At 45.9% G+C, this 60,948-nt stretch overlaps 3 protein-coding genes across 3 annotated transcripts; 2 read left to right on the plus strand and 1 right to left on the minus strand.

Annotated features, from left to right (window-relative positions):
• The first annotated feature begins 20,829 nt into the window (after window positions 1-20,829).
• On the plus strand, window positions 20,830-30,119 carry FAM210B (family with sequence similarity 210 member B). The gene is made up of 3 exons (XM_021677813.2): window positions 20,830-21,080; window positions 27,386-27,561; window positions 27,767-30,119. The coding sequence occupies exons 1-3, from the start codon at window positions 20,895-20,897 to the stop codon at window positions 27,981-27,983; spliced, it is 579 nt and encodes a 192-aa protein (XP_021533488.2). The 5' UTR covers window positions 20,830-20,894; the 3' UTR covers window positions 27,984-30,119.
• Window positions 30,120-32,397: 2,278 nt separating this feature from the next.
• On the minus strand, window positions 32,398-49,630 carry AURKA (aurora kinase A). Its single transcript, XM_021677812.1, has 9 exons — window positions 49,564-49,630; window positions 45,818-45,864; window positions 42,809-43,088; window positions 41,241-41,295; window positions 39,789-39,980; window positions 38,748-38,886; window positions 35,504-35,652; window positions 32,731-32,905; window positions 32,398-32,603 (listed from the first exon to the last, which is right to left on the minus strand). Exons 2-9 carry the CDS (start codon window positions 45,857-45,859, stop codon window positions 32,418-32,420), a joined length of 1,218 nt encoding a protein of 405 aa, XP_021533487.1. The 5' UTR covers window positions 45,860-45,864; window positions 49,564-49,630; the 3' UTR covers window positions 32,398-32,417.
• Window positions 49,631-50,044: 414 nt separating this feature from the next.
• Window positions 50,045-60,222, plus strand: CSTF1 (cleavage stimulation factor subunit 1). Its single transcript, XM_021677811.1, has 6 exons — window positions 50,045-50,127; window positions 52,597-52,797; window positions 54,393-54,670; window positions 54,818-55,015; window positions 55,852-56,242; window positions 59,401-60,222. The coding sequence occupies exons 2-6, from the start codon at window positions 52,629-52,631 to the stop codon at window positions 59,658-59,660; spliced, it is 1,296 nt and encodes a 431-aa protein (XP_021533486.1). The 5' UTR covers window positions 50,045-50,127; window positions 52,597-52,628; the 3' UTR covers window positions 59,661-60,222.
• The last annotated feature ends 726 nt before the right edge of the window (window positions 60,223-60,948 follow it).

Genomic DNA, 60,948 nt, shown 5'->3' on the forward strand with positions numbered 1-60,948 from the left:
AGGCAAGAAAGAGTACTTCTTTCTTTAAATGGATATAATTTACATACTATAAAATCCACCCTTTTATAAAGTGTACAATTCAGTAGGTTTTAGAATATTCACCAAGTTGTGCAAGGACATCAGTGCTATCTAATTCCAAAACATTCTCATCGCCCCAAAAGGAAACCCCATGCCCATTAGCAGTCACTCCTGTCACTGTCCCCCAGCTCCTGGCAACCAGTAATCTACTTTCTATCTCTGTAGAGTTGCACATTCTGGACATTTCATAAAAATGGAATCTGATGATATGTGGCCTTTTGTGTCGGCTACTTTCACCTGCCAGAGTGTTTTCAAGATCCATTTAAGTTGTAACATGTGTCAGCAGTTAATTAATTCCCTTTTCTGGCTGAATAATTGTATGTATACAGCACTTTATTTTTTATCCAGTCATTAACTGATGAACACTTGGGTCATTTCCATTTCTTACTATTATGAATAATGCTATTAGGAGCATTCATCCACAAGTTATTGTGTGGACATTTTTTTTTCAATTCTCTTGGGTGTATAGCTAGGGGTGGAATTACTGGATCATATGACAATGTTACATTTAACTTTTAGAGGAATTGCCAAACTGTTTTCCACAGGGACTGCGCTATTTTACATTCCCTCCTGATATGCATGGGGGTTCCAATTTCTCTACATCCTTACCAACTCTAGCTACTGCTCATCTTTTTTATTGTAACTATCCTAGTAGATGTGACGTGGTAACTACTTGTCATTTTGATTTGCATTCCCCCCAAAACTAATGGTGTTAAGCATCTTTTTATGTGCTGACTGGAGATTAGTACATCTTTTTTGGAGATCCATCTACTCAAATCTTTTCCTGTTTTCAAAATTAGGTTGTCTTCTTTATTGTTGAGTTAAGAGTACTTTACAGGTGCGCCTGGGTGGCTCAGTAGGTTAAACATCTGACTTTGGCTCAAGTTATGATCCCAGAGTCCTGCAATTGTAGGATCGAGCCTTGCATCTGGCTCCCTGAACAGTGGGAAGTCTGCTTCTCCCTCTGCCCCTCACACCGCTCATGCTCGCTCTCTCCCTCTCTCTCCCTCTCAAATAAATAAATAAAATCTTTTTTTTAAAAGGGTACAAATTCTGGATATAATCCCTTTTCAGATATATGATTTATAAATATTTTCTCCTATTTTGTGGGTTATCTTATTTTCTTGATGATGTCCTTTGAACACAGAGGTTTTTAATTTTGATTAAGTCGACTGAAGAACTACATAGAATATGCCTCAAAATTTTCTTCCTGAAAAAGAATGAAGTTGGGTGGCAGTAAGTCGCCAGCACTCCCAGGCCACACTGGCACCCCCTGCTGGGACTCTGGAGAATCACCGGAAGCCGCACAGCGGAGAGCCGCGCTCGCAGTCCCCTGCGGTGAACTGTCCGCCACCGCGGTGCTGAAATCAGCTGGACCCAGACATGCTGTGGCAAAAAGCATGTCCAGAGGATGACCTCAGAGAAGTCTTGAAAGTAAGGAAAGGACTTACCATGTGGACAAAAGAGAAAGAGCATTCCAGATGTAAAAAGCATTTGCAAAAAGATAGAAGAAGACAGAAGGGTGCATTTAATTAGCTGGATCCAGAAGAAAGGTGGTGGTGGCTGGTATTAAAGTAGTGGCCGCCCTAATGGGAAGAACTGAACACTTTGAAGATGGCTGGAGATACAGTCCACAAGACTTGAGAAAGGACTGGATGTTAGGGATGAGGAGAAGACAGAAATCAAAACAACTCTGAAGTCTGACTTGAGGAACCAGGTAGTCGAAGGTGGCATTTACAGAGATGGAGAAAAGTAGAGGAAGACTAGTTTAAAACTGTAACATAAAACAGATCTGTACTAAAAATCAAGGATGAGAAGTGGGGTAGCAAAACATAGTGGTTAAATTTTAGAAGCTTATTTGTTTTCTTGTTTGCTGACTAGTGTTGTTTTGCCATTTTGAATCTCCTCCCCCTGTGATATATAAAAATGCCTTCATTTGTTATCAGTAGGTTCTCTTTTTAAGATTTTATTTATTACTTAGAGAGAGAGATAACATGGGCAGGAGGAGGGGCAGAGGGAGAGGGAAAAGCATACTCCCCATTGAGCAAGGGGCCCGACTTGGGGCTCGATACCAAGACGCTGAGATCATGACCTGAGCCGAAGACAGATGCTTAACCGACTGAGCGAACCAGGTGCCCCTGAATAAGTTAATTTTTATGGGGGGTGGGGAGAATAGTGGTTAAGGTCACTGCCTCCGAGGCCAGATGACTTGGGTTCAAACCCAAATTCCAGCTCTTATGAATCCCAAAATCAGTTTCTCCTCTGGAAGAGATGGATAATTATAGTCACTAACTTAGAGAGTTGTAATGAATCTTAAATGAGTAGATATTTTGCATATCTGGGGAACAACTGTTAAGGAGTATCAGGTTTCTTTTCAGGGTGATGAAAATGTTCTGAAAGTAGATAGCAGTGATGGTTGAACAATCTTCTGAATATACTAAAACCACTGAATTGTATGCTTTCAAAGCACTGTATGCTTTCAAAGGGTAAATTTTATAGTATCTGACTTGTATGACAAAAAAAATATCCTGAACAGCACTTAGAACCATGCTTAACTAAGTGCTAAGGAAGTGTTCATCAAATAAAATAAAATATTGAGAAAACCATGAAACTATTATTTTAGATTTAAAAATCTTTATTCTTCAATTCCTCCAGCCTCCCACCACAGGGGATTTTTTAGAGTCCACTTCACTCCTACAGAGCCTTCATCCCTCCCTCCTATGCCTGTACTTTCTTCTAACTCCCCTCCCAGGTGGCTCACTTCCAACTCCAAATTTCCCTCTTTCTGTTACATAAAAAATACCACCCCCCTGAGGCCCTTCACCCCAACTCAGCACCACACTCAATTTTGTGTATCCAAATCAAGAGCCAAAATGCCTTCCATTTAACAAGATTCCATCCTAATTAAAAAGCAATTGTGGTTTATGTTTTCCTTTTTTTTACACAAGTTGTTGTGATAGAAATGATGTATTATGGTTTTTAATTGAAAGAACTCAAGATAAAGTAGAAAGGAAAAACTGGATTTATCAGCCACAGATTGAGGAAGCACAGATGGGTCTGAAAATTCTTATCTTTTTCCTTCTCATCCACTTTTTTTTTTTTTAACAAATTTCAACACATTTTGGCCTCAGATCTTTGTATTTACTGTTCCCTCCATCCCTCCTTTTCCAGCAGGTAGCCACATGACTCACTCTCGTACTCCACTCAGGTCTCTGGTCAAATGTCACCAATTTGTGGCATCTCAGGGTTCCCTGGCTACCCGTGCTGGCACACTGTCTTCCCTGACACTAACACTCCCTCATGCTGCTTTCTTTCCCCTCCACTGCTTGTATTACAATCTTCCATCCTACATGCTACAGTACTGACTTGGTTTTTTTAAGATTTTATTTATTTATTTGAGAGAAAGAAAGAGAGGACGTGCGGGCGTGTGCTCAAGTGTGCGGGAGGGGCAGAGGGAGAGGGAGGAGCAGACTCCCTGATAAGCAGAGAGCCCCATGCGGAACTCCATCCCAGGACCCTGAGATCATGACCTGAGCGGAAGGCAGATGCTTCACCAACTGAGCCACCCAGATGCCCAGTATTTACTTGTTTAGAGTCCCTCTTCCCGCTAAAATGTCAGTGCCCTCGGAGCAGTATTTCGTCTTCCTTATTCACTGTGCTGTCCCCAGCACTGAGCATGGTGCCTGGCACATAGACGACACCCCGTAAATATTCAGTGGATGGAAGAATGAATGAACAAATAAAGGGGTGACACAAGAAGCCAACATTCCACACATATCCAGACAAGGGGTAATCTTTTGCACAGATAGTATCAGTATCCAATGGGTGGTATTCGGGTTCATCTATATCATTTCCCTGGGTACCATGGAGACCTCTAAGAAGCCACTGTTCTGAAATAAAATTACAGGGGAAGATCAGCCAATTCAAAAGTATTCATGCTTCTGTATAATAATTCAACATGAACAGAAAAAGCAGGGAGGTATCAGCCCTACGGTCAGCAACCTTTTATTCTTTTAAGTTTTAAAAACTCACATCTCCTCTGTGCTTGTCCTGCCACTTTCTCCATCAGGTTGAGAGCTCCCCAGAAGAAGAGGCTGGGGGGGCACCTGGGTGGCTCAGTCGCTAAGCATCTGCCTTCAGCTCAGGTCATGATCCCAGGGTCCTGGGATCCAGTCCTGGATCGGGCTCCCTGCTCAGTGGGAAGCCTGCTTCTCCCTCTCCCACTCCCCCTGCTTGTGTTCCCTCTTTCGCTGTGTCTCTCTCTGTCAAATAAATAAATAAAATCTTAAAAAGAAGAAGAAGAAGAAGAAGAAGAAGAAGAAGAAGAGGCTGGGGTGGTAGGGGGCTGTAAGACACAGCTGAGTGTCTGGGAGGGGATGGTTGTAAAAGTGTTTCCCCGAGGTCTGTGAGAGGTTCTAGCAAATTATTGAACCCAAGGCAGGGGGCTCACGGAAACCCCACTTTATAGCCACTTGGTCTGAAGCACCAGTGACAACCTGTTACTTGTGACGGACATCTGAAGAGGGTGAGTCTTGTGGGACTGAGCCTGTAACCTGTGGGGTCCGACATGCACTCCAGGTTGACAGTGTCCGAACTTAAATGAATTGTATGACATCCAGCTGGTGTCCGGAGAATGGTCCATGTGAGAAAAAAACTACATATCTGATCACAGAAGTGTTCTGTGTGAGTGGTAGAGGGGAAACACAAGGTTTGTGTTTGTTTGTTTGTTTTTTCTTATACAACCAACCCCAGGACGGCTGAAGCAGAAGCTCTGGGCATGGGGCCCAAAAGTCTGTGTTCTAACAAACCCAAGAGGTGACACTGGTGCACATTCAAGTTTGAGACCATTGCTCACTTCCCCTGGGAAGTCCCTGAAGTGTCCAACCCTCCTCCACACCTTCCCCCTTGGCAGAATCATTCCACCTGAGCCCACAGCACCAATTTCCAACTAACAAACCCCAGTGCCCACCTCTGTAGCTCTAAATAGCATGTTTATACCATTGTTTCCAGATTTAGACAACATATATTCCCTCCCCACCACAAGGAGTTAGCTCATAATTCCCCTCTCCATTTCAATTTTTGGTATTTATAGCTTGAGGTTTTAGTCCCTCTGTGACTCTTTAGAAATTCAGATGATAAGCTCGACCCTCTATTTCTTGTTCCATCAACTTTCCGCAGGATCTCCTGACCCGCTGCCTTTGTAAGATGCTCATTAGCTCCCATTCCCTCTCTCCATTCCTCGTCCCTCACATCCATTTCACAGTATCTTGTCAAAGCACCTTTGCTTTTATGTTTCTAAACAGTTCTGATTTTCAGTTCTTTCTGACCTCTGAACACAAAAGCTAAGTCCTTCATGCTTGGCCTGGGAGTCAATTCTAAATGTTTAAAATCAAGAAATAGCACTTACATTATTATAGGATTGAGTGTGTAAAGAACATGGCACAGTGTTTGGCATGTAGTAAGCCGTCCATCAATAGAAGTTATTATTGTTATGACAAGGCGAATGTTGTTCATGTGGTAGCCAGCCTCCAAAGTGGTCTCCAGGGATCCTCACCTCCCAGTATTCACATTTTTGTGTAATCCCAAAATGTATCTCAATGAATAGGGTTGACCCACTTGGCCAAGAGGATATTGCAGACATTACACTGTAGGATTACCAAAGCTAGGTTATAAAGAGCACTGCAACTTCTACCTTGTTCTTTGGGATTATTTGGTCTGGGGAAAGCCAGCTGCCATGTTGTGAGGACACTTCAACTGCTCTATGGAGAGGCCCAGGTGGAAAGGAACTGCCAACAGTCAGTACCAACCAGCCTGCCACGTGGGGGAGCCACTTTGGAAGTCGATCCTCCAGCCCCAATCAAACCTTCAGATGACAGTGGCCGTGGCCCACATGATGACAGGAACCTCATGAAAAGTCTTGAGCCAGAACTACCTAGTTAAGTTCGTTCTGACTTCCTGACCCACAGACACTGTAAACAATATAAATGTTTATTATTGTTTTAAGCCACTAAGTGTTGGGATAATGTGTCACGCAGCAATAATAACTATTGCAATTCACCACAGAGTCAGCCATCCTGTTGAAGAGCCATATCTCACAGGACACGGCTAGTTCCAAATGGCAGTATTCCAAGTCAGATAAAGAGATGAGCCTCACTCAACCAGAGGTAGTCCTTTTAGCCTGAGTAAAGACATGGTTTTAATTACCTGCAAAATTTTCTCCTGATCCTAGTGGTAAAACCAAAGCCAACTCTCTGTACATTCTAGGCTACAGTTCAGCATCTCACTGAGACCTTTAAGCTTAGACATTTTAACAAAGGGGAAGGCTTTCCAGAGCTCACCTTTTGCACCGCACTGCCTGCTCCCTCCTCACCTCTTAATGCACTGCAAAAAATCTACTAAGTGGCTTCTTAAAACTATAGGTTCCAGGCCACCATCTGCAGGGATTCTGAATCAGTGACTTTAGTCTGGACTCAGGAATCTGCTTTTTAAAGAGGCATCCTTCAGGAGATCTCAAATGTTGGTGAGGACGTGGAGAAAAGAGAACCCTTCTATGCTGTTGGTGAGAATATAAATTGGTAGCCATTATGGAAAAGACTATGGCAGTTCCCCCCAAAATTAAAAACTGAGCTACCATATGATCCAGCAATCCCACTGCTGGTTATATACGCAAAGGAATTGAAATCAGTATCCCAAAGGGACACCTGCACTCCCATATTCACTGCAGCACTATTCACAACAGCCAAGATGTGGAAACAACCTGGTGTCCATAAATGGATAACTGGATAAAGAAGATGTGGCATTATACAATGGAATACCATTCAGCCATGAAAAAGGAAACCTGCTATTTGTGACAAGAATGGACCTCAAAGGCATTATGCTAAGTGAGATAAGTCAGAAAGAGAAAGACAAATACTGTATGACCTCATTTATATGTGGAATCTGAAAAAAAAAAAAACTGAGCTTGCTAAAACAGGAGTAGAATGGTAGTCACTAGGGGCCAGGGTGTAGGGGAATTGGGGAGATGTTGTTTAAGGGGACAAACTTACAACTAGCAGACACATAAGTCCTGGAGATCTAATGTACAACACAGGGATTACAGTCAACAGTACTGCATTATAAACTTCAAAGTTGCTGACAGGCTAAATCTTAACCATTCTACACACACACACACACACACACACACACACACATAAATCTGGAACATAATAAAGGTGTTACCTGATGCTACTGTAATGACCATATTGCAGTATTTCAGCCCACCAAACCAACGTACTATACACTTTTTTTTTTTTTTTAAAGATTTTATTTATTTATTTGAGACAGAAAGAATGAGAGAGAGAGAGCACATGAGAGGGGGGAGGGTCAGAGGCAGAAGCAGGCTCCCTGCCGAGCAGGGAGCCCGATGCGGGACTCGATCCCGGGACTCCAGGATCATGACCTGAGCCGAAGGCAGTCGCTTAACCAACTGAGCCACCCAGGCGCCCCGTACTATACACTTTAAACTAACCCAATGTTATAGGTCAAGTATGTCACAATTTTTTTTAAAAAGCCGTCCTCCTACCCCCACCCAGTTGATCCTGATGTTGGTCGTCCCCACCCACACTCAGAGAAACGATGCTCTATACACGGTGTCTCCTCTCCCCCCACCGATTAGCTGAAGTGATCGCAGCGTGTGAAATGGGAGTAACACTGTAAGTATTCGAGCATAAATGAGCCAGGCCTTCTCCAAGTCTGAAGCAAAGGACGGCAAGCTGAGCTCCATTATGTAAAATAGGTACAATCACAATCCTTTCTCGGCCTCATAAAAGATCCACCGGTGAATAACTTGGAGATGAATTCCCCTGAAAGACTCAGAGGCTACTCCTACCTCCCAGAGGCTTTTTCTTCTTTTCCCCATTTTTGCAAATCTGAGTGAAGGACATCTGGTTCATTATATCAGGTGGTTAGGACCAAGACTGTTTTTAATGGCTCTTTAAAGTCTCACAGACAATGCAGGGAAAACAACTTGGAAACCTTAAGGGTGAAACAAGAGTCTGGTTCCCTCCCGCTGCATCGCTTGGCTCCGCTCAGGGATGCTGATTCAAAATACTCATTTCCTCCACCTTGTCAATACCCTTGATTATTCGCCACTGAAGTTATTAAAGCAGATTGATGGGCAGAAGCTGAAGCTCTGCTGGTGCCCAGGCTCACTGCAGTGGGTAACAAGATTAGGACTTCGTGCCTTAGTGAAGCATAAAGATTCTATTTTTGAACAGAACCAAGAGATAATCTTGAACAAAGAAACCCACAGGCAGGAAAGTTGAAACTCCTTATCCCAAGAGGAAAGCCCAAAGAGATGAGTGTCCTTTGGGAACTGGCACAGTAATTGTTCTCCACACTAACATTCAATTAGCACTTATAAACTCACTATGATCTACATGTGCAAGATTACTGCAAACAGCACACCAAGGTTTGTGCCTATCCCATGGGCTTTACGGCACTGTTGGCCAACGGGCAATTCCTGGGGCCCCACCTGGAACTCAAATATCTGGCTCAATCTCTAGAGGTGCGGGTTGATTTGTTTGCTTGTTTTTAATTCATTGCCAACATTTAAAAATCAGGAAATTTTAGGGGCGCCTGGGTGGCTCAGTCGGTACAGCATCAGACTCCTGATCAGGTCATGATCTCGGGGTCCTGAGATGGAGCCTCACATCAGACTCCATGCTCAGCTCGGAGTCTGCTTGAGACTCTCTCTCTCCCTCTCGCCCTGCACCTCCCCCTGCACACACTCACATGCTCTCTCTCAAATAGTCTTTTAAAAATTTTTTTAAAAAAAATCAGGAGAGTTTACATTCTTTAGATGCATTTAGCAGGCTTGGGTCAGTTAGCATTTTCTGTGTAGCAACCATTTGTTGTCTCATGATTCTGAGGTTCAGCAATTCGGATTGGGCTCAGCCAGATGGCTGTATGGGTCTGGGCTCGTTCCTGTGTTTACAGTCTGCTGGAGCTCAGATGGGGCTGGCTGGTCTAGGATAGCCTTGGCTGGGATGGCTCACTCTGTTCTACTTGGTCTCCTCCTCCAGCAGGCTAGCCCGGGTTTGTTCACAAGGTGATCATGGGTTTTAGAAGCAACAGCAGAGTATGCAAGGCCCCTTGAGGCCTGGGCTCAAAACTCCCACACCATCACTTCTGCTGCATTCTACTGGCCAAAGGAAGTCATAGGCCAGCCAGATTCAAGGGATGGAAATCTCACTTCACCTCTGAATGGGTGGGGAAGAATCTGTGGCCACCTTTGCAATTTACTACACAGCTCATTTTTTTTTTTTTTTAATTTTATTTCTTTGACAGAGAGAGAGAGAGCACAAGCGGGGGGAGCAGGCAGAGGGGGAGGGAGAAGCAGACTTCCCGCTGAGCAGACAGCCCAATGCGGGCTCCATCCCAGGACCCTGGGATCATGACCTGAGCCCAAAGGCAGATGTTTAACCGACTGAACCACCCAGGTGCCCCAACCGCACAGCTTATCTTAAGAATTCGGTAGATATGACCACCTTGGGCACACAATATGCTAAAGCACACAGCTGGTCCCTTAGATGGGTATGGCAGTGCCCTTCCGCACAAGCCTTGCCCCTGCTGACTCATTTACACACGGTCTGGCTCTGTGGATGTGGCAGGCTCTGCCATTCCTGATCCCAGAACGACCTCCCATCCCACAGATCCAAAGACCCATCCCCAGCCATGAACACAGCTGCTGTGATCACTTTTCACGTCTCAGAAAACATCCCTCTCTTTATCTGTTTCCTCTCCCCGCCCCTCACCCCTTCAGCAATAAAGATCCCATTTTCTGCCGGGAAAATCAATGAGAGGAGGGGGAAGCGAAGAGTGGGAAAGACTTAGGGGGAAGACGGCCCTGGAGCCGGACCACTGGAGTTCCCCTCCAGGTTCTACCACTCCACTCACCTAGTCTGCCTGAGCCTCAGGTTCTCTGCGGGAAAACTGTACCTGTTATGTTCACACACTTCTCCTTGAAGATACTATGTTAGTCGATCTACTCATGTTGCATAAGTGTGGACCCATGGTGGTGTAACAAAAACACTGAGACACAAATCAAAAGTACAACGACAACCCAAAAAAGCACTGAGTGAGTGGTAAGGTTATTTCCATGTTCGGCTCTGAATTTAAGGCAGGCTTCCTACAAAAGGGAATTCACGACTCAGCTGCGGAAGCAACTCCCTGAACGGTCGGGGGGGCTCGACTGCGAAGGGGGCTGACTTCAGCAGCTGTGCTTGCAAAGGGTAACTCGCCGCAAACCTGCGTCCGGCAGGCGCCTCACCTCTCGCGCTCGGAGCCTCGGGAGAGCCTGCAGCGCCACCTGCTGGGCGAGGACGCCTAGGACAGGGTTATCGGTGCGCCCGGCCGCACTTCTGAGGGTAAATCCGCGACGGTCCCTCACCCGGAACCACCTGCACGCACCACCCAGCTGCATGCCAGCGGGCCTGGGTCCCCTGACGCCCGCTCCCGAGGCCCAGCTCTGCAATCCCAACCACCTTCGGAACTCAGACCACCTTTATGCGCGAGGGCGCAGTCCTCAGCCCCTGAGCGTGCCCTAGATGCTGCGGGGAAGGGCTTCAAGGAGCTCGCGTTGTGCGGGAAGAAAGGAAGCCCCCCTCCCACGTGAGGGAGGGCCCTGCAGCCCCAGATATCCCTCCCCTAACCTCCCTAAGCCTCCACTGCCTCATCTGCGAAATGGAAATGATAATGCCAACCCCAGGGGTGCTTGTTAGGTGCAAATGGGACCATCCAGAAGGGCCCAGAGCCTAGGAGCAGTATGCAGGAAGTAGCAGCGAGTAATGTCAGGCCTGAACCTCCTCTGCATTATAGTAATATAATAACAAGAACGATAAGTAGTGGTCCTCTCGTCCAGCAGGAGTCAAATAGCAGGTACTGTGGCTTTATTACCTACCGAGCTCTATTCCAAGAGCCTTACCTGCGTGGAAACTCAAGCATTTCCTTGAAGTCATAGGTAACATTTATTATTTTATTTTTTTAAAGATTTTATTTATTTGAGAGAGTGTGACAGAGAGAGAGAGGGCATGAGCAGAGGAGAGGGGCAGAGGGAGAAGCAGACTCCCCACTGAGCAGGGAGCCCTATGCAGGCTCGATCCCAGGGTCTTGGGATTGAGCCCCACATCAAGGCTCCCTGCTCAGCGGGGAGCCTGCTTCTCCCTCTCCCTGCCGCTCCCCCTGCTTGTGCTCTGCCAAATAAATAAAATCTTTTGGGGGGGGGGAACTAAACAAATCAAATGGCTTTGGTCCTCTCCCCCCCCCCCATAGCCCTCCAGGATGCTTTTGCTGCCTGCTGAGTTCCTCATTGGCATGGTGGCCCTAGGTATGGTATTCGTCCCCCATCTTACAGAGAGAAAATGGTAAAGATGTATTAGGCTAATGACTTCAAATCACTTGCTTGTCACTCCCAGAAGCCAGTCAGTGGAGGTGCCAGCCTAGAGCCCGGTGTTCCAGGCCACACTGAGCAGGGTCAAAACCCGAGTAACAGTGCCCAAGCGTGAGGCCAACAGAGGACGGCTAATGAGCAACACTTTCAAACTGCTGGGAGGCAAATGAGAGATTGGTGCGTGCACACACGCATTCCCTGGTCATAGTACCAACATCACTTTATTTTTTTTTATTTTTAAGATTTTTTTTTAAGTTTATTTATTTGAGAGAGAGAGCGAGCATGAGAGAGCACGGGGGGGGGGGGGGGGGCAGAGAGAGAAGCAGACTCCCCGCAGAGCAGGGAGCCCAGTGGGGGACTCGATCCCAGGACTCCAGGATCATGACCTGAGCCTACCGCGCGGAACCGACTGAGCCACCCAGGCGCCCCCAGCATCCCTTTCAAACGTCCCTGCACGTCCAAGTCTGAGAACTGGCCCCGCGTGGTTGCCCAGCCGAACGCAACTCGGTTGCCACTGATGTCTCGCAGACCCTGGAATAGAACCCTTACAAAGGGAGAATCTCGACTTACCCCCCAGGCCGGCTCTTCCCCAGTCTCCCCCAGTCTTCCCCACTCCGCCGGTGCCCGGCCGCCCCTCCGGAGCTCGAGTGAAGTCCTGCAGCCATCCGTGCTGGTTCCAACGCCGGAGTCCCCGCGACACCCGAAACTGGCCCGCGCACGGAGCGCAGAGAGACACGGGAGCCATGCAGGCCGCCCCACCGGCAGGTGGCAGTTGTAGGCAGCAGAGGAACCTAGGGAGGGGTAGCTGTCCGCCCCCACCGCCAGAAGCTTAAAATTTACACAGAGGTCCCAGCCCAGCTCAGTTGGCGTCCTCAAGGCCGTGACCTCGAAAATGGCTCCCTCCCGGGATGGGTGGTTGGCGGTAAACTCCACGGACTGGGTGGGGCCACCTGGCGGGTCAGCCCGGGGTCACGTGCTCTGGGTGACCTCGCAGCCAATCCCGGGGTCCTCTCTCCTTGCCCCACCCCCAGGCTTCCCGCGTGTCTTTCACATCCTCCCACGTGGCCCCTGTCTCCACCCGAGCCCAAGGCACCTTCTCTCTCCCCCTCGCTCTCCCTCCCCCGGACATGTGCAAAACCTCCCACCCAGGCTCCCCGCTTCTCATCCTGCCTCCTCCGACCCATTCCCCACACAGCAAGCACGCTCATCGGATTGTCTCACTCCAGGGATGAAAGCCCTGCAACTTTTAACCACTGCGTCTAGAATAAAATCGACTGCTCTGGCCCCCGGCAACCTTTTCCAGCCCGGCCATGCCCCTCACTCCTTGTGCCCCGGCCACTCAGGCCTCCTCTGAATTGCCTGCCCCCCCACACGCGAAGCTGACCTCTTCAGAAATGCACCCCTGCCGTCCCTCTGCTCGGCAGCCTCTTCCCACTGAAAGCTCCCCGTCTCCTTCTTTGCATGCTTCGGGTGGCCGATGCCTCTTTCTTGAGGAGGCCTTTCTGATCACCCAGTGCCCACCCCAATTCAGGATGCTCTCCTCACTGGGCTATTTGTTCACTGTCCATCAGCCCCACCCACTGAAGCTCCATAAGAGTGAGGACCATGTGGAGCCATCCATCCATATAAATGGTACAATATTGGGCAGATCATAGATGCTCAACAAATACTTGAGGGAGGAGAGGAGCAGAGGGAGGGAGGGACAGAGGAATGGAATGAGAAAACAGCTATAACCCTATAGGAGAAGAACCATTAATTATTAATATACTTTATAATAATATTAGCTAACACCAACATAAGCCTGCTCTAGGCCAGACTGTATTCTAACACTTTACACGTTTCAATACATTTACTCCTCACAATTACCCCATCATGTACCTGCTATTACTATACCCATCTCGTAGACGCAGAAACTGAGGCACAGGTTAAAAATCATTTCCCAGGGCGCCTGGGTGGCTCAGTTGGTTAAGCGACTGCTTTCGGCTCAGGTCATGATCCTGGAGTCCCTGGATCGAGTCCCGCATCGGGCTCCCTGCTCGGCAGGGAGCCTGCTTCTCCCTCTGACCCTCCCCCCTCTCATGTGCTCTCTCTCTCTCATTCTCTCTGTCTCAAATAAATAAATAAAATCTTAAAAAAAAAAAAAATCATTTCCCAGTGTCATACAGGAAGAGCTTGAACCTGGGCTTCACACCAGACTCCTTACTCTCAACCTCCACTACGAAGACCCTAAATGTCCGTCACATGGGGAAAGGGGCAAACCACTCTGCCAGGGCCACCACAGGGAATACAGTGCAGCCCTTTCAAGAAAGATGAGGCTGCTCTGGACTGACCCACACGGACAGATGTCCTTGATAGGACAGTGGCTGAAAAAGCAAAAGAAGGACACATAATAATCCCATTTTGGGGAAAAAAAAAAAAAGAAGTCAAATAAAAGAGCAACTAGATGCCATTGTTCACACGTAGGAACCTGCCTGGAAGGATACAAAAGCACTAACACTGGCTGAAGCTAGGAGGGCCTTCCCTGGTTCTCTTGCTGCCAGCTCAGGGCAAACGGAACTCTTCCGTGACATCTGCCCAACCGGCCTATCTGAAGCCACCCTTCCCCACCCCCCGTTACTCCCCTGTCCCTTACCTGATTTCCATATGGAAGTTACTGCTGCCGGACCTCATAGAGTAGACTGACTTGTTTAATGTCTGTCTATATAAGGGTAAAAAAAATTAATTTTCCGTGGTGCAAAAAGAGAAGAGACCCTCCCCTCCTTCTTAGAGTATTTCCTTTAGAAAATTTGAAAATCCCTTTTCTGCCCCTGTGAGATGCATGCAAACCTTTTTAAAGGTGCAATAAGCTCTTGCCAGCTGTACAACCCAAAAACGGGTTTCTTAAGCGTCCGAGACTCTAGTCTGAGAGCCATATCTTTGAAATATAAACATGAAGAAAGATAGTAGCCTGAACTCCCAGTCTAGGTGAGGGTCTCACTTAGGTGGCTAGCTCCCTGTTATAATTACATGCTTGCCATAGAGACATGAGAAGTTTATTATTCCTTCAGATAGAGACAATTAGCAATCACAAACGGCCGTCCCAATTACCAGTGGATTTAAGATGAACTATGTGCGACAAATGGTGCTGTCAAGTCCCCTTATTTGAGAACTAGTTATCGTTTATCTCGAGGACGGGATGTAAATGCGTTGCATCTGCTGAGCTGCATAAAAGGGCGAGATTTCTTTCTGTCTTTGCAATCTCTTTAGTGAATTGCCTGTGATAGGCATCACATTCTGGCTTAGTGTTTATTCAACAATAAAAATGCTTTCTTTCTCTTTTGTGGAAAGGTTTTCTGGATTGGCAGGCGATTTTGTTTTTGAATTCTATTTCCCCACCATCTCTTCCCTAGTAGATCATGAGCTCTGTGGGACTTTTTTGTCTTCCTAGTTCAGGTGTCCACAGCACCTGCAAAGGTCCCCAGCACTGAGGAGATGTTCAAAACGTGTTTATTGAATGAATAAACAAATAAACCCGTCATCGCGTTTGAATTTTATTTTTTACTTGCAATGAGCAAGTATTATTTGTTATAATCAAAAAAAAAAATCAATTGAGCTTTTAAAATCACCACAATCCCAATAGAACAGATAGGCTGCTGGTTTGCTTTATGGATATTGATTTTACATCCTGTGAGTCCTCAAGCTTCTCAGATGTGAGTTGTAGTCTTTAAATCGTGACTAGGAACTACTCCAGACATTCTCATTAGCAACCATTTCAGACATCATACAAAAAAAAACAAAAAACCTCAGACATCATAGTCCCAGTTAATCCAGATCCTTCCTATGCACTGAGAATGATCTGTTTGTTTGTTTTAATTTATTTGTCAGAAAGAGGGAGAGCACAAGCAGGGGGAACGGCAGGCAGAGGGAGAAGCAGACTCCCCGCTGAGCAAGGAGCCCTATGTGGGACTCGATCCCAGGACCCTGGGATCATGACCTGAGCCAAAGGCAGACCTCAACCAACTGAGCCATCCAGGCATCCCAAGAATAATCTGTTTTTATCTCAAGGACAGTCAAGAGGAGATTCTTTGGTGCATCTCAACACCTCCATCCTCCAACTCCAAAAGCTACCACTTTTCTCAAGGCGAGGTTTATAAGCAGCATCTCTCCCTAAGCGGCTTCACTGAACTGGACATTCAGGTCCCATGCCCTGTACCCTCCACCCCGAGGCCTTTACTTACATCTAGCTCACACCATTCACCCTCTTCTCCGAATGAATGAATGAGTAAATGAATGGATGAATGAATGAATGAATGAATGAATGAATAGAAACAATAATGGTCCCCATGTGTATTACGATTAGCTTTCCAGAGGCACTGTATGTTCCAGGCCCTGTGCCAAGCACCCTATGTGCATGATTTCCCTTAATCTTCAGAGCAAACCTGTGAGGTGGGTACAGGTCCCCACCTGTATTATTGTTCCCATTTCACAGATGAAGAACTGAGGTTCACAGATGCTAAGTGACTTGCTTAGTCTCATGGTTAGTACACAGTAAAGTGGGGGCACACCCCAGGCCATCTGACCCCAAAGCCCCAGCCCTTGGCTCCAAACTACAAAATGTCATTAGTTTCAAAGCACTGGATCAATCCTCTACCTTATTTGTGCAAAAAAGAGGAGAAAACCCAACCAGGCAGGAACATGGGGCAGGAGGATTCAGAATCCCCTTAACAACTCACATTGTCTGACCTCCTGCCACAGGCCAGGCCCTAGGGTAAGCACTTGAAAGATGTGATCCCATTCAAGCCTCTCACCAGCACCAAGGTTCTTACTATTACTGTCCACGTTTCAGAGGTAAGGACCACAAGGTGTTGAGATGTGAAGTGACTTGCCAAGGTGCCACAGTTAGTTAAGTGGCTGACTCAGAATCAAATCCAGGTAGGTCTGTCCCCACAGCCCATGTTCTTAGCCATGATTCTTCCTCAAAGAGATGGAGAAAAGCAGAGAAGGTGACCCAAAGTCGGTCCAAGTGCAAACCGGGAGGGAGTTCCCACAGGGTGAGCCAGAAGGAGAAAGTGAGAGGCCACAGCTACCACTGGTGACATTTCCCCACACTGGCTTAAGGGCGGGGTGGGGGGTGTCCCATGTCCTAGGAATGGAGGAGCTTAAGGGCTTTTTCTGTGTTTGTCATCTCAATGACTAGAGCCCTGTCCCGTACTTCTTCTCTAGTCCCCTTTGTGCCTAGCCCAGCACCAAACACCATGTGGATCCTCAATGCCCAGTTTCTGAACAAATGAGTGAATGCCCACCTCCCTTTACAAGAGACTATATGTCTCAAGTTTTCACGGTTTCCATTCAAAAGTGGTCTACAAGGTACCTGGGTGACTCAGTAAATTAAGCATCTGACTCTTGATCTCAGCTAGGGTCTTGATCTCAGGGTCATGAGTTCATGCCCCACTGGGCATGGAGCCTACTTAAAAAAAAAAAAAAAAAAGCAGTCTGCAGAGTCATGTTTTCCACTCTGCCCTCCTCCTTCCTTCATTGTGCCCCACAAGGCCACTTGTGTCGGGATAGAGGGATGGGGGCTGGGGAGTGAAGCCTCGGGCCATACCACATCTGTCATGCACACATGGGGTTAATTTTTGTCCTTTTAGGAAGCCATAGAGAGCCACATTACAGAGAAAGAAATCTGAGGTTCAAGGAGGTTACATACCTTCCTCTGGGCCACATGGCTAAGGGTCATGAACTCCAGAACTCACCTTTGACCTGTTTGCCTCTGAAGACCCTGCCTCATGGAGGGACAGGAATCAGTAGGCACCGAGTGATGGCAGCAAACCCCATACACGTCGTCAGCACCCAGTAAGTACGTGTTGAGTAAGCCGGTAAATGAATGGATGAGATTGTTTCAAGGAGAGGGTTACTAACAGGATCTATTGCTACAACACATTAGAAATAATGGGTATGGAAAAAAAGGGCTAGGAAACTTGGCCATTAAGTCCAAGTTATTAAAAAAAAAAAAAAAAGGAAATCACCTATATATATCCATTATAATCTATATTAGTCTGCTTGGGCTCCCGTAACAAAATACTACAGACTAGGAGACTGCGGACTTAAATCCCAGAAGTTTATGTCTCACAGTTCTGGAGGTTGGAAGTCCCAGATCAGGCCGTTGGCATGAACAGGGTCTGGTGAAATCCCTCTTCCAGGCTTGCTGACCATGTTCTTGCTGTGGCCTCACATGGCAGGCAGAGAGTGAGTTCAGGGTCTCTTCCACTTCTTTTTTTTTTTTTTTTAAAGATTTTATTTATTTATTTGAGACAGAGAGAATGAGAGACAGAGAGCATGAGAGGGAGGAGGGTCAGAGGGAGAAGCAGACTCCCTGCCGAGCAGGGAGCCTGATGTGGGACTTGATCCCGGGACTCCAGGATCATGACCCGAGCCAAAGGCAGTCGCCCAACCAACTGAGCCACCCAGGCGCCCCCTCTCTTCCACTTCTTATAAGGGCACTAATCCCATCATGAGAGCCCATGCTGTAACCTAACCTAACCCTATTTACCTTCCAAAGTCCTCATCTCCAAATACTATCATACTAAAGGTTAGCGCTTCAACACAGGAATTTGGACGGGTGGGTTGGAGGGGGAATACAAACATTCAGGCCATAACATCCATTACTAGGAGACTGGATTACATAAATCATGATGCATCAACACTACAGAATGCTCTATGGCCTTGAAATAATATTCCACTATTGTGGTTTCAACAGGAAAGACATCAGTGACATGTGAAGTGAAAAAGTCATGTTATAATACAATTATCCAGCATGACCCCATTCTTCTCAATACCAGGGACAATGGGTACTTTGGTAAGACCTGGATCCTGTGGCCAACGCCTGACCAGAGGGCAGGTGGAGCACTGAGATTTTGACAGCCTCTCCCAAACTACGACAGGGAGGGGAACTCTTCAGTACAAAGAGGGAGCTGAGTAGACAAAAAGGAAGAACTACCAGCCACGTTTTCATTTCTTGAGTCCTTACCTCCATGCCAGGCCCAGTTCTATAAGCCCTGAAATGTGTTATCACATTTAACCTTCACAGCGCCCTTTGAGATGGGTGCTGTTACTCCCACTTCCTACAAGGGAAGAAGCAGAGACTTAGTTGGAGTCACTTAGCAAAGGTTCAGGGCAGAGCCAGGCTCTAAGCCCAGCCTGGACTGCACCAAAGCCATGAGGCTAATCACCAAATCCTAAAACAACAAGGCATTCCTTTCTCTGTGTCACTCGTTGCCAACACAGCAGCGGGCACACAGTCATAGAATAAGAAATGCTGATTGGAAATGAACAGAGAGGACGCAAGAAGTGATGGATGGGGGTGGTGGTGGTTGGGTTTGCCTCGGGAAGAGGGACAAAAACAGAAGGAGGACTCCAGACAGGCCAAAAACATTTGGAACAGTCACATCTAACAAAACAGCTTCACCTAACAGAGAGAAAGAGAACGGGAATAAAAATGCTCCTGTCCGCAGGAAGACTTAGGTATGGTCAGAGAACATGCCTTGGGAGAAGACACAGCAATTGCTCCCAAACACTGCCCACTGTCCATTTTAACACAGTCCCCCTGCTTGGGCTCAGGAATCTCTTCCCCACATTCCTATAGAAACAAGCCTCATGAGTAATCACAGGCCCCCCACCCCAGAGCAGATTAATAACGTGTTCCCCCTTGGAAACTAGGAAAAGGGGTTCCTCTGATGGAAAGGAGGAAATTTCTTCCTTCAGCACCTCATCCCCTTCCTCCTCAACACTTGACACACACACTCGAGTATGCTGCTTCCCACTTGCACACATGCATTCCCATGTTATTCACTCTCTGCCACACACACACACACACACACAAACACACACGCAGCCCTGTGGCACCATCTGGGAGTTACCACCCCACCTCCCAGCAGACATCCTCCTCTAGCTCTCTGCGAACTGAACCTCAACTGTGTTAGGAAGACAATGTGCCTGCTCCTAAGCCAACTCTGCTTCCTTTTGCCAGATTCCCTTGCAGCTAAGAGTGATCATGTGACACAGTTCTAGTCAATGAGACAGAAGGGGCTTCTTCTAGTGGGGGGCGGGGGCAGGGGCGGAGGCAGGGTCCAGAAAGGGTTTTTATTTGCTGCCCTACTGAATTAGGGCACATTGATCCCATCTCTCTACAGAACCTTCCTGGCAGAAAAGCTAAAGATTCCCAGACTCCTTTGCAGCTGGGCTTCTGGATATGAATTCGTTTCTGCCAATTGGATGCACTTGCACAATATTTTGAAGGCAGAAAAGGGGCGGAGACATCTTCCTGCGGTTTGGGCTCTTTGCTGCTGGTAAACAAGTTTGCAGAGATTGGGGTTTTCTGCAGCAGAGTTCAGGTGTCCAGTCGCCAGGCCACGGGTGTGGACAGGCAGTCGTGGCAGAGACAGCAGCCTGGCTGCCTTTCCAGGGTCCGGTGACCTGTTCTGTGGGAGCTGGAAACCAGGTGCAGTGGTGGCAGTTTCCTGAACCCTGGATCACAGCTATGGCAGTGCGTTCTAGAGCTCATTCATTCCACTGGCCAACTCCTGATGCCCACCTTCCCAGCTGTGGCTGGTCAGCGTTGCTGTGTCCAGGCAGTCTTTCCTGGGGGCCGCGCCTAACGCCCACTCCTCTAGCTTTTCCAGTGATTTTCCAAGCACTAATTCCCTGTGCTAAATTATTTTCTGCCTAAAATAGCGAAGATCTAGCAACATTTAGAATCCTCTGGTTTCAACCAAAAAATGCTAAAGATGTCAGGCATGAAAAGTGTATGTAGAGGCCTCAGGGAAGGCACCATTTCTTCGAGCCTGTTTCTTCTTCTGTAGAAGCCCAAAGATTATTATTATCATTATCATCAGTTAATAGTTATTGAGTACTGTGGCAGATTGTATCTCTCAAAGATGGTCCCAACAGTACTTCCCATCCCATAAGCCTTCCACAGGTGACCTCGCCACTTTCCGTCACGTCGGAGGAGTCTAACCCCCTCGCTCTTGAATCTGGGCTGCCCTCCGATTCTGCTGCAACCAACAGAATACAGCCGAAGCCACACCACCTAAACTCCGACAAGGAAAAGGCACGAACCACCCGCCCGGTAAACTCCGCCAGGCGCTCAGGGCCCGGGCCCGCCCACTCTGCGCGGGGCTCAAGCTCCAGAGGGGCGGGGGCGGGGCCTTGGAGGGACCCCGCGGCTCGGCCCCGCCCACCCCGCGTGCGGCTCGGCTCCGAGGGGCGGGGTCTGGAGGGCGGGGCCTGGAGGGATGGCGCGGGTCCGGTCCCGCCCACGCCGCTCTGGGCTCCGGCTTCGGCGGGCCCCGCCCACCGGCACTCGCTTCCCCCTCCGGTCAGCTGCGCCCGTGGTAGCGCTTCGCCGCGCGCCATGGCCGGGCTGCTGGCGCTGCTGGGTCCCGCGGGCAGAGTGGGCGCCCGGGTCCGGCCTCGCGCCTCCTGGCTCCTGGGCGCCGCCGCTCCCTACGCGCCGCGCCCCCTGTTGCTGCAGCTGCTCTGGCCCGGGCCCGACGCCCCGCTGCTGCGCGCGGTCCGCGGGGACAGCCGCGACCGCCAGGTAAGCCTCCCCACCCCCACCCCGGCCCCCGGGCGCCCGGATCCCGGTCCACCTCCGCCGAAGGAGAGCTTTACTCGCCCAGCTGTACGAGACCGACCCCCCGCCCCGGGGTCCCCGAGGCCCCAATCCCTACAAGCCAAGGGAGCGATCCTCCCAGTTGACAGCCGGAGAAACTGAGGCTCAGGGAGGTCTGGTGATCTGCCCAAGGTCACACAGCCTCTGACAGAGCCCCCGCGGCCGGCACAGCGGCGGCAGCCCAGAGAATTGTCGCTGGGGCCTGGACTTGCTAGCAGCGTGCTCACATGGCTGTCAGAGTTGTTTCCCCTTCAAGTGGCGCTAGAGCCTCCTCCGCACTGGGCCCAGGAGAACGGCCCCGGGGGTGCTGCTCTCTTGAACACCCTCGCATCGCTTGCTGCTACTCCCTATTTATCTAAGCAAAAGAGCAGGCCTCCCTCCCAGGCTGCAGGCGAGACTCGCGCAAGAAGCAGTGTCGTTCTGTCCTGTTTCATTTCGGTTGCCCTCTATCTATGGTAAGTGAAAACTGGTTTCCCTTCAGAAAAGTAATAGGGACTTTCTTTAAAAAAAAAAAAAAAAATTTTTTTTTTTTAGTTTTTTTTTCTCTTTTTAAGTTCGTCTCCTGAAAGAAAAACAGTAGTAAATAGCGCAGTCTGGAGACACAGGACTGACGAGTTGGGACACGCAGAACCTGGCTTCCTGCAGCCCTTTTGCCTAGGGATGGGATCCCTCCGCTCACCAGCCCTGTGACCTCACCCCAAGTAGGCTGAAGGCTCTGAGCCTGTTTGCTGACCTTTCAAAGGGCTAAAGATAGCAGCTTCCCAACTAGAGTTTGGGGGACAGTCCCATGAGCTGAAGCAGGCCTGAGCACAGTGCCATGGAGCTTCCTGAATGAATGTTCCGTGGGGATTTGACTCACACCCTTACCATGCCTCCTGCCTTCTTCTCCCCCCATCCAACAGGCAGCAGATCTTGTCCCTAAATCCTGAGCCCTCCACACATACCTGGTTGCCTCCTAGTGACTCTTCCTGGATCAGCCCACCTGTCCCTTCCTCCAGGAAGCCTTCCCTGACCACCAGTGATGCCTTGGGTGCCTCCACTGGCCTCCCTCAGTCCCATGGGTGTGCTTCCTCTCTGCACTCATCATCTGGAATGGTCTCCTGACTTGTTTGTCTGTCCCATCAGCCACATCAGTTTTGCCCCCAGCCCAGGCCTTGGCACTGGCAGGCGTGTGTGTGTGTGTGTGTGTGTGTGTGTGTGTGTGTGTGTGTGTGAGAGAGAGAGAGAGAGAGAGAGAGAGGAGAGCATACGCGAATATGCATATGTATGTGCATGATATGTGTATACAGTAGTAACAAGTGCGGTCTCAAGACTCCGCGTATTCCTGTCTCTATTCAATAGTTCTGTGGCCTTGATCAAATCTCCCCACTTCTCTGTTTCTCAGTTTCCTCGTCTGTAAAATGGGATGTTAATAATTCACATTTCTTGGAGCACGGGTGTGAAACCTGACATCGGGTACATTCTGAATTAATGTTAGCTGTTGATGTTACTGTCACAGTAAATGTATAAATCACAGGGCTCCCATGAGCTGTGCTTGTTTCTCCTGCTGTCTGGTAGATGGGCAGGATCCGAGTGGGATCAGAACCTAACAGGATGTTAGGACAAAAGATACTCATCATTCTAAGTGTCATCTCCCTGAGAAAATACATCTCTCGTGGGGCCTGGGAGCAGGTGCAGGGGTCTCCCCTGTCAGCTGCTCCTGGCTACCCACAGGCACCTTGTTTTGGGCCATTGGGAGGAGGGAGTGCAGCTAGGGTCTCCAGACGTGCCAGGATTTTAAGTAAGTACCTGAGAGACCTTCCCGCGTCTGCCTTTAGCGCGGTCTCCACTCTAACTGGGAGGAAGGAGGTAAAGCCACAGGAGAATCCTGCCTTTTTCACTTAACCTGATTCACGTCTTGTCACCTGGCAGAGCCTGCCTACACTTACACTGTGGGAGAGGAATCTTAGGCAAATGATTTGCTCTCTTTGAGCCCCAGTGTCTTTTGTCAGTTCTTGCTCATGTGCTGTGTCTTCAGGGAGCCCCTCCTTAGTGACCTTAAACTGGCAGCATCCCTCCCCACAGTCCTCCCCGTCTGCCTCCCTTCCTTGATGTTTCTCCATAGCACTCGTCCTATCTAGCAGCCCTGATACTTTCCTTTTCTGTTTATTGTCCCTCCCCTCCCCACTAAACCATAGGCTCCCTGAGGGTAGAGTTTTGTCTGTTTCATTCAGACACTTAGAGCAGCACCCCCCATAGAGCTGTTATCCATGAGTAAGTGAGGAGCACAGCATAGTTGTTTAGAGCAAAAGCCTTGGAACCCGCAGGTTTAGATCCCACCTCGGACAGGTAATTCCTGTGTGACCCTCTGAAAGTTACTCAACCTCTCTGGGCATCCAGGATCCTCCTCTGTTCAGTAAGGATGACAATAGTGCCTATCTCACAAGGTTGTTGTGAGGATTATCTGAATTAATATTTTCAAAGTACTCAGAAGAGTGCTTGGTACAAAATAATCACAATGTAGTGTTGTGTTTAGTATTATTACTTATTGAATGAATGAAAACAGATGTCACTCTAGACAATGTGAGCAACATCTTTGCCTTATTCTTCAAACCCTCCTGCCCCTTCTAATATAGCCTTTTATACTTTAATAAGTATTTGGCTTGGGGGTGGGGGGAGGTAATCTCTCTCTCTCTCTCTCTCTCTCTCTCTCACCACCCCCCCCCCCCACACACACAGGCATGGATATAAAAGCGCTTGGCTCAGTACAGACACTAGGGGATGTATAATGTTACATGCACCCAGAGCATTGCCTAACATATCACAGGTACTTAGGGTGATATTTTACAGAGATGAAGGTCTGAAAAGTTTCCATTCCTTGCAAGCCACCCCTCAAAAATTCCTTTATTTTAGTTTCTTCGTTCTCCTCCAGGGTTAGGAAGAAAACCGAATGGCTCACAGTGCTTAAAGATACCTCCTTTTACCACAATAAAAGGAAGAAAATTGTCCCAAGATTCTAACTCTAGAAAGTTAACAATGAACCCTGCTGCTAGCTAACAGGAAATTGTCCATTGTGTCTGAATATTTTATCCCTCCCATTGTTTTGCAGGAGATGCAGATTATTCTGTAGCTGGAAGTCTGGCTGCCTCTTTATTTTTCTTTTTTGGCCAAAAGGCCTTTTGCCAAAATAGAGGTTGTAAAGAAAAGAGCCCTCAACAGAGACAGCTCCACTCGGCTGTGGTGAATGGACAGATGGGACGTAATTCAGTTTGGTCGGGCCAAGTGTCAAGGGTGGGAAATGGAAGGGGCTTTCTCCCTCCTCAGCCTCAGAACGTTGTTTGGCACTTGGGCTGTAGATTGTAGATCATTGTGCTATCAGCGCTTGACGTCTGGAGAGCAGGGCTTCCTCGGCAGCCGAGAGGCGGGTGGGGCCTTGTTTATCAGAAAGAAGCGAACCTGAGCTCTGAGCAGCCGTTCTGGCCGGTGGGAGGCAGAGCCAGGCAAAAGCTTTGAGGAAAACGGGAAGTTAGACGTGCTAGCCAACCTAAAGGACACTGGCTGGTTTTCCTTCTCCCCGCCAAAGCCTTGAAGTCCGGGAGAAGTGTTCCAGAACTTTAGGAGTGTTCAGCTCTTACAGGACACGAAGTCGAGTCTGACTGCAGAAGCCATGTGGCCTCGAGGTGGCCAGTGCAGTGACCCGTCCAGACACTGCCAGCCTGCTCACCACTCGCCCCCGAACCTCAGTCTCCCGCCTGTCAAAGTGGGAGCCACAGAGGTGCCCACATCATGGGGTTACCATGAGGGTTTTTATGAAATGACGCCTTTAAAGCGCTAAGCCCAGCACCTGGCTCAATAGAGGGGGGGGGGCCTAGCCTGAGGACACAGGTGGTTTCCCTAAAACCTTTCAGAAGAGGTTCAGCGCTCCTGCCTATCAGAATGCACTCTCTGAGGGGCGCCTGGTTGGCTCCGTCGGTGGAGTACGTGACTCTTGATCTTGGTGTTGTGAATTCGAGCCCCACGCTGGGTGAAGAGATTAAAGATAAAAAATCTTGAATCAAAAAAAAAGGTTGGGGGGGCTGCACCTGGGTGGCTCAGTGGGTTAAGCGTCTGACTCTTGGCTTTGGCTCAGGTCATGATCTCAGGGTCCAGCTGCACACTCAGTGGGGAGTCTGCTTGAGATTCTCCCTCTCTCTTCCTCTGCCCCTCCCCCTCCACGTGTGCATGCTCGCTCTAAAAAAAAAAAAATGCACTCTCTGAGATCCATGACTCAGTACTGGATCTCAACAGCCCCTCCCCTTCTATTAAGTCTCTGTTTTCATAACTCTGAAAGTGGCCGTAACATTTGATTCCCAGGAATGTGAGCAGCGTTTAATGAAATTGAGATGAATTCCAGGAACGAAGCTTATGGGTAGGAGTCCCCCGTCGGATGCACAGCAGGTGCATCTGAGGGCCAGGGAGGGCCCCCCTGGAGAACATGCTGAGGGTGGGAAAGCCTGGCAAGGTGAGGCAGGATTGGTAAGCAGGGGTTTACCTGGCAACCCCGGGCAATTGATAACTAATCCCAGTGCCCAGGCCTCACCCCAGAGCACAAAATCTGACTCTGGGCACCTGGACATAGGTACAAATGGACCAGCAGCACTTGAGCCACCTGGGAGCTCATGAGAAAAGCCACCTGCCCCCCCTACCCCGCCCCATATGCTTGGTCAAAGCTCAAGCCCACAGGGCAGGGGCTTCTGAAGCAGGGCAGGGCTGGGAGGTCCCCTGCAGCCCCGGGGAGCCTTGCTAGGTTTGGAGGTGCTGCTCCGGACCCCTGTGTTGTTTCATTTTCGTTTGGGGAGTCCTGTGCCTCCCTCCTGGGGACTCTGGGCTGTCATACTCCTCCCTCTTGCCTTTGAAGTGCAGCTCGGGTGCAGCCCGCTCTAAAAATATGAAGGAAAAACCAATCGTGTTGCGAGGCAGAAACTGGAGCTCACTGACCCAGATACTTCCTCCCAGGAAGAGCTCTGAGACAGGTCATTAAGATTTAAGAAATCTTTTCATAAAAAAGGCACTCTCCATATTGAGAAGGAGGCTTTTTTAAAAGAAATCCAGCATTCTTGGGTTTTTTGTTTCTCCCAAATATTCCAGGCCCTGTAGGTGCTCAATAAATGTTAAGAGAAGCCAAGTCCGGTGGTTTGTTTCTGTGCAAATCCCAGCCGGTGTGTTTGTGGCCTCGGAATCGGCCCTCCCTGTATCTGCTCAGATATCCGGGGTAATCCCTGATTCTGGTAGTAAATAGACCGTAGCTTCTGCTCCATTTTATTTTGCACCCACTGTCCTTGTTTTGTAGAGTCTAGGATGGTTGTCGCGTGCTCAGGCTGTGGACCCAGATAACCTGGATTCTAGTTTTGGTGACTTTGGGCCAATTCTTCGGTCTTTGAGGCCTGTGTTGTTCCTCAGGAGAGTGGGAAGAAAACAGTATCTACCTAGAAGGTGATCGCAAGGATGAAAGCCGACAGCAGAAGGAGAGAAGCATCTGAGCACTGCCTGGCTGGCAGACAGTGCTCGATAAAGCACCATCGGTGTCCCCAAGTGTGTGAGCCCCAAGGTTTTAGTTACTGTTGATGCTCTAACAGCTCACCAGAAATCCAGTGGCTTAAAACAACACACATTTATTACCTTACAGGTCTGGAGGCCAAATGTCCAAAATGGGTCTCAATGGGCTTAAGTCAAGGCATGGGCAGGGCTGGTTCCTTCTGGAAGTTCTGAGCGAGAATCCATTTCCCGGCTTTTCCAGCATCTAGAGGCCACACGCAGTCCTTGGCCTGCGGCCCCTTCCTCAGATCTCTGACTCTGCTTCTGTGCTCACATCGTCCCTGAACCCCCCTGCCTCCCTCTCTTCACTGATAAGGACCCTTGTGATTACATTGGTCCCACTCAGAAAATCCATGATGCTCTGCCCATCTCAAGATACTTAATCACATCTGCTAAATCCTTTTGCCAGGTAAGGTAAGAGAGTCACAGATTCTGGGGATTAGGACCCGGATATCCTGGGGGCCGTCATTCTGCCGATCATACCCGATACCCAGCTTTCCAGGGCGATCAGTGTCGAAGTGGGCACTAGCCTCAGCTGGCTGAGGAGGAAGGGGGCAACTGGTCCCTCACTGGGCAGGAGGGAGAGTAGAACACTGCACAACACGAAAGCTGCTGACGGCCACTAAGACCCTTGCTCCTGCCCCAGAACGTCTCCCCTTCTTTTTGTTTGTGCACAGGACCCCAGCAAAATCGCTGCGACACCAGCCCCACCTGCCAGCAGCACAGGGGAGGAAAAGCCAAGCAAGTCGCAGCAGCTGAGAAAGATTTTTCAAGAGTACGGTGCCGTCGGCGTGTTGCTGCACGTTGGCATCTCACTAATCTCCTTGGGCATATTTTACATGGTGGTTTCAAGGTGAGATCTCAGCAGGAACAGATCTTTGTTTTTTTTTACTGTCATGTGTGATTCTTTGTGAATGAGAACATTTTTCCTATGAATGTGTATTCATCTAGCCACTTCTGTCATGTTTTTTAAATACTTTAAATCTTAGAGCCAAATCGATTACCTAATTTGACGCCTTGTGATAAATTTTTTTTTTTTTTTTGGTCTCTTTCCGCAGTGGTGTGGACATGTCTGCAATCCTGCTTAAACTCGGATTTAAAGAGTCACTGGTGCAGTCGAAAATGGCGGCGGGCACAAGTACCTTCGTGGTGGCCTACGCCATCCACAAGCTGTTTGCCCCGGTGCGAATCAGCATCACCCTAGTGTCTGTGCCCTTCATTGTCAGATATTTTCGCAAAGTGGGATTTTTTAAACCTCCAGCTGCAAAGCCTTGATGAACTCTTCAAACCTATTTCTTTTAAATAGAAATTCTGGGTTACTTTTAGGATAGAGCTTTTCTGGGGGGCGGGGAGGGTGGGGACAGGAAGCTAACTGCTATGTTCTCGTAAGTTTGACCTTTGGCAACAAAATTCAGGTTCTTTTAATAATTGTAATTATTTTGCTTTACAAATGTTGTTAATGTTATTCATCGTAGGGCTTGTATGCATAATCTAAAATGTCAGCAAAACATCACAAGTTGAGTTGGCATCTCAAACAAAACTGTTAGCCTACAAAATGCTCCTTCTGGAAGATCACTGGCGAGGTTCTGGTCTGCAGAAGCCCCCGGGGTTAATCTCCGCTCAAATTCTTAAAGGGCGACGATTCATTAAGCTGGCTTTTTAAAATTTCCGTTCCTCCAGGATCTGTCGTCAGGCTGCCTGTGGTTTAATAGACGATAGGATGCAAAACAGCTGAATTTTATGAAGCAGAAGTTCCGACTTAACAATATGTAATCAGGATCTAAATTAGCATCAACGCTTTGACGTTCGTTACACTTGTTTTAGGGAAGAAAAATAACCAAGTATTTCTGGTGTGTTTCATTGATCCGAAAACACCTTCAAATCTGGACGTGATGGTCCCCACCTCAGGTGGCTTTTCTCAAATTTCAGTGAAGTAGGTCAGTGTCATTTGTCTCTGTTTAGGTAAAATAAGGGAATTTTATCCAGTAGTAGTGGGATCACGTGGCTCCTGACGGCCTTATCCACGGGTGAATTTGGATACTGCACACATGGAAAGCTAAGACAATCTTTGCTTAACCTTCTCTCTCTCAAACATTCCAGAACTACCGTCACAATGTTTAAATTGTGTTGCTACTTATATTTTTTAATTGAGTTGAAATTGTTATGTAGAAAAAGATTTTGTATCACTCTCTAAAAAGGAAAATTAGCTGCACTTGCTGTAAATGGGAGGCAACTGTGAAATACTGTGAAATAATACAAAATAATACAAGCCGGGGAGGGAGGGGGTGGGCAGGTGTTATTACCTTCTGTTGAGCCAGTTTTACCTGAGGACCCCCCCCCCGCCATTGCTGTGAGGGACATTATCAGTTAAAAACGGGACAAGCACACAGATTCAAATTGTCATTTTTGTCCCTGAAACGGGAGCAGGCAGACTGGAGGGAATTCCTTTCTGTGGGATTCCTGTAATGCTACCTTCCGGGCTGCATCCACACACAGCACGGTCCACACTGGGACCCCGATTCAACCAGTTCTGCCCTGCCACCTGGGTCAAGGGAGATCCAGATTTGGGAGGGGGTTTAATTACATATGTGACAATCAGAAAACGAAAGGAACTATAAATTGACCATCCTGGTTTTACCACCTGGCTGCTGACCGTTCCCTGGTTAAGCCTTAGTAACCTATGTCCGTTATTTCAGTTAACTTTTACAAGAACATTTGTGGAACAAATTCTCCACTTGCAAGATTGTTAAAGTGGATTCTCCTGCCACACACACACACCCTTTTAAAGCAATTAGCCCATTGCCAAAAGGCTTTACTGATTTCAAGTTGGAACTGCCTTTCTGGGATCTAATTCCAAGGACATCGACACCGCTGAGCAAGATGCCTGATAAGAGTGCTAGGAAGTCCCTCCTGTGGTCTGGTCTCTGTTTACACAGTTGGCTTCGCGCTCCTAACCACCTTCTCGACCAGTCTCCCTACCACTCAGAACCCTAGTAATGCCTATGCAAAAAAAAAAAGCTGACGGTGAGTCCTACAGGTTTAAGGGCTGAAATCTTAAACTTTGGTTCCACGTTTGGAGGAATGGAAGTGGACTGACAGGGCAAGCAATAAAACCAATCACCAAACCAAACAGCCACGGCCTTCTCTTCTAAGCCCCACCTCCACTCCACTCCTTTAGCCAGTGGGGCCCCAACAGAACAGAGAACCTGGAGAAGATGAGATCAAAGGATCAGGGAATATGTGACTTCACCAGCAAGATGTACAGATTGCTTGTATTTACATTGTTTTTATGGAACTAGGGGAATAAAACATCTATTTTAAAAATGTAAGCCATTGTTCACCCCTAATTTTGTATCTGACGAAACGAGCCGCTTAAATTCCCTGAAACAAACATCTTTGTGGTGTATGAGGAACTTAAGCCGTAACTGTCGCTGATTAGGAAGCAGCCCTGTGTGTGACCAGTTTGTTAATGTTGCGCTACTACAATGAGCTATTTTCTTTGCTTGTGTGGGATTCTGGGGAAATGACAGAAGTTTAGCTGGTGTCACTGGTGAAGTTGGTCGCATCATACTATCACTTGGGTGGATGGTGCATGAAATACTACTTTGGGAATGTAAAAGTTGGTTAACTCAAGACTGAAAAGCTCCTTTATCCCAGGGGGCTAACTGGGTGGACACCTGCAGCTTTATTCTGTTGTGTTCTGAAGCTTCTGTCACTGTGTCACCAAAGCTGACATGGAAGTCTCTCCGTGTTGGCCACTTCCTTGTAGTTAGTCATTTCTAGTATCTAGTTCCTTGCGTCAAATGAAGGCCGGCCATGAAAACATAGTTCTTAGTTTTCAGGAACTTCAGCATTTCCGAGGTCAAGTTCACCCTCTTTGGCTGAGATGTTGGCAGCTAGAAACAACTATGTAACTTTATGCATTAGGAGCACACAGTACATGAGATCAGAAAAGGGATACACCTGCTCCTCTCATGGCTCATTTCCAGGCCAACAGGGAACAGGCAGGGAGCAGAATTATGCGTGCAGCCAAGATGTATTTGTGTTCTTATGTGTAAAGTTTACATACATGCCATAACTCCAAAGTAATAAATACTAACAACCTGCCAAGTGTCCCTTGGGAGCCGGACAACAAGGGGAGCAAAGAAGCCTCTACCAGCCGTCCTGAAGGGGCAGCAGGCTCGATCCCCCACGGCTGGAAATGAGGGATTCCGGTTAAGCAAACATTCCTTCAGAGAATTAAGAGCCACGCTTGGAAAACCAGTTTGCAAAGAACTAGTTCACCCCACGTGTAGAGCTCTTTGCATCTAACTGAAAACATGGTCAGAGCCCAGTGGGCAGGTATGGAGGTAGATGACCGATTCCTTCATCCCGCCCTCTGTCCTGACCACCTGCAGCTGTGAACCCCCAAAGGTCCCCGGCCAGGCCGGGTGTACCCACTTCTGTGAACTATTGCTGACTCAGCTGAGCCCCCAGGAGGAGGACGCACAAAGGATCCCAGCTCCACGAGCTGGGCTGCTGTCCTGCCCTGAATGTCCAGAACCTAGGGCAGGAACTCACGCTTCCTGGGCACACGGGACAGGTTGCAGGATGAAGAGAGGGCGCTAGCTGCCCCCCCCCGACTCCTGGTGCCCCCTCCGCCACCCAGTCACAGGCTGTGTGCCGTGTTTCCTGCTGCGCCCTCCCCGGCCCGCGGGGACCTCTTGCCAGTCCCGCCTCCATCCTTTCAATCCTCCCGTCAAGCCTGGTTCAGATGCCACTCCCTCGGGGTGCCCCTCCCACCTAATTACCCATCACAGTTTTGTCGGCCCCCTGACTTGTCCCCTCCCTGCTCCGGTCAGTGGCTCCCCTACTAAGTCGTGTCCCCGGTCGTCACAGGATGGATATGTTCACAGGCCAGGCCAGCTCCAGAACCACAGCCCCAACAGCACCACGGAGGGGCCTTCCCACCCTCCCAGTGGGCCCGTGCTCAGCCCAGCATTTCTCAAAGGGTAGGATGAACTGGGATATGCATTATCATTTCAAGGTTAGACACAGGAGAACTTTAATTATAATCATTTTATAGGTGACTTCATGTGCTTTACAAAAACTAAAACCTCAAAACCATGAAATAATAAGCCCTTTAACATCTAGAAAGAGCTGAGACAGGTCTCATCTAGCCAGCCCAAGATGAAGGTAGAGCACATGTTTCTATTTCACAGTCTCGGAGGAGACAAGGAGGACTCGCTAGCCAGGCAGAGGTGTGGGACACCGAGCGCAGTCCTAAAGGGATGCCGGGGAAAGAAAGATAGAAGTCTATACAAAATTCTTTATTTTAACATTTAAAAGAAAGAATCACATGTTCATCCTGACAGCCTTCCCAGGCTTGGCCACCCAATAAGTTACACACACACGAAGGTACTTGGAAGGTTATTGCACGCCTCTGTCACTGATGGAGTCACAGTGATGTGGCCACTCTCCCCGCAGTCTGACCCCGCGCCTGTCCTCCCTCCACCAGGAGGCCTCACTCGGACCAGGCTGGGGGAGGCTCCGGGTCCTGAAGCTAGCGACACAACCGCACTTCCTGGGGCTGCCTTCGCTCCAGAGCACGGTGTTCACCGAAGGGGACTCTTGGGTGGGGAGGCTGAGGCAGCGCCCTCGGGCACAGGCAGGCCTGTTCCTGACACCATACAGCAGCCCTGCCTCTCAGATCCTCCCTCTGCACCATTCTTAAGATTGTTTGCTAGTTGATTCTTTGCTTTTTTGGCTACTTGATGGTTTTGATGAATTTGCTATGATCCAGGGGTGCTCAAGTACTTCTTTGAGAGTCGGCCTTTGGCTGGGATTATGTTTCAACAGTCTTGAAATGAGGTCCCTGGCTCCCTCCGGCACGAAGTCAGGGAATGTGAACTCAACCTGGAGTACAATAAGTTGACAGTCACAAAACGCAGCTTAGAGAGAACAGTACAAATAGCTCACAGCCAAAGTTAAAGCTGGGAAGAATTCTACAAGAAGCAATGGATCATTTCTCATTAGGTCTTACCCGCGATATTCTTTTGTAGGTCTCTTGGTATGTGCTTGCCTCAAAAGGAGGCTTCCCAACTAGAAATTCATAGCAAAGAACCCCAAGGCTCCAGAGATCCACCTTCTCGTCATGCATTCGGCCTTCAATCATCTCTGGGGGCAAGTAATCCAGGGTGCCACAGAGGGTGGTTCTCCTAAAAACAGAGGTAGGCTCAGGTTGGTATGCTTCTGTTTGTATTAGCACAAGAACGGCTAAATGTCATTAACAATGACACGGACATTGATTGAGCGCTCTTCCTAGGCCACATCCTGTGCTCTGAAGCAGGTACTATTTAAATCCCCGGTTTTAGGGGCGCCTGGGTGGCTCAGTCGGTTGAGTGTCCAACTCTTGATTTCGACAACTCAGATCATGATCTCAGGGTCGTGAGATCGAGCCCCGAGTCGGGCTCTGTGCTCAGCGGGGAGTCAGCTTGAGATTCTTTCTCTCCCTCTCCCTCTGCTCCTCCCCACCCACTTGCTCACACGCATGTGCACACGCTCTCTAAAATAAATGAATCTTTAAAAAAAATAAATCCCCCGTTTTAGACAGAAAACAGATTGAGAGAGATGTGCAGCATCACACAGCTAGCAATCAAGCCACACCCCAAAGTTGTCCAACCCCAGAACCTTCTTAAATGATCTGCAATATAAGAAACTTAAAGAATCACTACTATATAAAAGCAGCCATGAAAGTTCTCTGTAAATAGTTTGGAGTTCTGTATTTGTTTTTATATTACAGATAGGCTAAGAAGCTTAAGAGCCAGGTGACATGAGTGACAAACTAAAAACTGTCCCACTGTGAAAGCACTACCTTTGGCCTCTGATACACCACTGGTACCAAAGAGACTTAAATTTGGGGGTGACCTATGAGGTATTCTTGCCAAAAATACTGTGTAGGCCCTTCGACCTACTTCCAGTTCTCAGCAATTACAGAGGATGAAGGACCAAGTGACACCATTTTGGGTCATTTTAAATTGTGGGACAACTGGTCTAAATTTAGACCAAAGAAACACAATCAAATACAACGTATGGATGGACCTTGGTTGGATTCTGACTTAAAAGAAGAGCTCTAAAATTTTGTGGCCAAATGGGGAAATCAGAACATGGACTAAATAAATATAACAAGGCTGTTAATTTTCTTAGGAGTGATAATGGTTATGATTATAAGGACAACGTCCTTATTTTTAGGAGATACATACTCAAGTGCTGAGAGAAGGAAGCATGAGGTCTGCAACTTATTTTTGAAGGTTCACCAAAAAAAAAAAAAAAAAAAAAAAAAAACCAGACACCACCAAATATGGCAAGTGTGTGGCCATACATAGGGCAAATGTTACCACCTGCTGAATGCAGGCTCTAGATGGACAGCTGAGCAGTCAACCACCCATTCGGCATTTCCGTATGCTTGAGTTTTTAACAACGAAGCCTGGAAATAAGCGGAGGGTGGCAAACATTGAACTAGGAGCAAACACCATGTAGGTTTCCATTGCTTTCTATCAGTTATTCTTTGCCACTGGCTCTTCTAGGGGGTCATGCTGAGGCCAGTCACCACGCCCAGCACCCAGAGAGTACATGAGTGCACTCAACTCAGTGGTGACCTGCGGCCTGGGATGAAGGAGCTACCTCTCCAGACCTCTATCCCCACAGCACCACTGAGATGGTGGAAATGGCCCGAGTCAGAGGGTTCTCGAACAACAACACACCTGGGAGCTCTTACGGTTGCTCATGTCAGGGAGGTGGGGCGAGGAGAGCATCAGCATGTACACAGCTTAATCCTTTCTGAAAAGGACACTGATCTTTCCCATCACATGACACCATTGGACAGGTTAAAGTCCAAGTGAGCCCTGCAACTGCACAAAGCCTACAATTCCTCATTGTTGTCTGCCTCCCTAGATGCCAACAGCGCCCACCTAGTGACAACCAGCTTAAAAAAAAAAACAACTACAACAGATTTATGCATTGCTGTAAACAATTAGAAGTGATCTAGCAAAAATAAAGCTCCCCACCCCCACCATGTCACCTATTTTAGGCTATACAATTTTTAACTGTATTTAAGTACTACAGCTGTAATTTTTAAGTTTGTCAACTTTGGAATAGGACTTATCAGTAGATGTATGTTTTTAATGCTCTACCTCACATGAGGCTTCAAAAGCTTAATTAAACCCAAATTAAATTAAAACAGTATTTTAGCTCTTGTTTGCAAAGTTAAGATTTAAATTGTTTCATTAAATTTCTCTCTCTGTGTGAAGAGGGGACAAGAAAGGACTCCGCTGTTGACAAAAGCAGACCACAGAGAATCTTAACCACCACCCTGAAAGTTCTATCCAAACCAATGTGGTTTTGGAAAGTCCCCCAAAGAACTGCGCTCTCAGCTCCAGACCTGTGTGCGCTACCCCTTGGAACTCGTCTCCTGTCCGGGAAGCAGCCGAGTGTCGTCTCCCTGCCCCACTGCAGGCACCACCTCACACATCCTACGCTTCCTTGGTCATATACTGGTCACAAAGGTCCCCTTCACGAGCCTCTAAGGACATTAAGCATCTTTAACCCAGGCCTAGGACACATTAAAAAGCCTCAAAATAGTTGCAGAATAAAACATTCTCAAAGACACTCCTATCAGGTCTAAGTTACTCCAAGTATGTGCATCAGTTACCTGCCCCGATTCCACACACCTATGCTTAAGGGTTTTTCTATTTAGTTCCTGAAAGCCCCCAAGGCTTTTGCTAAACTAAGTAAGTTCCACCTCTAAAGTTACATACCTGGAGGATGGGGCATGTACTGACCACCCAAAATCTGCAATCTTAAGCTCTCCAGCCGATCCAAGGAGTAGGTTCTCTGGCTTAATGTCTCTATGAATGACTCTCTTTGAGTGACAGTAGGACAGGGCATCTGCCAACTCTGTGATATACTATTAAAAAAAATAAAGTATGGAAAGTCTGTATCTTATATTTTATGTAACACAACTTTAGACATCTCTTCTGAAAGGAAACCCAACACAGATTTCAACAGATTTTGTAGACTGACGCAAAAGCTAGAAACAATTGACTCTTTAAAAAAAAAAATTGAACCAAATTAGTGTTTAGCATAAAATACAAGTTATCCCATACTAAGTTATTTATTTGCTAATACAGCAGATAGGATATTGGAAATATAGGAAAAACTGATTAGCTAGAACTCATCACCACATGGCAATTTATGGCCTAGTAGCAATGAATTATGATAATACTGAGAAACTAGCACCAATTAGGGAGTCAGACATGTCAACAATTAAAAAACAATTTTAAAAAACTTGCAAAAGTGCAGTCAATTCCCATTTATAAAACCAAGATCGGGGTGTCTTGGTGGCTCGGTTGGTTAAGCGTCAGCTTTCAGCTCAGGCCATGATCCCAGGGTCCTGGGATGGAGCCCTGTGTGGGGCTCCCTGTTCCTCCCTCTCCCCCCAGACCCCCCTCCCCAGCTCATGCTCACGTTCTCTCTCTCTCTCTCAAATAAAATCTTAAAAAAAAAAAAAAAGAAAGAAAGAAAAGAGCTAGTAGTTAAAGCTGACTTCCTTCACACCTCCCATATCAGACTGTGAATATAGGTAAAGGTCCCTAATATTTCTCTACAGCCAGTTTTATTTGAATAAATCAGAAAAGGGAAACAAGAGTGTATAAATATTCATTCTAACTACTGGGGAATCTAGAAAGAATCAAGCTTTTCTTTCCAATAACTATGTGATTATATCAACATAAACTCCATCTGGATTAAAGAGTAGTAGTAGTATAAGTATTAATGCCAATTAAAGAAGACAACTAATTAGGTTAGCTAATATTTAAAAAGTAAAATGAATCTATTTCTACTTATCCAAAAAGCAAATACTTAAGTATAAAATGTCTTATTGCTGAGACAAGACCAAAGGGTCATTCACCAATAGTGCTGTGATTTCAAAAGTACAACCACCTGAAAGAAATGCCATTTAGGGCGCCTGGGTGGCTCAGTTGGTTAAGCGACTGCCTTCGGCTCAGGTCATGATCCTGGAGTCCCTGGATCGAGTCCCGCATCGGGCTCCCTGCTCGGCGGGGGGTCTGCTTCTCCCTCTGACCCTCCCCCCTCTCATGTGCTCTCTCTCCTTCTCTAATAAATAAATAAAATCTTAAAAAAAAAAAAAAAAAGAAATGCCATTTAAATCAACGCCCCTACTCTCCAGAAACAGAAGGCAGAGTAACCACCAATCATCTGCCGAGTCAACAAAGAACCGCCCAAAGACCCTTTACTTCTTCAAACAAGTAATTTCATTCAAATAAAGTAGCGTAATCCAGAGGGGGAAAAAACAAAAACCCAAAACAAAAACCTGATCATGTTGGACTTTAAGATTAGATCCAGGTAAGAGAATGAAAAGACAAGCCACAGGCAGGGAGAAAACCTTTATAAAACACACGTGATAAAGGACTGGTCTCCAAAATATACAAGAACTCTTAAAACTCAAAACGACCAAAACCCAGTTGAAAATGGGCAAAAAACCTGACAGACACCTCAAAGATGATACACACATGGCAAATAAGCACATGAAAAGATGCTCATCTTTTGTGACTACAGAATTGCAAATTAAAACAATGAGGTACCACGTACACCTATGAGAATGACTAAAATCCAAAAAACTGAGAATACCAATCGCTAGTGGAGGAGGAGAACAGGAACACATTAATGGGGGGGAGGGGGGCAAAGACGGTATATCTACTTTGGAACACAGTTTAACAGTTGTTTTTTCTTGTTGTTGTTGTTTTTACAAGGCTACACATGACCTTACTACACAAGCTAGTTTTCAAATCTGTTGAAAACTTATGTCCCACAAAAACACGCATGCAGATTTTTTTGTGCAGCTTTATTCATAATCACCAATAACTGGAAGCAACCAAGATGCCCTTCAACAGATGAAGGGATAAATTGAACTATGTCCATGCTGCAAAATATTATTCAGCAATAAAAATGAGCTACTGTGCTCACGCCCTGAAAGGATAGAGATGACCCTTAAATGCATATAGTTGGTCCCCCCAGGGGTAACTGGTTAATTATTCTGGTATCACTACACATGTACACTGGAATTGAATAATCAAATGGTTGGTGGATGGTAGGATCCAGGTTTTTCAAGGTTGGACTGCAAGGCTACAGATAAATACGGGGAAAAGGGTAGAATGATCCATGTGGCACTGGACTCATGTTTTGCTTAACATAGATACAAATGGATAAAAATATAGATACATGTATATACACAAATTAGTATACACATATATGTCCCTGTTCTGTCCACCGAGAGCCTAGACATAAGGATACTCCAGTAGCAATGAGCGTAGCTAGCACCCAGATCTTCGAGCAGCAAAATAAAGTAGTATGAGATTATAATTCAAAGTATAAAATATCTGTGAGTCCACATTAATAAATGACTGAATAACTGAGAACAGACAAATCTCTGATGCAGAAGAATTCTAATGATATACGCAGATAGAGGTAGAGGTGGGACGTAACCCCCACTCCTTCTTCAGTGTGGGCAGTGCAGAGAAGAGCACAGTATGGAAAGAGAAGCTTCCCAGGGGAGAAACCTAATGAGCGTGACCTCAGCCAGGTCACCAACACCAACACCCCCAGTGATAAGCCAGGTTTCTAGAAGGGACCACACTAACGGACAATGAACAGGAGAAAATAAGTCTGTACTATCTCTACATGCTCAAAATCCAAGACTATTCTAAAATAAATTATTTTTTAAAAAGAGGGCAACTTTTCATATATACATTTCCACAAAAAAACAGCTGTGGAAACAAACCAGCCACAGTATTCCACCTGGTACCCAAATTTACCTGTACATATGATTCAACTAAGGTATTCTGATTCTTTCATTCAAAGACCTGATCCCAGTGAGCTCTCTTTCCTAAGACAAAACCCACTGGACTATAACGAAAGGCACACTGCTACGTAGGACAGGAATACCATAAACCGTATGGGCCGGGACAATAAATGAAAACTTACAGTAGCAGTTCTCTGCTCATCAAACTTTGACAGTTTCTGAAGTTCTCTGTAGACAGCTCCGAGAGGTGCATATTCTAGAATTAGGTAAACTCTGGTGGCATCATGGAAATAACCATACAGTCTGAGAATATTTGGATGCCTGCAACAAAGGATGAATACTCTAACACCTGGTTTTGGAAAAAATACAAAAATATGTACTAACTACTAATCAAACCCCTTATGTAAAACTAGTGAAAATTGGTTCTGGTCACAGACCACCCCACCACACCCCTCACCACACCCCCCACCTACTTGAGAATCTGAAACTACAGACCTACTCGGGGAAAAAAAAATACATGCATCTGCAGTCAGTTGGCAAACATTACAAGGTATTAATGGACCTTAGGTTTAGTTAAGACTATTTCCTTCCCTCGGGCCATCTTTATTCTTAGGGGGAAAAAATTCAGCTAAATGTTAATTCTCTGCACGTTAGAGAAAGAGACATGGCATCCCCACAGCAGTTTGATTCCCCAAACACTAGGAGACACAACTTCAAAGCAGTGTTGGGCGGGAGAGGTGGGCTGCTGAGGACTTCGGGCAGCTGAGAACACCGCCCAGGACAGCAGCCTTCAGCTCCCGTCAGCTGTTGCCAGGGAAGGATACAGGCCTGATGCAGACAAGTCTGTCAGTATGCACGACTAATTCAAGTCTGAAAAAATACTGGAAGCAAAAAAAGAAAAGAAAAAGACCCACTGGCCAAAGTCAACCTGCAGAGGCTGCCAGTTTGCAACCTCTGCTTAGAGCTCAGAAGTATCATTCCCCTTAATTATGCACACGCAGACACACACACACACACACACACTTGACTCATGTACATAAGTCATTAACAAAGCACAAACCTCCAAGTGGTTTTTCAGGACCACAGCACTTGTCTAGATAAATCCTTGAAAAATGATGAATTAAATCACTCTTTGCAGTCCTACAGAGCAGGCCTTCCACTGTTTAACTCCCTGTAATTAAGTTCTGCAGCACATTCTTTTGAACATCAATCTGGAAACTTACCTAAGGTGGGATTGTATTTCTACTTCTCTTCTCAGCTGATGCTCAACTCCTGCTTTCTCCAGTTGAGCTTTAAATAATACTTTAAGAGCCAGGATAAACTTGCTTTGCTTTTCTCTTGCCAAGTAAACATTACCAAACTTTCCTTTACCCAGTGGACGACCAATTTCAAAATCTTCCAAAGCCCATTGCCTTCTAGGAAAAAATTTGAGCATTTTAAAATGTGAAGATTATCTAACAGTTTATTAAGGAGTTGTAGATATACCTATAAATAATTTTATATTTGAAGTTGTATTCAGTATGTACTTCGGCAAGGACCAAGCCAATAACCACCATATGTGAGTCTCCACAGACATTAAACCCCCTACTCCCCCACCTGCCAACGACTGAGTCAGTGACAAGGAACAATCTGGCCTTTTAGAGCTGAAGACTAATGCAAAGTTCCCAAGGCACTACTACGCTCTGAATTACAGACCTATTACCACCACTGAAGACCACAGGGAAGGTTAGGTAAGTAACTGGAAGAAGTCTTCAGAACTCTAACCACAGCCTCCTCCTCCATCCCAGAGATGCTAACTCTCTGGGGTGGAGAATCACCCTGATAAAGCAAGTGGGATGGATCCTACAGGGTAGCGGGGGCGAGAACCACTGGATTTAGCTTCTCAGAAAGCTGCTATTACAGGCAGCTAAAGCAAAAAAGGCTGTGGGTTCATTCCTGGCTCCTCCTACTACATTCTAGACATAACATTTTACATTCTCGAGTCTAGACAATTCAGAAATTGAGAGCAGACTTTTGGAAAATATCTGGGGAAGATACCGAAGAATACTTCAATTGATAGTGTCAAAATATTCAGAGTCATATATACATGTGTCTTTAGTTTTGTAACATGACTGCCTTTTGTTTAACAAACTTGCTCTTTTGTATAAGAATAAAAATAAATATAGAAACATACCTACACTCTATGTAGTGGTTACTTCTGAGGGTAGAGAGAAACTTATTTTACACATTTCTGTAACAGATTCATACAAGTTTTTTGTTTTTTTTAAGATTTTATTTATTTGACAGAGAGAGCGAGAGCACAAGTAGGCAGAGAGGCAGGCAGAGGGAGAGGGAGAAGCAGGCTCCCCACCGAGCAGGAAGCCCAATGTGGGGCTTGATCCCAGGACCCTGGGATCATGACCTGAGCCGAAGGCAGCTGCTTAACCAACTGAGCCACCCAGGCGCCCCAGTAAGTTTTTTTCTAAATTTGGAAAGCAATAAGAAAAGCTTGAGTCCCTAGTAAACATCATTAAAATTCCTTTTTTTCTTTTGAAAGGTTAGAATTTGGGAAGATTTATATTTTGAGTGAAAATATAAGACCTTTTTATTTTTTAATGTATTCCCATAATTAAACTTGCAATGGTGTATTCTAATAGAATGACAGCACAGGACTTTGTAAATAGGATAAAGCTTACTTTTTTGATTCTTCATTTTTCTGTTTTGTTGCCAGTTCCTTTTCAGAATTATGTCCTATGTAGAATAAATTAAAAATCTATTTTTAGAATAACTACATTTTAGAATAACTATAAGTAATTAAAAACCTATGAACAGAAATGAAACAAAGAATGGTCACCAAAATATTAATGGTATGTCCAGAATGGTAGATCTGGGCTATTTTTAGTTTTCTTTATAGAAAAAAGATTATCACACCCTACCCTGACTCCTACCAGGTAAAGTCTTTACAGATTTCTAGAGTAAAGATGAGCAGATACATATACAGATAGGCCCTCTGAAAAATTTAAAGACTCAAGACTATGCAGATTCTCCCTGAAGCTTCAGTTTCCAAATGAAGAGCCTCTAAAGCAGAATTGCCAAAATCCCCATCCATGATATGCTCCCACTCATCAGCTTCTCCCCCACTAGGTGGGTTAGTCCACTGTCCAGATGTATGTGTGTACAAGTTATCAACAACGTGCAACAAAACATAAACCAACCACCTTTCTTCCACTAGATTAGCTGCCAGGGAGAAATAAAAAAATAGAAGCCACAGAGTCAGCAAAATGTACAATAAACAAATTGCACAACAGGGTGAAGTCATTAGCCAGAGGCTACATAGGACATTTCCACTTCAAACTCCAGCAGCAGCAGGGTACGCTCTGCTCAGATACCTGCATGCGGGCCCCAGCTGGTTTCCCCCTCCACGCTTCACCATCTCCATTAATGCCATCAATATGACCACCATCCCTATGACCAGTTGACTGCCCAGTTCTATCCTGTCTGCATCCTCAGGGAGCACTCGAATTTGCCTGCACTTCTCCATCCTGGCTGTGTCTGAGGGTAAGTGAATGCTTCTCCGCTTCCTCGTCTGTCAAACAGAGTTAATAACAGACTCCCTTCACAGTGGTTCCAAGGACTGAATGAGACAACACGGATGAAGGGAGCACTTCTCCTGACTGTGAGCACACAAAGCTGATAAATAGTAACTATAAATATCCACCCTGCTCCACCCAGTTCAGGCTACCGTCTTTGACCTAATCCCCAGCAGCCTGCCTCCTGTCTGCTATCCCGAAGGGCAGCGTCACTACCTTCCACTTCATTCCACACATCCAGAGGAAGCTTCTTTCTAAAAGTCCAGCGCCTCCTCTGCTTAAAAACCTTTCAGCAATTTCCCCATTCACAGGGGGTGAAGCCCCACTCCGCAACATAGCCACAGTGCCCACCGTGACCTTACCCCGCAGCCTCAGTCCATCCAAGTCCATCCACTTCCCCGACTGCCCTCCACACTCCCAGCCCTGGAACTTCAGTTCCTCAAGCATACCAGGAGGGTAGGAATCAGCTCTCCATCCTGGGCACAGGGCTGGCCCACAGGAGACACGGCTACTTCAACCTGACATCAGATTTTCCCCCCATCCACAATAAAAAAAGATGTAAATGCCAGGGCTCCAAACAATAAATGCAAGTCTATTCACTTGCCACCACCCCTTTTTTAAGCAACTAAAAGAAATAATAACTATCCAATAGAAGTCTCAAAAAGCTGATTTACCAGGGGCTGATGATGACGACTGCTCATTCTTTTGGGTATTATTCAGTGGCCTAGAGACGGGACGGGGAACACTGGTTGTCTGCAATTGCTTCTGCTTCAGATTCTGAACTGGTTTATGGCTGGAGACGAGCTTTGGTGCTTGTGGAGGAATTCGCTGGGAGGAATTTGAAGGACACAAGACCCGCTGGGCCTGGCCACTATTCGCAGATAACGGATTCTGAGAAGGAATTTGCTGAGTCACCGGAACACGTTTTGGACCATCACCGAGTGCAATCGTAGTCTAGGTTGGGAGGGAAAAATAAATTTCATGTCTTCATCAACAAAAGCTCAGTATTTTGAGAATTTCACAAAGTCTGTTTTCTAGTATAACAAAATACTGAAGGTCATTGATAATCCATGGAAGGGGAAAGCTATTTTCATCAGCACTCCCAGAGGATATGGTTAATATACAGCTGAAAGGAATACCTGAAGGATACCTCCCACGCACCCCAACACCCCACCCCTAAAAATCATGCTCCCATAAATAAATGTTCATTAACTAAACTTTCATCTGAAGAGGGAGACATCAAACACTTTCCAAGAATTCTCAATGACTTGGAAATTATTACTTAGCAAAAAGCACAATACAGAAACTTTATACCAAAATTCCAATTTCATTGACATTTCTTTGGCAATACCGTACAGACGTTTACAAAAAAAGACAAAGAAATATGTCAAAATATTTAACAGTGGTTATCTTCAAGTCAAGATGTTTTAGAAGACAGTCTGAGAGCCTCGTGGGTGGCTCCATCGGTTAAGCGTCTGCCTTCGGCTCAGGTCATGATCCTGGGGTCCTGGGTTCAAGCCTAGCATCGGGCTCCCTGCTCAGCAGGGAGCCTGCTTCTCCTTCTCCCCGTTTCTCTGCCTGCCACTCCCCCTGCTTGTGCTCTGTCCAATAAGTAAGTAAAACCTTAAAAAAAAAAAAAGTCTGAATTTTTGCATATTCCAGATTTTCCACAAAATATTTATTACTATTAATTATTTACTAATGTTTCATTGTCCCAAATACTTACAAAATGGGTCTGAGCCAAAAGAACTATGGCAAAGAGGAAACAAACAGATTCTTCGAAGAATTATGCCAAAATATATTATTTACATGCCTGTAAGTAGCGGATCATAAGCTTAAAAAATAGTTAATTCTAAGACCTTGAATTAATCAAACTAAAATGGGGTGGAAGACTTCCTCCAACTTCAGTGGAGGAAATTTCCTCATAAATGAGGGAAAAAGCCTGGCAAGGGAAGCCTCAGAGTGCCTCACAAGAGACAGTTCCCAACTTCCAAGTAAAAAGTCAATTACTTCTGAAATTAGCAATGTCCACAACACAGTAGGCATTCAGGCAGTGACAAACATTTTAAACAGAGCAGTTTTTTTAAAATGATCTTTATCAGGGGCACTTGGGTGGCTCAGTCAGTTAAGCATCTGCCTTCAGCTCAAGTCATGATCTCAGGGTCCTGGGATTGGCAGCGTGGGGTTCCCTGCTCATCAGGGAGCTTGCTTCTCCCTCTCCCTCTGTCCCTCCCCCTGCTGGTGCACACGGGCTCAGTCTCTCAAATAAATAAAAATTCTTTAAAAAAAATATAATGATGTATTGTATGGTGACTAACATAATAAAATAAAATTAAAAAAAATAAAAAATAAAGTGATCTTTATCATAGGAATTGAGAATCAAATACAAGGACTCAAGTTAGCCTTTTTCTAATTGGTTATTTTAGACTTTCAGCCAGTAAAAAAAAAAAAAAAAAAAAGAAAAAGAATCCATTTATTTAAAAAAAAAAAATTCTCACCCCGTCAGCATGGCTAAAGTCAAAAACACAAGAAACAAGTGTTGGCAAGGACGTGGAGAAAAAGGAACCCTCGTGCACTGTTGGTGGAAATGCAAACTGGGGCAGCCACTGTGGAAAACAGTATGGAGGGTCCTCAACAAGTTAAAAATAGGGGCACCTGGGTGGCTCAGTAGACTGGACGTCCAACTCTTGGTTTCGGCTCCAGTTGTAATCTCAGGAGGTCCTGATATCAAGCCCCAGGTTGGGCTCAGCACTGACTGTGAAACCTACTTAAGATTCTCTTTCTCTCTTCCTCTCCCATCCCCTCCCCCTGCCCACACACACCCTGCTCATGCATGCTCTCTCAAAAAAAAAAAAACCACGCACACACAAAAAACACAAAAAAACTTCTAAAAACAAGACACCCCCCCCACACACACACAAATCAAGAAGGAAGATTTGCATTTTTATGCTGACTTCCTAGAAGGAATAAAATCTGGGGATTACTTATATTAAAGGATCTTTATATAAAGACTTATTCCCCCAGCTGCTCCACAAATATTCATTAAATTCTAAGACTAGGGGTCTTTCCTAGGTGAAGCCTTCCTGGATTCCAACCTAGCCGAATCTGAATTGAGCACCCCTCGGCAGAATCATTCAGGTCATTTCATACACACATATTTTATGATGGCGTGGTACTGGCTCACATAACTCCCCCAAAGGGCTAAGCTCTTCGATGTCAAAGACCATGTGCTTTTCACCATTGTAATCCCTGCATCTGACACAGACCCTGGCTCAAAGTGGGCTCCCAGGAAATGGGATGCCTACAATGCAGCTTGACAGCCTCTGAGCTTACCATTCCCTGAATCGTGACCAGAACAAACTACGGCAAAGCAATTTCATTTCTGGTGAGCAAGTAAGCACAAGCAAGTATTAGGAACCTGTTGTGCACAGTATTATCCTACACACATTGGAGGAATGCAGATACTTAAACAGCTAGCTAGAAGACAAAGCAGAACAAAATAAAAGCTACAGTGACAATCCACAAAATGTTACTGAATGCCAGGAAAAGAGACTGACATCCAGGAATGTAGCAGAGAGTTCTAAAGTTACAATCCAAAGTAAAAGTAAAAAGAACTCCAGATATAAAACCAATCTCCATTGGGTTTTATAAATGTGATCGAGAATACAGATTATCCAATTTACCTTAAGAGGCCCTGCAATGCAGTTTTCTTTAGATCGGTCCATGATGCCTGAAAAGAAAAAGAACCATCTTTAATTTATACAAATCCTCATGCTTCCAAGTGCAGTTATGCTAGATCTGGGTTATAGCTCCTGATGAAAAAGCCTCCACAACACAGAATTTCACACTTTTTCTTTGTCCAAATGAAGCTGGCCAGGGAGCCTTGTTTTCTCAGGTGATATAAGGGACAGGTGTGGGGCTTCCACCCCACACTGCATCCCCTCCCCCAGCCCCCAGCTTCACTCCCTGAGTCCTCCCGCTCCACCAGCTTGTCTCTAAAGGATTACTTATCAGTGCAGGAGCCCGCTTCCAACCCTGCTGCCTTTTAAAAGCAGGTCCTCTCTTCCCCATAACGGACTCTGGCTATGACAGCACCTCTCTCCTCACCCTTCAACAGCAAAGCTCCACAACAGTCATCCACACTCACCACATCCACCATTTCTCTCAGCCTCTAGCCCTCTCCCCCATCAGGATTTCATACCCACCAAGGGGCCGGCTCATGACTGACGTCTACTGTTACCAGATTGGTGTCCCCCAGCAGCATTTGACAGGGTGGCTCTTTTCCCACTCCCAGCCTCTGCTAGCTTGCAGGGTGGTACCCCATGTTATCAGCTGTCCTACTGCAACCTCCTTTGCTCGATTAGCCTCACTTTTGCCAACCTGAAAGTCTGGGGTGACCTAGAATGAGTCCTTTGACCCCACTTCTTCATCCCTACCCTTCCTAGGGCACCCCTCATCCAGCACCAGTGCTTGAAACATCTTTAAGATGATGTGAATTTACATCTTCTACCCTAACCTCTCCTCTGACTGCCAGACTCCTACCTACCTACCTACCTGCTCAGTATCCCCCAGAAAGGTCTGCCAAGCACCTCACTCCCAACACATCCAGAAAGAACCTCTTCTCTCCTCCTAGCTTTTCTTCCCCTCCGCTCTCAGGAGCAGCCTGAGCTTAGGCCCAGAAACACTCTTTTGCAGCTATCTTCATTCCCTATAGGAACTCATCCAGTTTCCTGGCTCTCAATACCATTCACAGGCTCAGGACCTCCAAACTTCCTTCTCCAGTCCAGACCTTTCCTGAACTCCTACCACCTATGAAACATCTCCGCCTGTAATCGGAGGCCCCTCAATTTTAAAATGTCTCAAACGGAATTCCTGCTCCCTCCCTACCCCATCTGTCCAACCCTGTTCTCACAAATGTCCCCATCTTAGTTACTGGCAAACCCCGCCTGCCAGTTGCTCGTGTCAACTATCCTTTACACGGTTCTCCCTCAAACCCCACATCTAATCAATCCATCAGCATATCTTGTAGGCTCTACCTTTAAAATCACTGCTCAGGACCTTTAATACCACCACCTGATCACACCAATGCTCTCTCCCTTCAACTCTTTGCAACAGGCTTCCCATGATCACTCTGCTTCCACCCTTGCCCCATTATGGTCCTTTCGCAAACTATTAAGTCAGCTATGCTGGTCCTTGGTTCAGAAGCCCCTCATGGTCCCTCAACTCAAATTCAAAATCCTACCTGCATAGACAGGCCTACAGTCTCAGAGTATGGACCCTGACCACTTTCTGGCCTTATCTCCTCTTTTCTACTGCACACCAGCCATACAGGGCTTCTTTCTTTCCTCAAAGCAGTCCCCTGCCACAGGGCCTTTGTACTTCCCTCTACCCACTTGGCTCTTCTACCCACTTGGCTCTTCCCTCAAATAGAAGTGTGGCTTGCTCCTTCATTACATTCAAGTCTCCGCTCAGACGTTTCCTTTCTGACCATCTTGCTTTTATTTTTCTTCATAGCCCTTACTTAACATCTTACATAACATTACTTGTACTTGTTTACTTCTGTCTTCCCAGACAATATCCCGCTACCTGCTCAGTATCCCCAAGGAAAGTAAGCTCCATGAGAGCGAGGGCTTAGTCCCATTTTGTTTATGTTGCCTCCCCAGATCATGTCTGGTATGTAGTTCCTACACCAGTGTTTGGGGAATGAGTTAATCCATTAAGAAAGCAAATCAATAATGCAAATAGTTTATAACACTTACTAAGCTCATACTGTGAGTCAGGCACAGCAATATATCAAGTAAGTAGGACATAAACTCCAAGAAACAAACCTCTCTGTATTTTTCCTGCCCAGGTGCTCTGAATTCTAGAATCCAATCAGAAAGTGTCCCCCACCCCCACACTTTCACATCCATTTCACAAATAAGCAAATAACTCCACTTTGAAGATAGAACCACAGCTACAGAGCAAGGAGTCCTTATATTAAACAGGTTAGGAGAAATGACAGAAAGGAAAAAGGAGTTATAAGCTTGTGTTATGCAAACATTAATTTCACACACGCTCTAATGCTTTCTTCACTTTCCCTAACGATCACAAGCAGCAGACTAATGAGATCACACAGGCTTAAGGACATTTATTCAATAGTCTTCAACAGAAACTAGATATTTGCCCCAATTGAATATACTTTTCCTTCTCAGGGAGATAATAATAAACAGGATGGAGTAAGCTTCTGATCCAAAAATTCTGGAGAGAGCCCCAGGAAAATTGTTTCTCAAATGATTCCAGTCCACAGCCAGGGTCACATGACCCAATGACTTGCACAAGATTCCTGCAATTCAAGCCACATATTCATACTATTCTAAACAGGAAAACTGTTAAGCTTATATAGCACTATGCCTTTAGACTTTTTCTTCATCAAACTTGCTAGTGTCTGCATAGACTTAGAGGAGAGTGGGAATGAGTATGTGGCTGAAAAGAATCTGATTCAAAGAACAAGAAAGGTTAAGGAGAGAGGAGGAACCGTTAAAAGTCAAGGGCAGTAGCAGCTCCATCTCCATCTGGAGGGCACTTGCTAGAAATGGAGACTTTCGGGCCCAACCACAGACGTAACAAATCAGATCCTGCATTTTAACATCCCCAGACGTCTAGTATGCGCTGGTCTAGATCACTGGTTCTCCATGAAACATCAGAATCACCTGGGAAATTTGACAAACTACAGACACCTGAGTCCTCTAGGCCCAAGCGCTTCTGATTCATTAGGTGGGTCTACATTTTTCACAAGGACCCTCTGAAATCACGATAAACGCCGTCCAAGATCTGCGGCTTGAGAAGCACTAGCCAAAGAAAACCTCTTTGAGCAAGTTTTCATTTATTCACCCACTCACCCATCCAGGACAAGGGTCCTTCCTGGCTATGCTATCCAAAGTAGCCCCCGGTAAGCCACACCACTGTTTTCTTTTGCAAGTTCTCCGGCCAGTTGGTCGTCTGGCGCCCCACCCCCGCTAGAACGCAAACTCCCAGAGAGCAAAAGCCCTCCTATTTTTTTCTTACCCAGGTACTCACCGAATACGAGAACCCCATCAGAAAGCACCCCCACCCCCAATGCCACTCAACAACCCCATGCACTGCAGGTGTTTAGTAAACACCAAGCGGCATCTTACAGGGCGCCCCAGTACCCGCGAGCAGAGGGGAGGGCGCTGGGAAAGCACCGGGGGGGGGGGGGCAGAGGAGGGGAGCGGGGAGGATGCAGGCGGGGAGAGGAAGAGAAGGACTGAGGCGGACCGAGAAGGACCAAAGTGGGGAGGGGGGCACCGAGGGAGACCTCGCCCCGACTCTTCCCCGCCGGCCCCGCAGCCCCACCGCCCTCTTCCTTCCCACCCGTCCCGCCGCCCTCGCCCACCCGTCTCACAGAGCTGTCCCAGAGTCTACGAACCCGTCGGCTCCCGCCTCCGACCCAAAGCAGCCGAGTCCTCCCGAGCGCTCAGCCGTTAAGATTCAAAGTCTTCATTTTAAATAGGAGTTAAACCCTCTAATCTGAAAGCTGATTGGCCTGGGCTAGAGAGGCGCTGCCTTTTGATTGGTTCACAGCCAACCGGACGGCTTGAGTCACGTCCAAGGCGGTGACAGCGCGCAGGCGCACTTGCCCGGTAAGGCCCCGGAAGTGGTGGAGCCAACCGCCCGCCAGACTTTGGCAGTTCTAGCGCCCGCGGTGCTCTCCGGGATCCGACATTTGTCGGCCAGACAGCATTTCGTTCGTGCCAATCAACGTTGTCGCGCAAGAGGTAAAGTCGGAGGAGGTTAACGAACTACTCCAACGCGCCAGTAAGTAAGATGGCGAGAAGGGCAGGCGAGAGTGGGGCCGATCGATAGCGCAGCGCTCGGCGCTTCGCCCTTTGCGCGTGCGCAGTGAACGTGCGCTCATAGCGATCGATCGGGCAGAATTCGCGCCTCCATTTTTCTGGGAGAAAGCGGGAGATCGAGAGAGCCGGACTAGCGGGTACTGAGGGCCTGGGATGCATGGAGAGCGCCTGGTGCGGTCCGCTGGGGTCTTCACGGAACCTCAGGAAAGATGAGCGAGGCGGGAAGGCCCGATAGTGAGCGGGGTGGCATGCGCCCTGAGTTGCTAGGCTGGGCCTGCACACCCTCTTCTTTTCCTCGAAGGCCTCGCTCCCACCCTCACTCCGTCCTTAGTTCGCTTCTACCGCGGGATGGTAGCGGAGCTTCGTGAAGGGGGCGTGTGTGTTCTCGCCCTGGTCCCCCTTCCAGTTCCGGGTGTAGACAGTTCCTAGGGTTTGTTCTTCCCGTCCTGGGGCCTCGGCGTCCTCACCTGCAAATTAGGGGTGGTAATTAGGCACTTACTAGCCCAGCGAGCGAACGTTCTGTGAGACTTGAGAAGCGGGCCTCGTCCTTTCTTTTCTTTCTTAATCTTTGTATACCCCGCCGATGCTCCTGGCATGGGTGCAGAGACGGGAGAGAATAGTGGTTAAGTTCTGGGCTCTGCTGTGGGCAGTCCAGGCGGCCACTTGACGAGACTCAGCCACACTTTATTTTCAGTTTCCTAACCTCTTTATGCCTCTTTCATCATCTCTGTTGTGTCGTAGCGTTGTCTACACAAGCATAGATTTATATACAGTTGCTTCTACGTCTGCTTAAATACTTTGAATGATTTCATTCAGTGAGCTAACGCTTGTAAAGTGCTTAGCACGGTGTCTGGCAAGTGCTTAATAAATGTTAGCTGCAGTTATTAACACCCATCAGTGCAGCACAGTAAAGACTGGAGCTCTGAGGTCAGATAGCCTGGGTAAGGACCCAGGCTGTGTCATTGACAAGCTCTTTGATCCTGGGTAAGTTAACCTCTCTGCACCTCAGGTTGCCTCTAAAATAGGATTAGATGAGTATTAAATGACGTAATGCATAAGTTGCTTACGCTGTGTTATATACTACACTTATGTCTAATAAATTTTAGCTAGTTTATTACTGAATTTTTTAAAGATATTTATTTGAGAGCAAGAGAGGGAGCATGAGCAGGGGGAGGGGCAGAGGGAGAAGCAGGCTCCCCAATGAGCAGGGAGCCCTATGCGGGGCTCAGTCCCAGGATCCCGGGATCATGACCTGAGCTGAAGGCAGATGCTTAATGGACTGAGCCACCCAGGCGCCCCTGTCATTAAATTTTTAAGGAGCACTACAGAAAGTCATCAGGGACAACACAGTCCTTGAGTTAAACCATCTGTATTCTAGTCCCGGTTTCTCCAGGCACTGGTCATGGGCCCTTGGACAAGTTATTTTCCCTTCTCATCTGTAAACAAGATTACAGGGCCTCCCTTACAGGATGGTGTTGAGGACTAAGTAAGAAGAAACATGCTGAACACTCAGTAACTGTTAGCTGTTCTTATGATCAGTAGCTTCAGTTATTCTCCAGGGGGAGTTAGAAAACATGGTTCCCCACTCCTTTACTGTAAGACACCCCCCTTCCAGAATCTTTCCCTGTAAAGTACAGCAATCCAGGCAGTACTGGTGTTACTGCTCACTCCTCTCCTTTCTGGTATTCCTCTCTCCCCTGTGCTCTGACTTTCAATTTCTTGTCTGCCTGTGACTTCTGTTCCTTATTACTGGCCCCAGATTCCTGTGGCCTTCTGATCGCTGTCCAGATAAACATACACATACAAACATTGATTTTTCGAAGTCAAATTATCCACTCATGTCCACCAGTTGGACTTATTTTTTTGCATAGACCAGAAACCATCATCTACAGTTTTCATTTCACTATCTAAGAGAGAACTTAAGCACTTGTGAACCAATCTAAGGGCACAATCCTTTAGATTTTTACCTTTTTTCCCCCCACGTTTTTATCGTTGTTTTGGCCATATCCTACTTGCCAGTATTTTATTAAGCATCTTTGAATCTTTCCAAAGCATTGTGGCTTTTGTGCCCTTGTGTTTTTATTTACTATCTAATTAAATTATGTAATTTAGCAAATTTAGTTATCTTAAAATGTGTTTTAAGAATGAACATTGCTGACATCAGTAAACATACAGCTCAGCTGGTGGAAACAGTAGTGTCTAGACATTCAACAACAACAGCTGTCTTACCTATTGCAAATACCAGTCAGTGTCTTATAACAGAAGAAACAAGACTCTGGGATAGCAATAGAGAATAAAAATGGCAGGCAGGTAGTTTGACAGAGAAGAAAAATTGATGGAAAGTTCTGTAATTATTCGCTAACATGATTTGAATAATTTCTGTGTGCCACTGTGCTCAATGCTCTGCATGCACCATCTTATTTAACCTGTGCTAACTTGCTTAACAGCTGAGGAACATGGTCTCAGAGGAAGGAGGTTGATGACCAAAGATGATGCAACTAGTAGAGCTGGGATTTATGCCCCGCAAGGCTGACCGGATTGCTGTGTTGCTTCTGTGACTCCCTAGTGCCTCTGCCCTTCACCATCCCTGTTTTCTCATTTTGCAGCTGGCAAGGAAATTGTCTTCCTCTTCTCCACGATGTACAGAACCAAAGTGGGCTTGAAGGACCGCCAGCAGCTCTACAAGCTGATCATTAGCCAGCTCCTCTATGATGGCTACATCAGCATTGCTAATGGCCTCATTAATGAAATCAAGCCTCAATCTGTCTGTGCACCCTCGGAGCAGCTCCTGCATCTCATCAAACTAGGTAGCTTTGAACGCAGATTCATTGATTCCATGACAAGGTTCCAGAGGTTTTCGTAATCAGAATTTTTCAAGCTTATTTTTGTTTAGTTTTAGTGCCTAGTATGTGTCAAGTACAGTGCTCGATACTGAAAGAGTAAGCAAACCCCAGATTATGAAGATTTTGAGCTGGTTCTAGCCTCAGGCTCTGTATAAGAATTATCTGAAGCATTCTTTCATTGTATTATTGACTTCAGATTTCAGCTCAAATGGTATTTCAGAGTCCTCTTCACCTTTTCTAAAATTACCCACTATCTTCCCCATACCTCCCCAGGTACTCTAAAACAACAGTCCCATTTCCTTCATAATAGAATCACTATCTGAAATTTTCTTCATTGTTTCAGGTTGTTGCCGATATAGTCTGTACCTCCCCAGAAAAGACAGCAAGTTCAATAAAGATCAGGATCTTGTCTTGTTCAAAAATATATCCTGTGCTTGCCTGGGTTGTAGAAAGCACTCAGTAAAATATAGAATTAGCAACATGTTTATACCCTTTGCCTTAGCAGTGCCAATTTTGAGAATTTGTGTTCAAATTTGAGGAAATAAAATGAATACAACTGAAATACCCAACAATAAGGAATTAGTTGTGAATGTTCTTGTATCCATCACATTGGGTCCAACAACATGATGTAGATAAACATTACACTGGCCAGATGTTTATTTTGTTTGAGTAAATGAACAAGTTACAAAATATCATATAGTGTGGTTCTATTTTTGTTTTAAGAATTGTAACAACTGTGCATGGAGAAAGGTCCAGAAGAATCATGCCACCATGTTAACAGTAATTATCTCTGGGTGATCTAATAGAAGGTCATTTTTATTTTTGTGTTCATCTGTATCCCTAATTTTTCTTATACTAATAAACATACTGTTTATATGATATGTGAAGTTATTTTTAAATTTAAAATGTATTTTCTTGAGAAACTTCCATTTATTTAAATATCAACATTCTTTCAATATGTTTCACTAGTGTTAATGCTAACATTGTATCTGACTTAATGAGCCTCAAGGCTGCTACTAACAGATCTCAGCACTAAAATATTAAAATCCAGAAGGGGGAAAAAATGGACAGCTTAACTATAGGACTGCTTTTTTACATTTCTGTAGTTGTAATTAAAGTAGAAAATTTTGGAGGCAAAAATCGGGGGAGCTGGTGTAACCTATTGGAACCTAACCTTCTCTGATCCATTCTGCCCATAGTGTGGTCACTGTGCATGCACCTAGGTCGATACACGTAATTTTGTGAAACGCTAGGTGTCATGCAGCTCCAAGAAAGAGTAAATTGACACTGGATCCAGAATTTTGTCTTGGCTTTTTAAAATAACATTTTCTTGTGCACTTAATTTTTTTTTTTATAAAGATTTTACTTATTTATTAGAGAGAGAGCAGGAGCAGGGGGAGGGCCAGAGGGAGAGGGAAAAGCAGGCTCACCACAGAGCACAGAGCCCAAGGCAGGGCTCGATCCCAGGACTCCAGGATCATGATCCAAGCTGAAGGCAGACACTTAACCGACTGAGCCACCCAGGCACCCCTCATGCACTTAATTTTTATTCCTTTCAGGAATGGAAAATGATGATACTGCAGTTCAGTATGCAATTGGTCGTTCAGATACAGTTGCCCCGGGCACAGGAATTGACCTGGAATTTGATGCAGACGTCCAAACTATGTCCCCAGAGGCTTCAGAGTACGAAACATGCTATGTCACATCCCATAAAGGACCGTGCCGCGTAGCCACCTACAGTAGAGATGGGCAGTTAATAGCTACTGGATCTGCTGATGCTTCCATAAAGATACTTGACACAGAAAGAATGTTGGCCAAAAGTGCCATGCCAATCGAGGTAAAATCCCAGTAACATACGTACTATTTGCCTTTTGTTCATTGGGAGAATGAGAGACCAGTTTAGACCGGACCAAACTTAGCATAGTTGGGTATTTTGAGTCAGACAGATTTTAGATTTTGAGCATCTGTTTTCTCATTGGTCTAGGTCATGATGAATGAGACTGCACAACAGAACATGGAAAACCACCCAGTGATCCGAACGCTTTACGACCACGTGGATGAAGTCACATGTCTCGCTTTCCACCCGACAGAACAGATCCTTGCCTCTGGTTCAAGGGATTATACTCTTAAATTATTTGATTATTCCAAACCATCTGCAAAAAGAGCCTTCAAATACATTCAGGTTAGGAATGTTTGGAAAGGAGCTTTACATTTTTTTCTTAAAAACAAAGAGCTATTATTGTATGACTGTTCTCTTAAAGTAGTCTCAGTGATCATCGTATAAAACTGGAGGACACAACAAGGACACATGCCGCAGGTGGCTCAGGAATCCAGTTTGCATGGACACGTGGTCCACATGCTGCCCTGTGCCCACCTCTTCTGGCCGGTCAGGACTTCTGGCCAGTTTATGCAACAAGGGTTCAGAATCTGTATCACTTTTTAAAGGTTGCGGAACCCTGTGTAAGGACAAATCAACTTTGCTGAAATGTAACTTAATGGGACTCAAAAAATTATTCAGTTGAAACTATCACATGTTTCCTGGAAAAGTGACATTTGGTACCACATTTTGAATTTGCAGTTCAGAAATACTAATGTTTTGGTAGTGGCTTCTACTTTTTAATAATTTAACTTAGTTTTTTACTCAATATTTGGAGACCTAGGACAAATTGAAGAAGCTGTTCACGTGTACAAGTTGTGTTTATCCTTGTTCATTCACGTGTGCTTGTATCCTAGCCTGATAATGTTCCATTCTGAGTTCACCCCGTGTTCATTTGCAAATAACGAAGCTCGCTTCTGTGGTTTTTGGAATAAATAATCTCACCAGTAAATAGTTTTTGAAATCTCTGTTCAGATGATACTTTCTTGTATTCTAGAAAGTTCATTGTTCCTTCTTAAACCTGTGTAACGTCTGACCGTTGTTTTATGTACTCTTTCCATCAACCAAATATTTTCCACATTTCCTCTGGATTTAATTGTTCACTAGTTAGTCACTTAATGTTGATGTCTCTGTCCTAACAGGAAGCTGAAATGTTACGCTCCATCTCTTTTCATCCTTCCGGAGACTTTATACTTGTTGGGACTCAGCATCCTACTCTTCGGCTTTATGATATCAATACATTTCAGTGTTTTGTCTCTTGCAATCCTCAAGATCAACACACCGATGCTATATGCTCCGTGAATTACAATCCTAGTGCCAATATGTATGTAACTGGTAGCAAGGACGGCTGCATCAAGTTATGGGATGGTGTTTCAAATCGATGCATCACAACTTTTGAGAAAGCCCATGATGGTGCTGAAGTTTGTTCTGCCATTTTCTCCAAAAATTCGAAATACATTCTCTCCAGTGGAAAAGACTCTGTAGCTAAACTTTGGGAGATATCAACAGGACGAACGCTGGTCAGATACACAGGTATGTGAAGAATTGCTATTAACATTTTTTCTGTAGCATTTTACAGTTTCCAGAGCTCTTAAATCCTCACGAGAGCCACATAATAGATGTATGCGTTGAGCAAGGCAGATGTGATCCCTCTTTGAGATAGGAAACCAAGGCTTAGACATTAAGTAGTTTAGCCAAGGCTGCAGTTCGTAAGAAGCAGAGCTGGAAATAGAACCATAGTTTCATAACCTTGTTCTTCTCCATACGTTACAGCTTCAGCAAGATCTGATTCCATGCAAGTAACATTTGAGATTCTGGTGGTCCATTTGCAGACCAGTGGTCTGCCTTTTTCCCTCAAACATAAGAGCAGTCCAGAGAAAAGCCTGAGTTAGTGGATCTCAGTAAATCTCTGCATTAGGGAAAGAAGGCTGAGAGGGAAGATCTTGGCCTATTCCTAAGAGTGCAGGTAGCCCTAATAGTTACTTGGCAGTGAATGTCGGTAAAATATTTTGTCTCATTCCCTGTTCCTTGGAGCTGAAAAGGCTGTTGTTTGGTAGAAGACCTCCAGGAAACTTCAGCTGGTTTCCTCTGTTGTGAGATGTTTGTGTCATACGCTAAAATCACCAGGACCAGAACTCTATAAGAAAACAACGCATTGTAAGGGCTGGGCGGTGGTGGTTATTAGTTAGCCTTTTAGAGAAGAAAACTCAAGAGGTGGAGACTGAGACATCTGAACCACTAGGGTGCAGCATAACCCCCTCAGATTGATCTCATGGTAACCAGAGTTCCCTTCCTGCCGTCCGTCTGCCTTCTGACATAACACGGTACAACTAACTAGCAAGTCTTGAGAAGAGTCATTTTTATCGTAATTCTTGGTGACTTTGTTGAAAAACTTTTGTATGTTCAAGGACTGTGTGCTTGTTGCAAAAAGAAGATATAAAGATGATCAAAGTAAAAGTGGGAAAGCCTCCTCCCTCTTCAGAATTAACAACCACCATCTGAGTGTGATGTATCAGGAAGGGTACACACTAGATCCTCACAAGATTTATTATGTTTGTTTTGTCTTGTGAATATTGGGATGTTTCATGCTTAAATGTGGCTGATTGGTTTGTTTTGGTGGAGAATTGGGATTTGATTTTAAAATGAGATTATACTGAATTTATATACAAATTCCCTCATTTTCTAATTCACAGGTTAAGACTCCATGTCAGCATGCTTAGTTCTGTGTTTCCAGCTTCAGTGTTTAGTTAGAATTCAAAGGATTCTTGAAATAATGAAAGACAAGGAAAGACTAACAAGCATTAGAAATTTCAATGTTAAAAATTAATTCAAAACACTAAAAATTAAAATGCTGAACTAGGGAAACAATATGCATAGCATGTGAAGTGGACACGTATCGGTGGTCAGTGAGCTCAAAGAGAGCGAGGTGACCTGCAGTACTGTAAACCTAAGAAATGAAAATGGAAGGATCTTACTGTGCTCATCAGATGGCGGGAATTTAAAAGATTGTTTTATCTTGTATTGATCAACATTTTAGGAAATTAAATATCTTATTGTTAGAGGAGTGTCAACTGGTAAAGTATTTCTAAAGGGCAGGTTCGTGTCCTGTATCAAAATTTTCAGCATTGGACCCACTATGTGCACTCTTAGAAATTCAAGATTTTTTTTTTGGCAGAGAGAGAGACAGCGAGAGAGGCAACACAGGCAGGGGGAGTGGGAGAGGGAGAAGCAGGCTTCCCGCTGAGCAGGGAGCCCGATGCAGGGTCCGATCCCAGGACCCTGGGATCATGACCCGAGCCGAAGGCAGACGCTTAACGACTAAGCCACCCAGGTGCCCTGCACTCTTAGAAATTCAGTCTAAAAAGACTCTCTCGTCAAGCATGCACAGGCACACACAGAAAGATGTCCATCCCAACATTATCTAGAGTAGGGGAAAGGGAGAGGTAACAGAAATGTCCACCAGAAAGCTTTGAGTAAATTGTTGTTCAGCATCCTTTTCACAGTAAGCAGCCTTTAAAAGTAAATACTCACCCTGCACAGCTGTATATGTGTTATACCTCATGCTGATCCTTGCAACCACCTTGTGGGTAGGTGCTGTAATTATCCTCCACAGAACAGAAGAGAAATTGAAGGTGTGACAGGGCTATGTAATTTGTCCGTGTTCACATCACTTGTAAGTATTGAATCCAGATCTGATACCAACACTTTTATTTTTATCCATTAAACTATATTCCATCTTTATAGACTGTTGAATAAAAGCACATGATGTGGGCGCCTGGGTGGCTCAGTTGGTTAAGCGACTGCCTTTGGCTCAGGTCATGATCCTGGAGTCCCAGGATCGAGTCCCGCATCGGGCTCCCTGCTCGGCAGGGAGTCTGCTTCTCCCTCTGACCCTCCTCCCTCTCATGTTCTCTGTCTCTCATTCTCTCTCTCTCAAATAAATAAATAAAATCTTTAAAAAAAAAAAAAAAACACATGATGTATGCTCTGCTTTACAAATGGACAACATACAGAGATATTGAGAAAGGATATTCGTCAAAATATTGACTCTGGGTGTAAAATTGTCAGGCAGTTTTAATTTTTTATGCTTCATACAGTATTTTAAACATAAAATTTGTATTTTCATGGTCCTAAAAAAGCCTAAAGCTTCCTTTTGGAGAGCAGATGTTCATTCATCCCAGTAATTCTGTTCTAGGAATTTAATCCTGAGGAAATAATGTGTTCGATACAAAGAATTGGTCACAGTGTTATTTGCAGTCAGATACAAACTAAATGCTTAGCAGGAAAAGAATTAGCTAGTAATAGTGCTTCCTAACAGTGGTGTATTTTGCAGCCAGTAAAAAAAACATGGAAGAATGAATGTACCCAACAAAAAGTTGATTTAAACTATGACAGAAAAGACACATAATATAGCACCAATTTTGTATTTTTTTAAAGATGTTTTTATGCCTAGAAGTACATCAGAGTGTTCACAGTTAGTTGCCCGAGGTGGTGAGCGGGGGGTGATTTTCTTCTGCATACTTTCGTGGAGTGTCCCAAATTGCACAATAAATGTGTGTTCCTTCCATTTTAAAATGCTGTTTTGGCATCGATGGGATAATTAACCAAAGTACAGCAGTCTGAGGATGGAAAATGTAAACGTGGGCAGCTAGCCCTGGCACTCAGACCCTTACCCTCTCGTCTCTTTGCAGGTGCCGGCTTGAGCGGGCGGCAGGTGCACCGGACGCAGGCCGTGTTCAACCACACCGAGGACTACGTACTGCTGCCGGACGAGAGGACCATCAGTCTGTGCTGCTGGGATTCTCGCACAGCCGAGCGCCGGAACCTGCTCTCCCTGGGCCACAACAACATCGTGCGCTGCATCGTGCATTCGCCCACCAACCCCGGCTTCATGACGTGCAGCGATGACTTCCGAGCACGGTTTTGGTACCGGAGATCAACCACGGACTAGCCCGCCTCCAGGATACGGGGTTCTTTTCTCGAGGACTGTGCCCCTCCTGCCCCTGCATCCCATCACCAGCTCCAGCTCCGGTAGTAAGTCACTGCACCACCTGGCAGTCGTGCTCCCACCTCTCCATCCTTCTTGGATTTGTACAAAAGAATCTTTTTTTACCTTGATGTAGAATCATGGTGGGAAAAGTTGGAAACGCAGATCTGTGCGGTGGTTCTGCATTCACTGATTATTACAGTGTGATTTTCATCGGTTTTGTAAATACAGGACTTGCCATTTCTCTTGAATCTCTTGATCATTTGAAGAAGGATAGAGTATTAAAGTGCTTTCTAGATCTCAAGTGGATCTGTCCTGAGGAATTTTCGTTTGATGGTTTTGTCAACTTCTGTGCCTGTTCTACAACCTCTTTGTCTATATATCTCCTTGCAGAATACATTTGGGCAGATAAGTAGGCATACGGCTCTGAGAATCAAGAGTGTTGTGCCATATTAAAACCATTTTAGAGAATCTATCAGTTCTATCCTAAAATGACATCATCCTGAAAATAAAGCTCGAATCTCCAACTTTAGTGTTACACCTTTTTCACTTCAGTAAAATTAGCGGTCAGTTTTTCCTGAAGATTTGTAGGAGACAATATGTTTCATCATACCTCCCACCTTCTCCTTTCATTGCCTGCAAATGCTTATCTTCAGTAAATACTTCTCATAAGATTATTACCGGTTGACGGAAAACCTAATTGAAGATCCATCCAATCTAATCAAAATTAGGTGACCCTGCTGCCGCTCTCCGGTGTTGCTTGTTTCACAGATGATTAATATCGATTGACTTTGTTCTTGTGTAATTTTAAATCTCATTTTTCAGTTCTCTTCAGCATGAATTGTCACCACTCATCGTGGATGCACACCGGAGCTATGTTCTTGGAAGATTTTTGCAATTAACCAACCGATAGGGGTTTTCTTTTTCTCAAAACTTTTTAGAAAGTGACACTATTTCTCTGGATTCAGCTCAAGCTAGGTCAGGGAACCCTAACCTCCCCTCTGAAAGATAGACTTTGGTTTATATTTATCCCCAAATACAAGAACCTCATGATCTGGGTAGGAGTACCTAGAAATAGAATCTAGGGTCATTTGATAAAAATATTAAATAGATTAAAGTTAAAGTAAGTGTTTTATGTTATACGAACTTTAAAATCTTCTGAGGTTTACTGCATAAAAATTCTGCATTAGTCATCCTCAAGGAGCATTTCAACTCTGGTCTATGAAACCATTTTAGGCATGCTTAATGTGTT

The sequence above is a fragment of the Neomonachus schauinslandi genome, chromosome 10, assembly GCF_002201575.2.
Source record: "Neomonachus schauinslandi chromosome 10, ASM220157v2, whole genome shotgun sequence".
Taxonomy (NCBI): Eukaryota; Metazoa; Chordata; class Mammalia; order Carnivora; family Phocidae; genus Neomonachus; species Neomonachus schauinslandi.

What these genes read in the sequence shown, in the direction of transcription:
- FAM210B (XM_021677813.2), top strand. Translation starts at nt 20,895, where the DNA reads ATGGCCGGGCTGCTGGCGCTGCTGGGTCCCGCGGGCAGAGTGGGCGCC. An exon ending in GGGACAGCCGCGACCGCCAG is followed by an intron (nt 21,081 to 27,385) that starts GTAAGCCTCCCC and finishes GTTTGTGCACAG; the next exon opens with GACCCCAGCAAAATCGCTGC. An exon ending in TTTTACATGGTGGTTTCAAG is followed by an intron (nt 27,562 to 27,766) that starts GTGAGATCTCAG and finishes CTCTTTCCGCAG; the next exon opens with TGGTGTGGACATGTCTGCAA.
- AURKA (XM_021677812.1), bottom strand. Translation starts at nt 45,859, where the DNA reads ATGGACCGATCTAAAGAAAACTGCATTGCAGGGCCTCTTAAG. An exon ending in GTCGTCATCATCAGCCCCTG is followed by an intron (nt 41,296 to 42,808) that starts GTAAATCAGCTT and finishes TATTCTACATAG; the next exon opens with GACATAATTCTGAAAAGGAA. An exon ending in CCTACAAAAGAATATCGCGG is followed by an intron (nt 32,604 to 32,730) that starts GTAAGACCTAAT and finishes ATTGTACTCCAG; the next exon opens with GTTGAGTTCACATTCCCTGA.
- CSTF1 (XM_021677811.1), top strand. Translation starts at nt 52,629, where the DNA reads ATGTACAGAACCAAAGTGGGCTTGAAGGACCGCCAGCAGCTCTACAAG. An exon ending in GAGCCTTCAAATACATTCAG is followed by an intron (nt 55,016 to 55,851) that starts GTTAGGAATGTT and finishes CTGTCCTAACAG; the next exon opens with GAAGCTGAAATGTTACGCTC. An exon ending in AACGCTGGTCAGATACACAG is followed by an intron (nt 56,243 to 59,400) that starts GTATGTGAAGAA and finishes GTCTCTTTGCAG; the next exon opens with GTGCCGGCTTGAGCGGGCGG.